Source organism: Falco biarmicus, chromosome 16 (assembly GCF_023638135.1).
Source record: "Falco biarmicus isolate bFalBia1 chromosome 16, bFalBia1.pri, whole genome shotgun sequence".
Classification (NCBI taxonomy): domain Eukaryota; kingdom Metazoa; phylum Chordata; class Aves; order Falconiformes; family Falconidae; genus Falco; species Falco biarmicus.
In genome coordinates this window covers 8073307-8145395 of record NC_079303.1, presented here as the reverse complement: position 1 = coordinate 8145395, position 72089 = coordinate 8073307, and the positions used below count along the sequence as shown (strand labels likewise).

Here is a 72089-nt window from a genome sequence, read left to right as displayed (position 1 = left end):
AGTCTATGGGTCAGAAGAAGATTGGGTATGACAGCAATTAAACCTCTGGGTTAATAATAAAAAACCCCTTAACCCGGAGGAGAGTCAATATGCGGAAGTGTGGCTAGAAAGACCGGGAGCTAGACTTTACCCACTGAATGAAATAAAAACTAAACAAAAGAAAAAGCAGGAAGAGTTGGACGAAACCCTTCTAACCCCCCCTCCTTACATTCCTCCTCCTGCTCCCGCAGAGGTCCCCAGAGCGCCCACTCCCCCACCAGAGTCGGAACAAGGGTCTCCCCCTCTTCCTAGACGCATAACTAGAAGTCAGAAAGGGGCAGCTCAGATGTACCCCCTAAGGGAAATACCCATGGGGGGACCTCAACCTGTGATCGGATATATTTCCGTACCCCTAAACTCGGCTGACCTACGAGATTTTAAAAGAATTGAGATGGGAAACTTAATTGAGGACCCACTCGGAGTGGCAGAAAGATTAAATCAATTTTTTTGGACCAAACCTTTATACTTGGGATGAGATGTAATCTATCCTTGGTCAATTATTTACTACCGAGGAAAGAGATATGATGACGAGCAGGAATGAGACTGTGGGATGCTCAGCATGCCTAGGAACCCCAAGCAGATATTAAATGGCCACTCCAAAGACCTAATTGGGATAATCAGGATCCAGTGCATAGAACTCATATGCAGGACCTGAGAACTATAGTAATTCAGGGGATTAGGGAAGCAGTACCCCGTGGCCAGAATATCAATAAAGCATTTAATGAAATGCAAAAGAAAGATGAAAGCCCTACTGAGTGGCTGGAACGACTGAGGAAAGCCCTTCAGCTGTACTCTGGGGTAAATCCAGACGACCCTTTAGGGTAAGCGCTCCTAAAAACTCAGTTTGTGGCAAATAGGAGAGTCAGGGGCTCTATATCTTAGGGGACCGGAGTCATCATGAGCCCTTGATAAAATTAAAAATAGGTCCCCATAAACAAGAGTTCACCTTTTTAGTAGACACTGGGGCTGAAAAATCAACTATTAAGCAAATACCTGAGGGATGTAAAGTTTCCCCTGAAAAAGTACAAGTAATTGGGGCAAAAGGAGAACCCTTTAAAGTAAGCAAAATCAAAAATGTGGTATTCGAAACTGAAAATAAATTTGGAATGGGTGAACTCTTGCTCGTCCCTGAAGCAGAATTTAATCTGTTAGGACGAGATTTAATTGTTGAATTGCAATTAGAAATTAAAATAAAAAATCAAGAGCTAACAGTGATATGGAGAAATAGTGTGAAATGGGGACAATGGACATCGATTGTGATTGTATATGTCTGCTCAAGGAATGTGGGTATGGTGACTGGTCATGGGTGCGATGTCTGGTCACATAGGCACACAGCTCTGAGGAGACAACTACAGTTTTGAGGAGACGCCTGCCCTTCTTCCTCTAACAAAGGGGCTATTTAAAAGAGAATGAGAAAAGGATGAGAGATATTCCAATGCTATCTAGAGGGAGGGAGTGCTAAGTCTCCTTGCTGGAGAAGATCGGATGGTCACAAGGACATGAATCACCTACAAACCTGCAAGACCACCACATTCCAGGCAAAGGACTGATAAGCTAATTAACATACAAAAAAAAGAGGAAGCTAAAAACTTCCTTTAGGTTGTTTTAAGAATTGGGGAGTTCCTGGAATGTAACAACTGAAATAGCGCTCTGTGTCTTGTTTGTTCTATGTGTTGTCTTGTTATATGTTCAAAACTCGGAGTTATGAAATGTATGTTGAAAAATATTAACATTCTGGTAATTCGTGGCAAATAGCGGAAAACTTAACACTCTGCTTAAGACCAGGAAAAATTGGTTTTTGTTTATTGTTTGCTTTTTGACAATTGTTCATTGAAATGCATACTTTGTGAACTGTTAGTGTTCCTAAGAGTTTGTACATAAGTGCACGGTACCGTATAACATACTGCTTGTGTGACTGCGGGCTGCCCGGAGAGTGTGAATGGTGTGATTGAGATGCGCATTTTGATTTTCCGTGTATAGCTTAATTATTTTGACTGAGTGTGAGTGCAAGAGTGCTTGAGACAGGCGTTTAAGTGCAAAACGAGTAAGAAGCTCTATCCGCGTTTCTGACCTTGGGTGGCTAAGGCGGCCGAAAAAAAAAAAGAAAAAAAAAAGAAAAAAAAACCCCAAAGTAATTAAAATTGCAAAATGGGAAATGGAAGGAGTAAGCCCTGTGAAAAATCGCCCTTGGGTTGTATATTAAAACATTGGAGTGATATTTTAGGAGATGGTGGTACCGAAAATAGAAGGAAATTGGTTAAATATTGTAATCAGTGGTGGCCTTTGTATAAATTGGAGAGTGATGCGAAATGGCCTCAGGAGGGAGGAACGTTAGATTATAACACTCTCCTGCAATTAATGTTGTTTCTGAGGACAGAGGGAAAATGGGATGAAGTATCATATGCAGACATGTTCTTTGTCCTCCAGGACAAACCTGAGTGGCAAAAGGACTGTGGATTAGTACCCCCTCGGGATCCTATGGTACTAGCACTAGAAAGAGTGTGGGATTAACATCACCTGATCTTTGATTGTGGCTCTAGAAAAGGATAGGAAAAAACTGAGACCTAAACTAGAAAGGTATTCTTGTTGAAATTTTTGTGTTAAAAAGTTCAGGTTGCGGTTCCTTCTGTGGAGCAACCAGAATGAAACACGTTGTAAGATATAAAAACTTGTACTGATGTATGTAAAACCTGAGGCGTGTGTGTGTGTGTGTAAGTGTTGGGGTGAGTTTGTACAAACCCCCGTACCCCCTCGAAGGTGCGACTGAATCATGCTGGGATGCATGGCAGGATGTTTTCTGTTTGCCTGCGAAGGCCTGATATGTAATAACACAGACTTAAAGCAACAAGTAGCAGATTTGCATTCAGGGTAAGAAAGAGTTAAAACAGAAGTGCTGCTGCAGAGGCAGGCTTGTGTAACCTGCAGAGCAGGAAGAGCATCTCCTGCCCCGAACCCTTCTGCTGGTGAGGAGGAGGGGGTTGCTGTTGCTGACGATTGAGCAGAAGGACCTGAATGTCACCCCAATTGCTGCAGCATTTGCAGTACAACAGGACCGGTAACGGCCCCTCTAGGGCAGGGAATGGGTATGAGGTGGAATTTCAGTGAATACAAAACCAACTTACTTGTTAAACTTCAGTAAAAAATAAATAAATAAATAAATTTGTTACAGTTGTGGGAGCTGCTGGCCACCAGGAAAACATCCTGAAACCTTTAAAGTACAAAGTAAAAAAAAAACAAACAAACAAATAAGAATGCCAAATTCACTAAAATCTTTGTTGGCATGAGATTTATTAGAACATCTAGACGTTTAAAGAAGGGGAAATGAAATTAAAAGTTAAATACGATCAAGTAATTGAAATATTGAGCTTATCTTTAATTCAACAGAAAAGAGGAAAAGAGGACCTCCCTGAAGTAAAAGAAATTTTTAACCAGGTGTATCTGAAAATAAATTCCAGGAAAGGTGAAAAATGCTTTACCTGTTACAGTAAAAATGATAAGGGGGAGGCTTGCCCAGTTCAGATAAAAACAATATCCCTTGGTCAGCAAGGCTGTGGGGATATTGGCAGAAAAAGTGAAGTGAAATAAAATACACTCTGTAGTAGTTCTACTAATGTAAATCTGTGTGTTTTGCCATGACAGTGACTTGTTATGGGATGTGCAGATGAAACTGCATTGACAATGAAGTACAAGGAATAAGGTTGGTCAGGTGCCTCCTACCATAGTCAAGGGCAAGACTGGGTTGGCCTCGGTGTTTGCCACCAGGAAGAATCTTGAGCTCCGCTGCTGGCTGCAACCCAGTAGGCGTTGAGCGGTGGGAACATATGCCATGCCAGACCTTGATGTGAGGAATGGCCCCCTCTGTTATAAGAGGGTCATCCAGGAAGGAAGAACATAAGGTGGCCCATAGAGGCACTGATTTGGAAATTGGAAACTGCCTGGCCGACCATGAGGCCAGACGAGTAACAGAGGAGGTAGGAAAGGAGGAATTATCCTTAATACCAGACGATAAAATCCAAACTGTAAGTACAGATCAAGAGCCAAACTATTCTAAAGAAAACTTAAAGGTAATTCAGGACATGAATTATAAAATAAAATTAAGTAAATGGACTTATTTAAGGGATGGTTGTATAGTGGTACCATCCAATTTAATATGGACCACAGCCCTATTATTAATAAGACGCATTGGGGAGCTGATACTTTATATAAAAGTCTAAATCAGAAATTGAAAGGGCGAAACTTGTATACTGTAATAAAACAGGTGACTCAGCAATGTGAAATGTGTTTACGCAATAATCCAAATACAGCAAATAAAATAAAACTAGGGAACATTAGCAGAGGGAATGTTCTAGGGCAACATTGGCAGATCGATTTCTCGGAACTTCCTTGAAAAGGGGGGTATCGATATTTGTTGGTACTAGCAGATACCTTTTCAGGTTGGCCAGAAGCCTTCCCGTGCAGAACTGCTAAAGCCCGGGAAGTGACCAAAATACTACTCCAAGAGATAATACCTAGGTTTGGAGTCCCAGCAGTAATGTCCTCGGATAGAGGACCACATTTTGTGTCCAGAATAGTACAACAGATCAGCCACCATCTAGGAATAGATTGGCAATTACATACCCCATACCGACCACAATCGCGTGGCCAGGTGGAAAAGATGAATCATCTAATCAAACAACAGATTGTCAAGTTAGGCCAAGAAACAAATCTAACTTGGCCCCAGTCTTTGCCATTAGCTCTTACACGAATTCGAACTAGACCAGAGCAAAAGAGGGGCTTAACCCATTTGAAATTTTATATGGACGACCCTATGGGGTACAAAAGGGGATGTCTTCACAGATTGGTGAAGAAACAGTGACTTCCTATATGGTGGCACTAAACAAACAATTAATAAGAATTGAGAAGCATGTGATGGGAACACGCAGTAGGGGTCTGGATGGACCTGTTCACGATATACAACCAGGAGACTATGTATACGTTAAGTGTTTTGCAGATAAAACCCTGGAACCACAGTGGACCGGACCTTTTCAAGTCCTACTCACCACCTACACTGCAATCAAGGTTGAGGGACAGAATTCTTGGATTCACCATACCCGGATTAAGAAAGCCCCTGCAACTTCGTGGAAAGTAACCCCAGATAAAAAAGAACTGAAACTCAAATTTACTCGGACAAATGGGAACAATGTGGGTGGCAATTAAAGCTGCAAAGTGGGAAGCCTATGTAAACAGGCAGAAAGCCCGAAGCAGCCGTTCTCCTGAAGAATTCCCTTGCTGCCGAGAAGATGGTACACCCCGTGGCTCGAAGCAACCGAGTCGACGGGCAAGGCAGAGGAGGAACAAACTGTGGAGAAAAGAACCAGAACAATGGGACACTAAAGCAACAATGGCCGAACTTCCCCAGGACTGGAGTAGTCCAGGACACCATGTCTGAACTCCGGAAAAGGTTAGATCAACGTAAGAAAGATCGTGAGGCGGGCAGGTCATGGTATGAAAACTGGTTTAATATCTCACCTTGGCTAACCACTTTGTTGTCTGCTTTAGCAGGACCACTTATTATGTTGATTCTGGGACTTATATTTGGGCCTTGTATATTACGCTACACTTTATTAGAGAACGGTTTGACATAGCTAAATTGCTTATTTTAACTACGAGGTCTAGGGCAAAATATAAGAGTGTATCTATTAATGAGGATGAAGATTGTTGTGAATGCGTTATGCCATGTGAGAACTATGCCTATTGTAATTGTGAGGTATTACCTTGTAGAGTGTTATGATAAATGTTGGGATTGTGGAAAAAGGTTTGTTTGCAGTGCCGAGAATGAAAGCAGCGTCTAATAAACAATAATAGGATAAAAAGAAAAAAAAAAAAAGGGGGGGGATTGTAAGAAACTATGGACTAGGGTATTGTTTATTAAGATTGATGTTAAGCCCAATGTAAAGATTAGGCAACAAAAGATAAGATAACCGCCAGGTGTCCAGGATGCCGCTTGTGAAAGATAAGATAACCGCCAGGTGTCCAGGATGCCGCTTGTGCATATGAATGAAGGGTCAACACCTCCACTACTTCATGAACACGAAAGTAAAAAAAAAGGTATAAAAAGGGACTGTTTGAACTGCTCAGGACGGCAGTTGGCGGAGCGCAGACTCCCCTGTCGTCCAGCGCTGTTTTTGCTCATATTCTACTTGCTATAATTAATAAAAATTTTAATTGGATTATGATCTATTGTGGTCTCAATTTATAACATCTGCGTTTTCAAAATTAGTTAGTTGGATAACATATACTGCCCCCTCCCCACAAACGTTTCGTGTGGGAGAAACACCAGCTCTATTCCTGAAAACAGGAGAAGTCTTGTCTGGGCAGCACCGAATGAGGACACAAAGCTATTACAAGGGAAGGAGAGAGTTTTTATAAAGCAGCTTAAACTGAATTAGGTTGAAACAGCAATTTAAATGCGGGAAGAACTATATAGGCAAAAACAAACCAGATGGTGTCACTGCACAGCTTGCTTTGAGACTGGAACAAAGTTCAGCAGAGGCATAGAGTCTCACAGGCTCTAGAGGATTTATTAGACAAGTTGACTGTGATATCTGTGTAAACAATATTATAAAGCAACTTTAGAAAAGAAGTCCAGCAGTACCGTGTATAGTTTTGGGCTCTATCCTTCAAGAAAGTTCTGAGAAAAATGGAGGTAGGGGAAATACCAGGAGTGGTGATCATGGTTTCTAACTTTAGGAAAAGATAGATAAATTGAAGTTAACCAGTTTAACTGAAGAAAGGAAAAAATTGGAGAGAGATGTGATGTGCAAATGTGTACCACATGTGCAAAAGGTTGCTGCATAAAGTGAGAGCAATTTTCATGTCCACAGTGGATAGGACAACTAATAAGCTTAAGGGAAATTTGTATTAGCTACTAAAGATATCAAAAGAAGATACTCAGCCTTATGAAATCCTTTTTAGTAGTAAGGACAGTAAACTATTACAAGTGCTGTTGACCAGGGCTGTTTTAAAACCTTAATCATAGAGGTTTTAACAGAAAATATTGGCACCCATGTAGAGAGATAAGCCTGTCCTTAGGCTGGTGTATAGAGCAGGTGACCTCTTGTCGTCCCTTCTCCTCCTGTTTTCCAAATCTACATACATTGTTTTAGAAGCACACATAAGTGTTAAAAGTAAGAGAAATAAAACTGTACTTGAATCAAAAAATGAGAGTTTTTATGAAATGACAGAAGCTCCTTTGGTAAAAATAAGCAGACACAGGAGTCCCCAAGTTGCCCACTCAACTGCCTGTTTTGATGGAAAAGAAGACAGTGAGAGATTCTGAGCAAGAAAACGCAGCTAATGAGCAGATGAAATCAGGTATGATTTAGGTGATAATGGTGACTTCTAGGTTACGTCATAGGCTAGCATATTTGAAAACATACATTTTTAGTCATAAAGATTTTTAGACTCTAGGCAAACATCAGTAAGTGAAAAATCTCTATTGCAGGTGTGCTGGAGGTTAGCAGCTGAGTCACTTGCATATGCTGAATTTACACCTGACAGAGACTGAGTACATGCCAGTCTCTGTATAATGGCTGAAGAGTTCCAGGAATTCTAGTTAATACAAACTCTTAAACTAGGCTTGTAGTAATCATCATTAAAAAACACACCTAATACCTTTCACCCTCAAAAGAAGCATATGCATCCAAGTACATTGATCACACACCACCAGGTTTCCTTTCTTTAAAAAAAATAACCTAATGTGTGTTTACACATGTGTATAATCTCACACATACACTCTGCTGTATGTTTATCTCTTTTAAGAAATAAAGGTCAACAGATTGGGAGTGTTGGACCAGGCGCTGAAGAATTCTCAAGTGGTTTCTGGAAGAGATGTTCTCTAGACTCCACATAGATGGAGATAAATCATCATTTCTGTATAGATTCCCAGTGTGCTACAGCAGGACACCTATGACAGAACCGATGTTTCTTTAATGCTGGTAACTTCATGCCACATACACTGAACTGCCACAGTTAAGCTGAGAAGCGATGAAGTAGGAATGAGAGGATCACTGTGACCTAACACAACTCTCCCTAGTCAACTAGATATGATCTTAGATATGTCACTAGATCAGATAAATTAATCCAAGAATATGTTTTGTTCATAGTTTAAGTAACTAATTGTGGACTTGTAACCTCCAGAGGAGACAAATTTAGGACACTGTTCTTCAAAATTCCTCCATTGACCACAGCGTCACTTTTTACTTGCAAAACGTGTTTCAGTCATATTTCAGCTGTCTCTGATGGTACCAAATAACCAAGTCATGCTGCTGGATGGCTCCATAAGAGACTCTTTTCCTTCAACAGCCCCTTAAAAGGGTTCTACAATCATCAAACTGAAAAGGGAAAACAAGAGAACAGAACCCATACAACTGCTATTTACATATGGAAGGAGTAAGGAAATGAGTAGCATTGGAAGCTGAAAGACTACACTCAGCGTCCAGCTGCAGACATCAAATGGGAACAGAAGCCAGGCTGTGCAGCATTTGAGGAGAGTTAAGCATCACACTAGTCTACCATTCCCAAATCAGTTTGGGCAGTTTGAATACGGTACCAAGGAAGAGCTACTTTTCTTTTAAGATAAAATAAGGAAGAGTATGTAGTCCTCTGACAAACCCTTTCCCAACTTGGCCGGGGAGCACTGCACAGCTGATAAACCTTGTAGTATAACACTTCTTAACCAAGAAATCTTCAGTACTTTGAAGGCTGTTGAAGGAACTGCAAGGGCAACAAACAGTAGTTTTGCTTATTTGGCATTCTCTCAGCAGTTATTTTCCTCTACAAAAAAACCCCAGAAGTATGATTCAGAAAAAAAGAACAGAGAGACCAGAAGAATGCAAATATGGATGGGAACTCCAGGAAATATGATTGCGGGGTGGGGATGAGAGAGGGGAAAGTAAGTCTGAAGAGTTATGGGATGGGATTTGGCTTTCGGTGCTCTGTTCCTTCAAGCCCTCTGTTTCCTGCCACAAATGAAGCTGACATGTTTCAGTATTATCATATGGAAAAACATCAGGACACAAGAACATATTGTTTGATGACTTTATGCCTGTGTATTTCCTAAAGATAACATCGAATCTATGAGTGCTGTTTTAAAAATTTTAATATAGAATTGTTCCAGATAAAACTGATTTACTTCCATTTGTAAAAATTGCTTTACTGAAGACATTCCAAAACACAATTGTACATACACGTAGAAATCAGCAGTCCCACACAGCATGTGTTTAAAATATCCCTCTTCACCTCCACAAAGCAATTTGAAGGAGGAACAAAAGTTTAATTCAAATATATTACTTGCAATCTTGAAAAAGGTTAGTACCCTGTAAAAATCTGAGTCACTGCAGTACATTTTTTCTTTCTTTACTGTAGAAAAATTTCACTTGCAAATTTTATATCCGAGTTTGAATTGCAACACTTGTTCAGCATACTGCAATACATCTTCAGGTTACATAAAAACAACAAAAAAGCAGACATCACATTCATGCTTAAATGATTTAGTTCTACATGTAAAGTCATTATACAAAACCTTAATCCATGAAAAAATTTCCTCAGAAGGTTTTTTGTTTTGTTTCTTTTGTTTTAACACTTTTTTATTAGCAGCAAACACAAGACAATCCTGTGAAGTGTAACAAGGAACTTAAATGTATTTACATTTTAAATGTGTTTAAATGCTAGAAGCATTCTGAAGACGTTGTAGAGAAAGAAACTTAAAATACAAAGGAAGACTAAGTAGAAAACTGTTCTAAGCAGAGACAGGAGTAAACAGGAACACTCTCATACTTTATATCTTGGACATTAATGTTGCCTCTTTATTATGTGGCACATGTTCAAGGTGCTTTTCAGTGAATGTGTCGCTTGCAAATTGTCATGGAAAACCATTATTCAGGAAGAACCATAAAGATACATTTGTTCTGTACCTAATTTACTTTAACCTTCCTACCCACAATACTTCAGGAGCTTTATACTTTAAAAGCACCTTCTACCACCCCTCTTCTACTTTAAATAGCTTTTGAAGATCCTCAAACAATTTTGGGGCAGGCCATAAAAAGACAGATCACTTCATATCACGTTTGAATATACTTAATGAAAAATACAGAAGCAAGTTTGTCGATATTTCTGAGAACTAAGCACAGTATTTCTCTGCTTTAAAACCTAAATCTTGCTGTTAATTTCTAGATACCACATAGCAGCACATACTTTTAATTTTAACTTCTAAAACCAGATCAGGTAACTCTCATACTAGAACATTTAACCTGCAGCATTCCTGAGGCAGGGAAGGGAAGGCTAAGAATGGCACAGAAAGGGACAGTACTTTAGGTGTCTAGTCAGAGAAACAGATAGGCTGTGGTAAAACTGCTATCCACTTACTCCTGGAGTGTGTTACTGATAATAGTCAGTATCAACTCCTTCACAAGAAGGAAAAGATGAATAACAGACAATTAGAACTACTGTACAGCTACAGATTTTGTTGGAGATGTCTGTATTAGGGTACAAAATTAAGAGGTAAAAAAAATCTACCTATAATGTGAGCATTGGTGTGGAGTAGAAAGACAAGTAAAAAGTGGCGCCATAAACAAGCTCAAAAAACCCGTATGATTTGCCTTCTCCTAAAGGTTGATGATAAGGCCAACAATTCTTTAAATATAAAAATGAGCCTAAGTGTAGATTTAATCCAACATTAAGGAATAAATCTTGCTTGAATAAAGAAGCCATGCAATGTAAATAAACAAAGCTAAGTACCTGTTAGTTGAGTAATACTAATAAACCTCCATTTTGGGATGCCTTCTAACCAATCCATCAGTATAACCATTTTTACATTGGAGCTTTTTAAATAGTTTCTATTTAGACTGCAAGAGTAACCACAGACCCCAGTTTAAGGCATTACCACGCTAGATGCTATTCAGCAATGCAGACATGCACAATTCCTACCCTGAGAAGCACTGCCTATTAAAAAAAAGTCCTTTAAAGAAATATGGCACTTTCATTGTCATGATTACTTTAGTATTTCTCTATACTGCAAAATTGTTTTAAAAAAATCCACAACAGAAAATAAGAAAGGTTGGTATTAAAAAAATCCTATTCTAAAAAAAATCTGCATTTCTATAACCCAATCTCCATCAATCCCAAGACTGAAAAAAAGAAAAAAAAGACTAGGCTTTGGACCTAGGATTATTTAAAATTTCCCATTAAACTCTTCCAGCATTTATGCCATTTTCACCAAAGCTCCCTATACTAGCTTCCTATTCCATGCAAACTGATTAAAAATAAGCGTATGAGTCTTATTAATATTACACAGTACAACCCTGCAGAAGTGTTGCTGGGTATGTACAGTGTATATCAAAATTTGGTATTCTGCTTTAACAGTATCATCACTTATAAGCCTGTATTTTTTTTTACTATTATACATGAAGGCAGCTGATGCAGAAAATAGAGCTGTGACGGCATGAAAAAAAACTTCATTTAAATAAGAATAATTTCTTCTGATAGCATTTTTCCTGGTGGACAAACAGTGACTAATATAACGCTTCAACATCATCCATATCACCTTAAAAAGATACCTCTTAAAATTCCACCTTTCAGGAAAGAATATGGGTTCCAGTTATCATGGGGGGGAAAAAGAGGAAACTGATAACATGCTAATTTAAACAAAAAACAGAATTCCACAAAATGTTGTACATCTTATTTTGGAAGTACAACAGAGCTTGTTTCTTGAGAGCTTTCTAGAATTCTGTGTCTAGAGAGTCTAACACTCTTGCTCGACAGCTCCAGAAACACTGATGGCCAACAGGACTGAATAAGATGGCCTTCAGGGAACGCATCTGAAGGGGCCACCCTTAGGCTGAGAGCAACTGGGGGAGCAGAAGGAAGAAGCAAGAATTCCCAGATGCCTGTCCTTTCTTTTCTCAGTGCCATTCTTCCTCGCTCCTCCACCAAGCCTGGGGGCTCCCCCACCTCAGCAGTAGCAGGTTTCATCGCTGGCAGAGTCCCTGGAGCCACTGAGCACCCTGGTGTACTCCAAGTGCTGCACAGCTGAGTAGGGTCTGTTTGGGACAATTAACCTTTTGACTGGATTAGACAAACTGCACGGTCAGATGCGGTTCGTGCTGAGCAGCTGAGCAGCAAGAGGCTGCGTGGCCGGCTCTTCTCGCCAGCGCTGGTAAGTCCAATAACTAAATAACTACACTTCAAGTTCTACAATTAATAGGTATCCAGAACTTATCCATTTCACCGGACAGTAAATTTCAGGCTGTTTTTTTAGTCACAGAACTAATTACATAACAGAGGAACAAGTCGATGGTAACATAAACTAGCCAGATTTGGAAACGGAGTTTTAAATATTTCTATAATAGTCATTTTCAAATTATCAAAAGCATCAGAATCATAAGAGTATGAAACAGTTGCATTTCCCTTCAACAAAGATTTATGAATCATGTAATAAGTGGTAAAGTTTTTAATTCCAAATCTGGAGAGAACCAAATGAGTAAGTGCATGTATCACTTTTCACCTGAAATAATTTGATATACTTCCCCCACCTTGGTATTCATTAAATTGGGTAGTATAAAAAGGTGAAATTAGAACCATTTCACCTGTAATTCTATTGAACTGGCAAGAGGAGGTTTACATTTAAGGTTATGTCCCCCACTCACTTTAAGCACTGGATGCTGAAAATAGATATATAACCTCCCAAATACTTTTGCTTAGTCTGAAAAAACCTTAGCATTTGCAAAAGGCTGATACCACCACTTGGATTGCAATTCCTCAAGTTCTTTTTCACCTCTATCCATGACAATTACCATCCCAGGAAAAGAGAAGTCTAATATATAATATATAATATAAAATGAAAGTATATTCTGCTCATGTGTATCAAATCACAACCAGAATATAGTCAGCCATATCTAGTATTTTGTTATAAAGTCTTAAATAAAATCAAAAATGCTAAAACTATGAACAAGCATCGGCCTCTTCTCAAATAATTCGTTTTTCCTTGAAAGAAAGCATAATCTAATTAACACTTTTTCAGCCACTGGCAGACTAGAAAATTCATGATAAATGGAAGTCAACAATACAAAAGTCATTCAAGTAAAATCACTGATTATAATGATCAGAATTCTATAATGTGAACAGCTGAAAGTGACCAGAGCAGTGTCACCTCCTGGAATAACATTAGCTTAATTACTTGTACTTTGTACTATACTGTTTGAATAAATACATTAGCGTAAATCCATAACTCACCAATATTATTACTGTCTTTGAAATGCTACATCTTCCTGTATAATGCCATACTCCATCAAACCTTTTTTAAACAAGTGGGTTTGTTTTGGGGTAGACTCCAGTGCTACTGCTTTACTATTTTTAGACTACTTGATCACGGACAACACCTGGTCTTCTACTTAATAGTCTGAATCAAAAACCTAACCCTAACCCCGGGGAGGGGTGGGGGGTGGGGGTGCAGTTCCTGCTAACACAGGTTTAATTACCTTAAAAGGTCCCCTTAAAATTAGAGGCTGTTGGCTTATGGTTCGCTCCGCTTCTCTGAGAGCAACACTCACTACAAACAATCCTTTTTCCCAATTAGAGTACCGTTTCTCAGCATCCTTAAAGCTCCTGGAGTAAAATCTGATCGGGCGGGTAGGACCTTCTGGTCCTTTTTGCCAAAGATGAATGGACAATCCTGAGTGTGCAAACCCCCACTCAATCTGGACAGGGTCAGTGGGGTGAACAGGACCCAAAGCCTGGTGGGTGTTTGCTTCAAACACCAAAAGCTGTATGTATCGCTTCATCGTGGGCTGGAGCCCATTCCCAAGCTGCTCCTTTTCGCAGCAAGTCATATAAGAGTCGTGCAATTATTGCAAAGTCTGGGATGTATCTTCTCCAAAAGAACAATAAGCGTGAGGCATGCTGCAGCTCCTTTTTATTTTCTGGAATTTTTACCTGCTCTAGTGTTGAGAGGGTGTCCTGAGGAATACAGGCTGAACCTCCTCTCCACCGTATCCCTCAAAATTTCACTTCATTTGCAGCAGTTTGTATCTTTCCCTCTGGTACCTGGAGTCCCAGAGACTCTAAGTGCTGAATAATCAATCTTTCCTTGTGTCACCTGTACTGGAATAATTTCATCCCCTCCTATCAAAACATCATCGATGTATTGATAAACTCTAACTCCCAGTTCTGGGAGAATTTGGGCTCATTCTTGTGCCAAAGCACGATGTGCAAAGGTGGGAGAATGTTTATATCCCTGAGGGAGGCGAGTGAAGGTATACTGCTGTCCCTCCCATGTGAAAGCAAAACGATCACGGTCCTCCTCTTGCTGGGGACCCATGACAAACATCTCTTTCGCATCAGCTGTGGCCGTCACCGCATGAGCCTGTTCCTGAACGAGCGAGATGAGCTCAGCTCCCTTAGGCACTGCTGCTGTCAAGGGACCAGTGTCTGCATTAAGTCGACGATAATCTACAGTCAATCTCCACTTCCCATTTGATTTACCAACTGGCCGCACTGGGGAATTGTATGGGGAGTGGGTGAATGTTAAAATGCCCTGGTGTTTAAGATCCTCAGTCACAGGAGCTATCCCCTCCGGGCCCCTAATGGCAAGGGACAGGCTGTCACATTAGTCATCCTGGAAGGGGGGAGCGTAGGTGCTGCTTGCAACAGGCGCACTTCTGCCCAGGACATTTCAGCTAATTCTCTGATCTGAGGAGTGCCAAAGGACCATGAATTCCCCTGGGTATCATACCACTGCCTGCCCTTCAGCACATCTATACCCAAAAGATTTGTCGGGAAAGGGCCTTTTGCAGCCTGGGTGTTACCTGGGTCTGCCTCCCCCGGCATCCATAATGTTACCAAGGCCACAGGTACCGATTGAGTTTTCCCTAAAGCATTTAGGACAATTGGGGTTTTAGACAGTCAAAATTCCACATTGCTCTGCCTCACTCTGCGTCAGTGCAGTGATTTGTGCTCCTGTGTCAATATTGGTTTTTTCTGTGTTCCTACGGCCACTGTAATCATTAAATCTCCTCTCAAATTTAAGGTGAGTTGCCTAATAAACATTCACCCTCCCTTCCCCCCCCACCTTCGGGGGATGGAGGATAGTTTCTTTACTTCATCAGCTTTTTCCCCGATGCCTATTGATGGTGGGGCACTAGGGGTTGGCTTGAAACTAACTTTGTGCCCTGACCATGTCTGTACAGATTTCTCCAGTTTCTGGGTCGGGAGCCCATCCATTAGATCCCAGTGAATACCTCTCTGGAGCCCCAGCTGCCACCATTCCTGTCGGCTTAGGGGTCTCCCTCCCCCAGGATCAGTAAATCGGACCGATTTAGAATTCTGACTTCCCTGAGCCTGTGCTAAGCGTCCCTCAGCTTTTCCCGCAGTTCTGCGGCTCTCTTTTCAGGTCTTTGCCAGGATCCACCAATGGGACCGTATTTTGTCCCAAAGTTAATTAGCTCTTGAGCAATTTCCCCTCACATAACTCTGCCTGATATGGGGGTATTTTGTATTTTCCCCTGTAGCTGGATCCCAATGGGTTTTAAAGAATCAGGAAGTCCTCGAATTAGAGGAGTCATCCCTTCTGGGTCCACAGGCACCATCATGGGGGAGCCCTGGCAAGATTCAAGCCTCCTGTCATACATCATCTGCAGACAAGCTGCCTTTGGTACACTTTCTACCAGCTGATCCACCGCACCTGTTATGGCTAGGGGGTCTCCCCTTCCAGAGGGTTCACTCCCCCGGCCCAATACGCTGCCCTCTGCGTTAATGACCATGGGGCCTGATGGTTGCCAGCAGTTAAAAACACACCTGGGCCCCAGTATCCTTCTGCTTCCTTCTCTGACAACAAAATCCCATCCCCTCCTGACAAGGACACATTCCAAACATATTCTGTTTTGGATTCCTTTGGAGTCCTTGCAAAATCCTTCCTTAATTTTACTAACTCAGTTGCTGTAAATGGAGCCTCTTTAGTAACCATTTGGGCACAATTTGGGCACAAGTGTCGTTGTCTGTCTCATACAAACACTCAGTCTTAACTAGGGGATACATGTGAGGAGGGTTTTCTGCTGCCTCTTTTGCTCTCTGTAAATCCCCCCGGGCATATATTTGTCTAATCCCTTTCTCTGTTAACTTCGACTCCACCTCCCCAAAGGAGTCACTTTGTTTCCACAATTCTTCTCTTAATGTGTCTTTTAACAAAGCATTCTGGTTTCTCTCCTGCTCTAATAGCTGTTTGGTCTCTTCTAACTGCTCTGGCAGTGTTTTAACTGCCATTTTCAAGGAATCTACCGCGGCATCATCTTGACACAATCTTTGGCTCCTATCTTCTATGGCTGCTGCAAACTTGCCCCTAAAACTGCACAAATTATGGATATTTCCCTTGCCAGGCCTAACTTTACCTTCCTTCTGCAATATCATGATCCTATCCGCTATACTCTGCGGTTGGAACCACTTATTTTTTGCCCGTTCTCGCCCTCAGGCAGCTGGGCGAGCATGATAGGTTCCCAAAAGTCATCCAGTTTATAGAAATCTTCGCCCCATACTTCAGTGGGGGAAACATCGTGAACATCTGTAGAAGTGTGGGCACACATTTCACCAAAGAGGGGTTATTTCGTCCTGAGAGGGCCTCACTGTAAATTCTCTACCACTTCCCACCCCTGCCGCCGCCCTTCACTCTCAGGAGGTCACACTTGTAAACTTCTTTAGAGACTCATCTCTTGTTCAATTCTATCGCTTTGTCCTTCGGCTGTTTTCCTCACGGACAAACAGAACCGCGGATCCAGACTCCGCACTCACTTTGCACCCACTTTGCACCAAGGCACGTCTCAGGCGCGCACACACACACACACACACACACACAGACACACACAGAGATACACAGACACAGACACAGACACAGACACAGAGACACAGAGACACACACACAGACACATACACTCACAGACACATACACACACAGAGACACAGACACACAGAGACACACACAGACACAGAGACACAGACACACAGACACAGGCACGCGCACGCATGCACACACACACACACACAGACAGACACGGAGTCAAGAGCCAAGGAACATTATTTGCCTAACAATAAATCTGCAAATGCAAAGGGCGAGAGCGCAAGAGCTGAAGTGAGAGAAAGGAAGGAAAGAAATAAGGAAAGAAAAAGAAAGAGTTCAAGGCAATAGCTACCACGCCGGAGCTGCGGTGTCCCAACAGTCTGATTCGTTTCCCAGTCTGGTGGGGGAACGTTCCGTCCCATGTTAGTTGGTTCCATTTTTTATGGAGTTGCTACAAGCTGTTCTGCTTAACCACACCTTCCACCTGGCAATGGTGTACGTGCCCAACATTCCTCAGGGGACTCTGGGCACCCTGACCCCCCTGACCCCAAGTCTGGGTACATGCACAGGGGTTTGGTCGGGTTGTGCGGGATCCATCCACGTTGCTCCACGGCGTCCATCGGTTTTCTCCCTTAACAATGTATAGCTCAATCTCTGCAGTGGCAGTGGTGTTACCCTCCTGCCTTAAATCCCTTCTGTGCCAGTGGTGTTATCTTCCTGCCTTAACAATGTACAGATCATTCCCTGTCGGGATGGCATGAGTTTCCTGCCACAGCAATGCTGAGACAACACATCTGCTGTGGCGATGGTGGGTCTCAGCAGCGCAGTCTCTTACACCCAGTCAGGAGGGGTATCTTGAAATTTAATCTAGGGCCCAATATGCTCTTAAAAATTATAAAATGAAATTATAGCCTTGTGAATTTACAGTAACTTTTAATCCATAGTGGATAGCTAGGTCCCTGTATGAATGTGGTGGAAAGCAAGCACTCAGGAAAAGTACTTGATGCATTATTGAATTATAACCAGCCTGAAACTATTTTCATTGAATCAAACCTGTAGTGCAGTCCAGCTAAAAAATAGGTCATCCCTGAAAGTTAATATTTTTTATGTCATTAATTTACTTTGATTCATTTTAATAAAGTAGGAAAAATAAATGGGATTGAAACCATAAAGTGGACATAGAGTGATGGCCTTGTATTAGTGATACTAAAACAGAAAGCTAGAGGATGTTAGTCCCCGGAGGAGGAAGAGCCTAGGGTGGAAGCTCAGCAGGTGTGAAGGCTGCAGATGTATCTTGACTCCAGGTGAACCCACACTGCAGCCAGCGTAGCAAAAGTGATGAAAGTGGTGAAAAGGTAAAACATAGAGGAAATGAAATAGAGCTGAATTTTGGGGAGGAAAAGTTATTTCTGATGCTGAGGAGGTACGAAAGAGGACTGGAATGGAAAAAGAGCACCACAGATTACCGTTGTGTGCTGAGTGGGGGAATGCCAGTCAGTGGGTGTCAGCTGGCTGGGGCAAAGGATCTCTGCCGATTCCCACTGACTGCAGAGATGTAGCAAAGCAAATGTCTCCTGGGAGATGAGGAGTAGTATTGTCTGCAAAAAGCCTGTGCTTTATTCTTTCTGATGGAAAAGTACCCTCAACAAAAAAAAAAAAGTAACTCCCTTTTCAGACTTGAAGGCATTTACAGTGGTTCTGCCCGCTGTGGCTGGATGACTGAGCTGGTTCCTTGCGGTACGTGAAGAGCCCTGCTGAGATAGGAAAAGGGTCATCATAGTCCATAGTGTTCTTGGAAACTGTCTTTTCCTGCAAAAAGCCTAGATTAAAGATTCAATAAATAACAGGCGATGTTCCCTAAAATCCAATGAGTCCTTGCAGAGTAATAAACCAATTTTACAAAAATGAGTAGGGCAGAGAAAGGTGATGCTAAGGACAAGAAGAAGTAATGCTGAATTGGAGGTAATTGTCATATTCCATTAAGTTTCCTGCATTGCCCTAGGTTGGTCACTTCCTCCTTTTGTTTGTTTAATAGAGATCATGGAGTGAAAGGACAAGCCTTGATGAGTACTGGAAAAGGATGCCTCCAGTGAAATGACTGACTTGTCTTATAAAAAGATTAGTTACATTCATTCGTTGTGCATGAAGCAATGCAGGAGCCATCTTCTGTGGTCCAAGGGCAACGTCCCTAGTTGCAGTCCATGCGAAGTGCCTCCATGTCCACGTATTTGCAACCAAAGTTCTTCAAATACTGCATGGCCTATTGGATTGAAAGAACATGGATTCTGTTTTGAGGACTTACTCCAACAGTGGAGAATTTCTGTATGACTCAACCTTTGCTATCAACTATAGCCTGTCATCCTGAGTTCCTGGAGCATTTATTCTTCAATCCGTTTTATAAGTAAAGCAGCTGAGAGACACATTAAACACACTGTGCTACAGCTGAAGATACAGTACAGGTGGTTCGTATGATTTCTCATGGCCACTGCTGCACTACTTTCATAGCAAATGTGGTAACATAATTCCACCTCTCAGTCTCTCCTGCAGGAATCTGCGCGCTGCTAAGAATTTTATTCTGCAGATTCATACAGAAATGATCCTAAATGCCAGGGTTGAGTTCTCTGTGCATTGTTAAGAAAGAACTTAATTGATTCCACAGTTAATGTGACAAATACCAAGCCATGAGCTGTTGTTCCTTTAGGAATTAAATGACAACAACGATGAAGGCACTTCTGAAGGTAGAAGCCTCGACTGAAGAGACTTGGAAACTACAAATGTGAGTCACGCCAGTGAAACGTCAGGACGGTTTGTGCTTGCCAGTTATATTTGGTCTGTGGTGCATTTTGGCACCTGTGCGTGCAACTCTACTAATTTTTACTAATTGTGTCCTTATTTCTGCTTTCTAGCTGGGGAAACTGCAGTTCCTTGATTAGAATCACAAAAGTAAACCTGTGGATTGTTTTTATTCTAAGTGGAAGAGAGTTCTTCAGTCACGGTAAAGATCCAGTAAAGCTGTGTCACGTAAATCAGTCTTTGCTTCCCTGTTGCTTAAATAATAAGACATACTTCATATATCGGGTATGCACAGACAAACTGCAAAACCTAGATGTGCCAGAAGGTGCTATCTGTATGGACCAAGCCTTGACGGAGGGAGGGAAAACTTGTACCAGGCTTAGGTTAAAAACATATGACAGAAGAGAGCAAAGAGCCAGGCATTTGTCCTGGAAGTCCTGTTCTAACAGCCTCTTCCAGTGTGCTATATTCTGTCTTGGGGACCTTTTCTGGGGCCTTTTTATTTATAGTAGTGTTTAGTTATGGCAGAAATGCTGACATTTCTTCCAGTAGCAATGTTGTCCCTGAAGAAAATAAAAGCTTCACTGACAAAGGTGGAAATGAAAGCTGAAAACACAATAGCATTCAGACTTTTGCCAAGAATTACTTGCTAGCACTAAGGGCCTGACCTCACCCAGGCGGTAATACCTTCCTTCCTGGAGCCTTGCAGAACGTTCCAGAAACTCTGGAACTTGAGTGGAACAACGTGCTGCTGCCGTTCAGCTTTACATCAGGCACGGTGCTGCTGAACGCCAAGAAATTTCACTCAGTGCTGAACTCCTTGTCTGCTACTTGCACTTTTTGATAAAAGGTGTTCATTACTCAAGGGAGCACAAGGGCATGTGCATACGCTGGTTTTGTCCATCAAAACAGCTTTACTGGTTGTCCCACCCTCATCTTTTTGTTTTGTACTTTAGTTTTATCTTTAGTGCCAATTTTCTCAGCAGTGATTACAGTGCTCTGCGTAGAAACAAGCGGAGATTATACAGGTGGAGAAATGAAAGAAGCTGGATTTGAAGTAGTGAAATCCACAAAAAGTAGAAGCAAGCAGAACACAAACCTGTTGAATGTGGACAAAGTTAGGTTTTACAGCAGTGCCCATTATAGGGAAGTTTTCTCTAACACAGATACAATTATTGTGCATGTCATTCATATTACAAGAAATACTGAGTAATTGTGAGAAAACATTCCCTGCCAAGAAATATTTTAGGGCAGTAGAATTTCATATGGAAGCTTCCTATCATAAAATGTTATTTTAAAATGTTGGTTCTTGCTTTGGGTTTTTGTGCTTAAATCTTTCGGAACTCTCACTTGTATAATTTCAGATTTAGCTCTGCTTATGATGCAGATGGAAACCTACCTGTGTGCAGATGAATGCTGTGACGTTTCTGTGAAGTGGCCAGAGTTGCAGGTGGCATATGGCAAGAATCTGCAGTATTTGCACTGATGGAACATGCAGGTGACGTAGTGCCCTCAGACACAGGGGACAGATTGTCAAAATTGCATTTAAAGCAACGTGCATGCAGAAGACCAGGAAAAAACATGCAACAGTGAAAACCTATTTACAACCATTTCAAACCCATTCACAGCATTTCCAATGAATATAACCGGTTCTTGCCAACTGCCACTTAAATACCACTTCATCTATACCATTTCATGCACACAGACCAGGTTTGGGGGGGTTCTGTTCTGCAGCAAGTTGCAGTGCCGAGCAGAAGCCAGGGCAGGAAGCGATTATGTCTAAAGAGCCGATGCTGATTGAAAGTGTGTGATGCTGCAGAGGAAATGTAACGCCGTAGAACCTCAGCTAGTTTGGACATAGATTTCAAAACCAGGGCACGTTAAGATTTAAACAGTCAATAGGACTGGGACCCACCTTTCTCCTAACAATCAGGTCATTAGCAGTAGGAGTGTGCAGAATGATTTCCATGATTAAACTGCAAGTGCAAAATACGTGAAAGTGCGTGCTCATCAACGCTGAGCGGAAACGGCCTTGCTTTTTGCCATGTTTCTTCTCCTGCTTGTTCTAATTCATCCTGGATACAAGAGTCAGGCATAAGGGCAGCTTACGTCTAACAAGTGCAAAGAGGCCTTTGAAAAGGCTTAAGATTCTTCTGTGTAACTATACTGGGGAAGCATTGTGAAGAATTGTGCTTCTGATTTTCAGGGTTGCTTCCCTGAAAAGTCATCAGCTTGCATTCAATTAAAATTGCCAGGATCTGAGTGGAAAGTGTCTCTGATGAGAAATGGAACAGAACTCAAATATTTGGTAGAGTTAGCTATTGTTATAATGTAAGTGATGATTGTTATATGGGTGAAGGGGACAGCTTCCTTTTTATCTAGAGGTTAACATCTGGCGTAGTTTATAGTATCCATTCAGTAATTTTGAGTGTTATCTAACTTCTGATTCCACCATTTTTTAGAAGTCCGGTCAGTGTAGAAAGCAGTAAGAAAGACAAACTTCAACCTGGGAGCCCTTACTTTTTTTTTTTTTTTTTTTTTTTTTTTGTAAGATGTGTATGATGCTCTACAATCACATTGTGTATGTCAGCAGTTTTGCTTTTCTGCAAAGTGCATGTGCTGGCAGAATTTCTCATAGCCGAAAGGGAATTGCCAGGCTACCCTACTGCTAATGCCATGCTTCAACACACAGATGTACCCAGGGCAATGCCCTTCATCACCCTGGGCCTTTAAGCAGCTGAGCGTTATTTATGAAAACACTGAAGTTTCCCTGCACTCTTCCATGTACCATCTGAGCCATAGTAACTTATTAAAGTGAAAAACTTCTAGAGTGACAAAGGTTCTACTACAGCACCAAGAAAGGCTTAATCAGTGAAGATAATCTAGACATAAGGACGTTTAGGTAAATTGCAAAAGCCAGTGATCCATCATTTTCCCCCTGCACTTCTGGTACATACTTTTCTCTTGTTTGCTCCTGCCTGTATGCCCGTAACATCTACACATCTTGTTTTCCATGTCCAAAATGAAAGCTGCTCTTTCTCACAGTGGCTCGGGCCCCTCCTATGACAGATGGCAAAATACAGGTGCAGGATTTTGTTGCAGGGATGAAGCTGGAATGTAATACAGCCAGTCATTTATAAGGCGAAGATTAAATTCAGCCCATGTTCAAAGTAATTTCTTCCTTGCCCCCAAATAGATGAGTCAAAAAATCCCCCAAGTATGTCCTTTTCTTGATGGGAGAAAGCTCAGCGCCATTGTGGATGCCAAGAAACAAACCAGGTTTTAAATCCCAGCTTCTCTGAGATATTGATGTATTTCTGGGAAGCAGCCCTGCAACTCCTGAAAATTAGAGGGCAGCACAAAACAGAGTTTATGAACAGTAAATACAAAGACACATTGTTGATTAGATTGCTCTGAAGAATTATGTGGAAAAGGGAGCTGGAATGGGCCTGTGTGATTTAGGATTCCTTGGTAAATAATTTCTACTGTGGCTACCTAGTTGCTGTGAAAGGACTGTTAGCTTTGTACAGGGTTATTTTTGCTTTGATGCTCCAGAAATAGGTAAGCATGATGCTGTTTCATGAAGAGCCATTAAAGAGGAGCATTTGAGCTGGGTAATAACTGTCTATTCATTCTTGCAACAGGGAACGCAGTTTTATGCACAGGATTTTGATAATACAGCCGGAGGTTCAAAGTGAACTTTCTCTAAGGCTATGGCCAATTGGCACTTCACCAGCAAGAAGGTGACTGGCAGTAGTATTCGTGTAGATGCCACGGGTGTTCATAGATGTGAAGGAAGCTTGCTTGTTTGTTTGTTTATAAAGGTGCCTAGAGCTCCATTCTGCATGAAGGTATTGCTGTAGACATCTGGGGGTGGGCCTGTGAGGTGGGAGCAGAACTCGTACTCAGTTTCTACAAATAGAACAGAATTTGCAAGGAAGATAAAAAGTGAATATTGTCCTTGTTGTTTGTGATACACAGCTGTGCTCAAAAGGCCCAACTAGTGTGTGGTCCAGATTATCCTGAATAAAACATGGACTGTGCTGCTTGTCTTCCTAACAGTCACTGTCCTTGTTGTGCTTATAGCAGTGATTGATAGTAATAACTAATCATTAATAATTCATCATAGTTAATAGGTAGTACAATGATCAGCTATCACAGTAACCTCAGTTAAAGTAGCGCTTATGCTTAGGGAAAGGTGGTACTTTCAATGAAAAGCAATTTGCAAATTCAAGGTTGACTGTGTCAAGAAATACAATTATAAAATCAACTTCATTTGCAGGTGCAAAGAGCCAACACCATCTGCTACTGGCAATATGTAACCAGCGGGCGAGAGGAGGGATAAATCAAACCGATGGTACAGTAAAAGCTGAAAAACTGGTTGTCCACCCCTTGTCCTAGGGGCCTTCTCTAGGTACCCTGATACCTCCCAGCACCTGCACCTTGTGCTGCCATGCTGCTGGCTGTCATGTAGAGGAGCTCTGTTTGATGGTGGTTTCCATAGTCTTCTCAAACTAGCTGTACTAGGAAAAGGCATGCAAAGACGTTATAATTATAAGCAGATTAAGAAGTTGTCTTTCACACTGCTATTTCTTTAAGCATTCTGTGATGTTAACCTGTTTTAGAAGTGAAAAGAAATCAGTTAGCCAACAGCAATGTTAAGTTAACAGACACTGGTATGAGGAGAGATTGGGACAGCCAAAGATCGTCTTGCCAATTTCTTGGGGGTTTATGGCTAAATAACGGGTACAAGTGACACAGTGTGAGAAATCTGACCCACATGCATGCTGGAAGGTGTTGAGGCACTGAGGAGTTAAGTCTTGGGTTACGTGAGAAAAGCTGTTCTGCTTGCCTTCACAAAAGAGACAGGGAGACCGTGGTGCAGGTGGGGTGGGACACGGAATAATACCCTGCTCCAGCTGACCCAGGCCCATCAGAGTAGCTGCCAGCTCTTCAGAGGCCCATCTGCACCAGCTCAGGGGAGCAGAGAGGCCCAAGGGTGGGCGGGAACCCAAATTAAGGACTCAGAGGAAGGGGCTTGCCAAATCCAGTAGGCTGCTAGAGAGATCCACGCTGTGTGTACCTGTATCTAGCTAGGTATCTCCGTCTGCAGACACATCTACATGCACGTATCTTTGTATATAGAGCTATACATGTTTCTGCACTGTCACATCCTCATCAGCCTGCTGGATTTAGCAGTAGAATGCCTGACACTGTGGTCTGGAGCTGAAGGTGTGATGGATAGGAAAGAAACCAAAGCTCATGTTAGAGAAAAAGCTCCACTAATAGGCATAGTTGAAGAGATGTGGTTTGGTAGTGGGAAACATCTCTTGGCATGCTGTTTGCTCAAAGTCTCATACATTTCTGCCTTGCTTAAGAAAGGCATCCTTTGTCTGAACTCCTTGCTCTGGAGTGTAAGGAACACTGGCAGTGGGGTGCAGGAAGAAGCTGAAATTCCCTTGGTCACATGCAATTTGCCTGCACTGTTTGCATTGTACAGACAAAATGAAAAAAAAAACCAAAACAACCAACCCTCAGCATGCACTCGCTGTGTGCGAATAGTGCGTGGTCAGGTACTACGACGCTAGGTAACTGGTCCAGATGCTTAGACAGAAATTATGCAAGAGAGACACCTGCACAGAAGATCAATTCCCTGTTTTATACAACAGGATACAGCTCTGCTTCAGCATAGTGAGCTCGTGTATTGCCAGATGTGTTAGCAGCACGTCCTGGTTTCAGCTGGGATAGCGTTAATTATCTTCTTAGGAGCTAGCGCAGTGCTGTCTTTTGGCTTTGATGTGAGACTGTGCAGTTCCTCAGGCCTCGTTAGCAAAAAGGCTGGAGGGGCGCAAGGGCTGGGGAGGGGAGACTGCCAGGTCCGCTGACCCGAACCAACCGAAGAGGTATTCCATGCCATGGGACGGCACGCCTGCTCTCTATGTACCTGGGGGCTGGCTGGGCAGGGGGCTTGTTGCCTGGGGACTGGCTGGGCATCAGTCGGTGGGCGGCCAGCAGTTGCGTTGTGCACCACGTGCTCCTTTCTTCCTTTCCCTCTCCCTTTTCATTATAACTATTATTGTCATTGTTGTTGTTATTCTTCCATTTTTATTCTATTTCAATTACTAAATTGTTCTTACCTCAGCCTTTGAGTTTTACGTTCCTTTCCAGCTCTCCCCATCCCTCTGGCTGAGGGGGGAGCGAGCGAGCGGCTGCGTGGCACTGGGTTACCAGCCGGGGTTAAACCACGACACCGCAGCACTTGCAGGGTAGCGGGGGGCTGTTTCCAACAAGCAGCAAGGAGCAGCCACCCACATTTGAGAGCAGGTTTTTCACTGGCAACCAGGAACAGACACGTCATCACTGCAGTGAATGACTGGACTGGGCTTTCCCTTGCTGCTGTGCTCGATGTTAACGCTGGTTTGCCCAGCAGCCGGTAACCTCCGCTTCTCGCTGGGAGCCAGCAGTAAAGCAGCATTTACCACTGGCTTTTCTAGGCACACAGAACGTGCAGCTTCTTTGTTTTTAGTCACAAGTGCTTTATCTCTATATCCAGGGAAGTGCGGCGAGGGGTACCTCTGAGGTAAAGGCAGGATGAAAACAGGACACAGGTGGTCAGCATGCTTACAGGATAGATACCAGAGTTAGGTTCCCTCTGCAGAGCATCAGCGGAACAGAGTGGCAGCGATCAGCAATGAATTATAAGCAAAAGCCTGGATGTTTCAGAAGTCAGGACTCACTAGGTAGACATACTAGTGCTGCAGCAGCACTACTCAACCACTACTCTGCCAATGAGAAACTGAAAAACTAATGTTTTGTAGCCACAATTCAGCATGGTATATTGAAGACAGCAAAACTTGGGAAACTTCTGACACATTTGCTCATGAGGAAAAAGCAGCTGGCATAATAAGATTTTCTGAAACAGAATTGTTTATTCCATACAACTGATTGCAAAGATCTGCAACCTGCTTGTAGCTACTGACCCCAAAGGGTTTCTAATGTACCTGAGCAAAGAAATCAAGAAACACGCTTGCTTTCTTCTTTGGAAAGAGATCAGGAAGTTCCTAAACCTGAACTTGACCGTTAGGGCACAAGCCAGAGAAAGCCTTGCTAAAGTCAGGGTAAGCAACATGCACTGCTCTTCCCCTGTCCACTCAATTACTCACACATCGCTAGAAAGGTACCAGATTAGTGTGGCATGATTTCACCCTTTGCAAACCCATGCTGACTCCCCCCTACCGACTTCTTGTCCCCAACATCTTTGGAAACGGCTTCCAGAGTACGTGCTCTGCCACCTTCCCAGGCAGCACGGTGAGGCTGTAGTTCCCAGCTCCTCGGTCTTGCCCTTCTTGAAGATGGGACAGACATTCCCTGTCTTCCAGGCCTCAGAGCCTCCCCTAAGTGCCATGCCCTCTCCTGCTTCATCAGGAGTGTCCCCACAGTGACACTGGGGATGGACTTTCAAGTGCAGGAATTGCCTGGACTTCTCTGTACCCTCCTCACACCTCATCATAACTGCTATCAATGCCGGTTATAGCAGATGCCAACACCGAATTTCTGTTCTGCTGCTCCACCAGCCAAGAGCTCTCCCCTCTCACTAAGAGCTGGCAGCAGAGAGCAGTGAAGAAACTTGAGCACAGGTCACGTCTGAGTTTATCACAGTGACTGACAACACAAAGTGAATGTCAAGATGTTCTGTCCCTGCTTCCTCTGTGGAGAGACACTAGAAAGTAGCAAAAGCTGAACTTCTCTTTGACCACTCTGGTGCAGGCTGGAGAAATTTCCTTACACCTTTTTCCTTTGCAGGGGATCAAAACCTGTGGGATTTCCCAGCGTTTCACGGCCACCAGAAGCTCACCTGCTACCTTCTGCCCAAACCACAAGGAGGATTGCTCTAAAATACAGGAAAAGTCTGGGAACTGATCATGAGCAATACCACAACACCAGTCTGTGGTCTTAACACAGTTGTGGAAAAGGACATACACACATGCTGGCCTTTTGCCTGGCCTCCAGGACAGGCTGAAGGTGCAGCTGTGAACAGAGCTGAAAGGAGCAGAGCGCTCTGGAGAGCTGTACGGTTAGGGAAAGGGGTAGAAAGCGATGTCAAGAAGGGGAACGATAAAACAAAGACATATACTAGATGACAAAGTTTATTAAATTTCAAGCTGAAACAGAATATCTGGAATTAAATACAGTATATTAACTTCACAAATATGTATTCATAGAAAAAGGAACAGCGTCACAGCAACATTCATCGCTTTCCTCACTGCCTGTTAACTCAAGTCCTTGAATTAGTGGGTAAAACCCCCAAATTTTTCCAGTCTTAACTGATCTCGGAACAACCATTCTTCCTTTTCCAGAACTGGGACTTTGTTCTATCATCTTCTGATCACTACTGACTTCTGTGGACAGGAAATAACAACGCAGATCTTCAGTAACAGGTAACTCCCTGAAATAAGTAAACCTGCTTCTTTTATTGACACAAATGTCCCAGAACACTGGCTACCATGTGGGCTACAGCCACCACATCATCAGCTGCTAGCAGCAACAAAAAGATTGGCTGTCCTATCATACAAGTTTTGGAAAGTACTGAGGAGACTGGAAGTTAATATTTTAACATTCATTTTTCCCGCACATGAAGTGTTTCAGGTACAGCACAGCTGCTGATGTAGTAACTGGGAATGTCTACAGCTGCAGCGACCTTTAATACAAACCCCAAGACGAATCCCGTGAGGGGCCATGGGCACAAACTGAAACACAGAGGGTTGGGGCTGAATGTCAGGAAATGCCTCTTTCCGATCAGGGTGACTGGGCACTGGCACAGGCTGCCCATGGAGGCTCCATCCTGGGAGATACTCAAAAGCCAGCATGGTCCTGGGCAACCAGCTCTGGGTGGTCTTCCCTGAGCAGGGGAGCTAGAACAGATGACCTCCAGAGGTCCCTTCCAACCTCACCCGTTCCGTGGTTCTGTGATCCAAAACAAACATACCAAACCCACCACATAACTCTCTTGCACTGCTACACACTCACAGTAATGTTAAACCTAAGGCGCATAAGGTGACAGCAACGTAAAGTGCCCCGTCCTCCAGCATGACCACTGGTAAAGATTTCACTTTATCGGCAGAAGCAGTCACGGCATCTGGACTGAAGCAGCAGGCTCAAATCACATCAAATGATGTCCTAAGCATTAAAGTAACACTGGAAACATTAAAAACACATAGGGTGAAAGGATTAAGCAGAACAAAGGGAATGCTTTTGTTAAAACACAGAACATCAGTGGAGAAAAAATAATGCATCTACCTTAATAAGAAACATTCTGACAATTCTGTCATGCTCAAGAATCAAGATGAGTCATTCTGCTAGTCAGAAAAAAATAGGTGTGCTTCTTATGGTGTGTGCAAAGTAAAACAACTACACACCAATAAACCAACAGGCAAGTGCAACGTGCTTGACATCCATTTAATAGACTTAGAATTTACATTCAGACTGAAATAAACACATTTTCACATCTGAACTGTGGGATGAGAAACTATAGATGCACTATGTAAACAAAATGATTTCCGGAGCTTTTTTCCCAGCATTTTGTTCAAATCAGGTAATTTTTGGTTAAAATATCACGGTACTCCTGTACTGCCCTGCCAAGGGGATCCTGGTCAACGTGGATACTTTTTGAAGATCCATCAGAAGATACCATGGGAGAAGCTCCAGCAGATTCAGCTTCAAATTCAGCAGTGGCTAGGGAGAAGAGAAACAACATTCCGGTGTTGCTTTTACACTAGACAGGGCCAAATCAGTCACTATAAAAACATTATGGATAACTGGAGAGACTATAATCCAGAAAGAGATTTAAAAACTTCCAAGGGGACATAACAATCAAAGGGCTAGGCACAAAGGAAGAAACAATCTTTTTCCACATTTTCCTACCAGTCAACAGTATTTCTAAAGCCAGTGAAAGAAATTCTATAGGCTACACATTGAACATCTTCAGGGAACCCACAAATGACTCCTGCTTACACCAGTGCTAAACTGAGCCCCCCTGCAGACCTCTTGAACCTCAAGTATCGGTTTTCCTTGAATGTTCAAAGCAGTGATTTATTGGAACTCTACTCCTAAAAACCAGCTTCTGCCTTCTCTGTGACAAACTTTAAAAGAATCTGCCGCTGAAAATGCAAACACCTTTGCAAGGCAGTCAGGCCAGGACAAGTCTCCTAGCCTGGCACTTTCTTTGAGGGGCGTCTTTGTAACTCACTCTGGCAAAACCCTCTTTCCTCCACAAAAACACATACTCAATGAAAGCAAGCCCACCTTTACTGTTCTTCTCCAGCCACATTTTTCAGACAAGGTCCTGAAACCAAACACACTCTATGACACCTAGCAGATGCACAATCAGGTTCAAAATGCACACGGATGAAATGCAACGGCTTTGTGTCCATTCAGACACATGGAAAAAGCTGTGAAGCTACAGCTGAACACTCTCTGTATTACCAAAAGCATGCAGGAACAGAAGGAAATTCTCGCAGGGGCTACCTGCTTTGAAATAGCACCAGTCACTGCAAAGCAAAGCAGTGACTCTGGAGGAACAACTACCATGAAATAGGTGGAATTCCTCTTTCGACACCTGGCCTCATATTATAGAGCACGTTTCATGCTATATGTTAAAAGCATTCAACTCATCTTATGTTTGCCTAAGTGCTACTAAATGATTTTTTCCCAAAGAAAGGGTATCTTTCATCACTGATTATATTCTTCTTGCTTATTCAAAAAAGACTGCAACATGTAAGCTACAAATACAAGCAATGAATAAGAAACAGCAAAAATCCAGACCCAACAGCAGAGAATGTGCACGGTATGATTTAGCGCGGAATGCAACTGATGCACATGGAAGAAGCAGTGATGGCTGAAGTCTATAAACATCTTCTCTCAGGGCTTCTTTTATGTTTGATGTTTGTGCTCAAGGATTCACTCTAGAAAAACGCGACTTCAGCTTAAGCCAAGTGCCACCCGTGTAGAGGAAGTGGGTTAGTTTTCTCTGCACTTGTTTTTTTTCAGGCAACTGCATAACATTCTACACAATCTTTTGGTAAGCAGGAAGTTTTCACATTCAAGTCTAAACTGGAAAGCTAGCAGAAAAACCTCCCTGTGCTTAGCACAGGAACTTGACAGCTTTCAAGCCATTACGTTCAAGAGTAGGAACACTCTTCTTTTTCCTTAAAAATGCCCCTAACATAGTGACACATTACCTTGTTTAAGTTCTTTAGTGATTTTTTCATCTAGTTCCTGCCGCACCTAGAATTATACAGAAAATACAGTTAATATTTTAACAGTTACATTTTTCTAATATTAAACTTCTAAAACATTCTTAAAATCCACACATAATGAGCTAAAAACTAAAAATATAATTCCAAAGAGAGACATCTTGGTTTGGGGTTTGATTTTTACTGAAGAGAAACTTTTGGTCAGTCGGACTGTAGCTGCCTCATTGCTCAGCAACGTTAACAAAACTTGTAACTCACCAGCTGGATTATTACTGGGCATTTAACAAAATACACAGGAAGAAAGCAAGAAAGCCTAACGCAGTTATTGCAGTGAAGGTATGGCTGAAGTTTATCATCAAACACATGAACAGAATGTCAGCTACATGCCGAGATATGTACAAATGCTACCCACAGGGACAAATCAGCCAGCTGAGGGTGGCTTCTGCAACTTCACAGAGAGAAGAGCTGCACCAGCAGCTGCTGCAGGATTGACATACACCATTTGTATAGAAAAAAGCGTGTGCCAATATTCTTCTTTTCTCCACCTTAAGATGGGAAATTGAAAGAGCTCCTACAGATGATGCCAAAACTTCTTTATTGTTATTGCAAATACCATGACACACATTTATAAAAATATAAAAGCACACACAATTTTTTTCTTGCAAACTGTGTACTAAGAAAAGATAACCACAGCTACAGCTTCTACACAGCGAGTGCTACGGGGTTTATTATGTAGCTGGAATCAGCCTGGATCACTACAAAGGAGCACTTATGCCTCTTCTCCCCTAGAAAGTGGGTATTGTTACCAATTAAGTTATTCTCACTTATGATTCTGCCTTCAGAAGCCTTCACAAGAAGGAATCACATCTCTTAATTTAAGAGTCACAGTCCAAGCGCTATATGCTGTTGTTTACATTTGATGGTACTTGCTGCTCCTACATTTTTTCCATCAAATTTGTGACACGCAGGAGTGAATTTCAAAACACATATCATACAGCTTCCAGGGCTACGATGGCCATGAAGATGCTGCAGGGCTTGGACCTTGTGAGCTATATGGAGAGGCTGAGAGCTGCAACTGTTTCTTTACTGGAGAACAGGAAAGCTCAGGGGGACCTTATCTATGTGTATAAATACCTGGTGGGGGGAGTACAGAAGATGGAGCCAGACTCTTCTCAGCGGTGCCAAGCAAAAGAACAAGAGGAATAGGCACAAATCCAGATAGAGGAAATTTTAACATAAGGATTTTTATAATTATTATTTTTTAAAAAATTGTAAGCATGGACAGCCACTGGAACAAGTTGCCCAGAAAAGGTTGTGGAGTGTCCATCCCTGGGAGATGTGTAACACCTGGCTGACAGAACAGTGAGAAACCTGCTACGGCTGACCCTGCTTTGAGCAGGGGTGAGGTCGGACTAGATCATCGCTAGAGGCCCCTTTCCACCCTCACTTCTTCTGTGACTCTCTTGATTTTAGTACTGAATTCCTGGGGGAAGGAGCATTTATTTTATGAAATGAGCAGACCCACCTAGCAGCATAACAACAACAAGAAGAACGGAAACACTGCACAGGGTACTCAACAGGACAGAGAGAGCAAGAGCCTCAGGAAGGAAACCACTCTGCTTACCCTCACAAGAGGAGCAGTAACAGGCAGTAACTGCAAGGGTCAAAGGAGCGGGGCTGTAAACCAGCGAAGCGGAGGGAAGGGTGCTCTCTCTCCAGGAACACAGGGAAAGCTGGGACCAAATTCACCGGATCCTGCAGGAGAAGCACCCCTCTGTGATACTTCATTGAAATACTCTGTGCCAACAGAGCTGCATGAACAATGGAAAAGGACCCCCCAAATCTCTAATTGTTTTCCAGCAGGTACAAGGAGAAGCAAAATCCTGGGGAGAAAGGACCCCCTAACACCTGAGACGAAACACAGGTAACAGAGAAAAGCAGGAAAACTAATGCCTAGACCAAAATACGGCCCAAACCCAGGACCAAGCCCAAGCAAAGTAGCAGTAGTTAGTGGTGTTAGAAGAAACCACTTTCCCTGGTTTCCTGAGTCTTCACAATGACTAGAAGGTCCACAGGACTCTCCGCAACATGTACGAATCAATCAAGAGAAGAAAAAGGTCTTGTTTTCCTCTTATTCATTCCATCAATGTCTTTGTGATTCTCATCCATGTCTGAGGGAAGAGAAATAGGTGGAAATAAAGCCAACACACTGATTTCTGAAAAGGGAATGAATGAAGAGCCAGGCAAAATACACCTCCGAGGACCTTAACTTGCCTCCACTTTTCTCCTTCCCCCCAAACCCCTGGGAAAGGCATCACAGCTGAGTGTCCCAAACCTCCTGAGCAGGTACTTCTCACCTCACTGCACATCTCTTCAGGCGGTAACACACCAGGTGTTCATTTGCAGCAGGCACCTTCTCAACAGTTCTTTTTCAGAAAGTGGTGTTGACTTACTACTTATCCACACAGGCTGCTTTAGCACAGAGTAAGCTGGATCCTGTAAGACTCCATGAAATGATGCTCCGAGTCTGGAGTACCAGTACTGTTCTGAAGTTGAGTTCCTAGACACAACTGCTGCGACCACCAAGAACTTTTTGTATATCAGAAGTGGCAAGGAGGGTAAACCAGCCTACTCCTAGAGCTCAAAGTTTCATTATAACAGATTAAATCCATAGACTATCATCTCACAGATGGTTAACTACCACAGAAGCCATTGCATTACAAATACATAAAGCGGAGAAGTCCCCTGCAGCAGTCATTCTTTCACTTGGACAAACTAAAGTTCAAAATATGCGCAGTGTTAGGAAAATGTGAATACATCAGTAAGTTTTAATCAGAACCTAACAGCATAAACAGACAACATTTCCAGTATAAAATACCACCCAACATTAAACAATGCTGGCTGCAAACCTTGCCATGTATCTGGCTGCAGAGAAGAGAGACGGGCAGATTTTTGATGAAGGAGCTGAAGAAGAAAGAAGAACGGCCTTAAGTTCACAGGTCTTCAGTGAGAAACAAGAACGCGGCCTACACATAAACGAAGCAAGTAAAAAAGCTAACAACAAAGACTGCTACGAGAGTGCAGAAAGCCAAATGAGAAACGGAACAGAAATTGAAAGATGAAGTAGGAAGCAGACATTTCCCTTCCCACATTAAACTGGTTTCATTTATCCACTGATTCACCCTGGTTGCAGAGTTCACTGTTCTTGTCTGTCAAGACACCCATGTTCATTTTCACCAGCCTTTGGCACAGCTGTTAGGATTTAAGCTTGACATTTGTTAAACCTAACAACAGGACTCCAGTCCCAAAACCTCCTTGCAGCACTTGCAGGAGACATTCCTTGCCTTAGGACTAAGGGAGCAGGTCTGAAATACTGAATTGCTAGTTGCTACGGTCACTGTCTAATGACATGCACAGAATTTGACGAGTACTTGGTAATTTATTCCACATTACTGAAGCTCTAATAAAAATAAAAACCACCAAAAAAACCTGAAGAGGTTTGCATGGGATTGGGATTCTGATTCTACTGGTTAATAAGCTTGTGCCAATATGAACTTTTTTGTATTTTTAAAGATCCTTTTGCACTTCAAGGTTATTAATTCCTGTAGCGTATATATTTGATAAAGGGGAAGGGGCTATACTGTAATGGAACACATTTCTTTATGCTTTTTTAAGAATAACATGCTCGTTTTTTGCTGAACTTGCGACATGACCATCTTCAACATGTACGGCTCAATGTGTAATCACTGATAGTCATGCCTCATGTTTAGGAAAACGGTGCAATCTTTCAAGCCTTTAAAGTTAAGTCTAAAGGAGAAACTGTGTCCACTTGCTAGTGGAGCACTCCTTCCTCTTGTCAGCATCATTTACCAGTGTTTTTTCCAACAGCTGCAGGACCAATGAATGAATACCATCATTTTGAATAATAGCAGTGTGAACTATTTTCACCTCTTTGCCCCTGAAGCTATTTCAAAGCTTCTGCGAAAAGGAAATTTACACAAACATCTTCCTCTTCAGAATGGCTGGCACGTTCTCTACTTCCAATAGCCTTTCTCACCTTGAGAAAGCTACTACAAGGAACACCAAATCTGCAGAGAGCTTTGACTAAAAAAAAGAAGCCCCAAAGGACTGCCTGAGGCACACTGCAATTTCAGCTTCTTAACTCCCTGTCATTTAGAGCTTCAGTGGCAGAAACATTTGTCATCTCCAGCCAGGGCAGCACTGCGCATCCTGAATTTAAAGGCAAGGCAAATTCTGTAGAAGGGAACCAGGTTAGTGGGAAAACAAAGCTGAGGCATAACTGAAGTAAACAGTGAAGTGAAGAAAAGGCTTAGAGTCAGAGAAATTCTTCTGTTTTGAAACAGTCTGGTGAACAGACAGAATACTAGGCAGCACAACCAGCAAAGCATTTCAAAATAGACTAACACTATAATCTCTGATTTCTTCCCTCATGCTCCAACTTGCCTCCTGAATGGCACGGGACCCCTGTGGAAATGACAGCACAGACCGTGCACCCGGTAATTTTGAATTTGGAAACCGATTGAGATTTGCCACCCATTATTGTATGCAGAGGGATACATGCAGGTTTTCCCCTTTTGTTACTTCCTGACTTCAAAGTCTTATGTTCCAATTCAATCCTCTTTTCTCAGATGCATGCTATGCACGTGACATACTGCACCCGACTGAGAACAATTAAGCCCACAGTTCTAAGTGAAATACTCACTTAGATGCACGTCCTCTAGCAACTACTGCACCTCTGAGAGCTCAGTTCCTTTCTTCTGAAGGACTCCAGAGAAGATCAGGTGTTAAGACTTCCCTGAATACACTGAATGTCAGGTGACTTGAGGCTACAAGCAGTGCCACTACAATTAGTCTCAGTTGTTCCCTAACTGGTGATTACAGGAAGAAATATCATAAAAAGATGTGCAGCTGGATTTAGTAACAGGGAGGTTATTCTTTCTTTCCTGTTTCTTCTTCAAAAAAAGAAACCACAACTGTTAAACCCTTTTCTTTTAAACTAGGACAGCTTTTTTCCTAGAAGTGGGATGGTTTCCTCCTTTGCCTTTTTCTTCTTGTAACATCTCACTCCCATCTCTCTCTCTCTCATTTTCCCTTGCCCCCTGTCCCTCTTGTTCCCTTGTCCTGGCTTTCTCCTTACTTCAGTTTTGCAGTGGATCCCTGAATTTCGCCTCCTTTCTGCTGCTTGCGTGCAGAATAATCCCTGCAGGTGGTACAGTACTAATTGCCTCCCATGTTCTTTAGGTAGTGTTATGTCCACCCCTCTGACACAAAAACCATATTCACAACGATACAGAAAAGTTCATCTCTTAACTGCCGTTGCTACGCATTACCTACACACTGCTTTGTCTATTTTTGGTTTGTGTTTGGTTTGGTTTTTTCTTTTTCTTAAACCAGGTGCAGTATGTAGACACGTCATTTTAAATGGATTCTTTCCAATGTAGGTGGGACCACTGAACCAGGGTAAGGCTTAAAAGTGACCAAATGCTTCTCACATTCATTCAACAACAGAATGTGCGAGGGACAGACACTGACTGAACAGGCAAGCTTGCCCATGCCTCAGTCCTATGCTAGGTGGGAAACTGATTACAACTACTGACATCTGTTTCCAAGTCTCATGATATCACGTTTACCATTCTGTGAGGGATGTGCTATCATGCTGACTGCTAATTACAGGGCATATTTTGACCAGAGGTATTGCAGAGGTTGCAGCTTTTTACCAAATTAGAAAGCTCTGTAGACTTCCTGAGGAGCAGTTACATATAACACCACATAGCAGGACCCACAAAATCAAATGCCTCCTAGGCATAGCACACGTCCTGCACTCAAGTGAGAAGTTATGTGTCCTGTTCATACCATCCTATTTTTTAAGCATCCCTTTGTTGCTATTGTACTAAAACAAGTTCCAGTGAAGAAACTGCTAGCATGAACATCAGTGAAGGAGGAAAAGGTGTCTCAAACAAAGATGTCAGATGGGATTTTGCACTCATCATAAAGTTAGCTGTTTTAAAAAAGGTCATCCACAGAATGGCTTGGGTTGGAAGGGACCTTAAAGATCATCCAGTTCCAACCCCCCTGCCATGGGCAGGGACACCTTCCACTAGACCGGGTTGCTCCAAGCCCCACCCAGCCTGGCCTTGAGCACTGCCAGGGATGGGGCATCCGCATTAAATTTTACTGAAGAGCTTCTTTGGCAGCTTCCTATGCCACAGTATTCTTCATCACAGTTTCTCTTGCAAAAGAGAACTTGCAAAAAAACCCCTGTTACGCAGTTCATTTAGAACTCAGTATTTTTTGGTCTTTGAGCGCTTCTGGAAATTTTATAACCTTAATGACCAGAAGTCTTCATTTCTACCACCTAGTTGTATACTGGTTTGATGAGCAATTTGGTTTAGCATATTAGAGCATATGGTTTGGAACTATAAATGGATTCTATCTTTAGACTGAAAAGCACAACCTTGCTTACAGATACTCTTCAACACTAGTTGAGAACAGTATTTAAAAACGCTTACCTTAGCCACATAGGCTTCAACTCTGTTTCTTGATGGTAACGTATTCACGGTCGGGGTTAGGAAGCTTCCTCCTAGATTTAGACTTCTATTCAGTGTCGGATTGTTGCTAATATGTCCCAGTTCAGTTGAATACAGAACTGGACCACTGACAGCGCTGCTTGCAATTAAAGGTTTGCTTCTATGGCACTCCTGAAGGAGCTTAGCGTTGGCTTCTGCTAGTCTCTCATTAGCTCTGAAACATTCAGAAGCATACAAAGAATTATCTTTGGTAATAACACTTCCGCAAAGTTACCCTCCAGGTCTTTGACTATTGTTTGACTTCTGAAAGTGGAAGGGATTAAGAGAGGCCAAAAAAAAATCTCCATAATTTGATCTGAGGTTTTTTGAAGAGCCTATTTCTAGGTAGCCACACTACCTGCAAGAAGCAGCAAGAGTTAACCAATACTTTGGACTTCTCAGCATTAAGGCCTCAAAGCAGTCTGTGCACACCGTGTGTTTACACAGCTCTTCCTGAAAGGTACATCACCTGCATAAGAACTCTGGGCTACCCTTCCTTTCCCAAAGAAAGCTGAAACCTATGACATGCGGCTAAAATGGAAGCCAAAAGATTTTTGTTGCTGCTTCACAGCACCAAATGCCGCTCTCTGAAGGGCCTATCCTTATTCAAGCATTAAAGGACATGAAATTATCTTTTCTGCCATACTTAGAATAAGAAGAGGAGATTAGAGACTGGCAAAAAGGCTGCCTGTTAAAACAAACTCAACTTCAAAAATATCCTATTAATGCCCATGATCGGTGGTGTTACTGCTGGAACACTGAAGAGAAATGAAGATAGTTCCAATGAACAGGGGGGAGCCTTAAGGTACTTTCATCACAAATATGCTATCTTATGCATAATGCTGACCAGATGTAGAAAAGGTATTTAACGAAGAAAACTGCTTGAGGAAAAAGTAGTAACTTATTATCACCCCAAAAATGCATGGACTTACCCTTCCAGTTTATTTCCTAGGCATCTTCCATTTTTAACTTCCTCCAGATACAGGTCTTTGTACTTTTCCACTTCTGCCTGTACAGATTCTTTTTGAAAAATACTGTCTCGTTGGGTATTTTTTATCCTGTCCAATTCACGTTCGAGGTCTCCAATTCTCTGTTCTAGCTGGTTTGTCAGCAAAGCATGACGACTGGCTCTGATTTGTTCTAATCTGTCCTGGGAGGCTGCCTGCATGTGAAGTAGATACACACTTTCAACCACCGCAAAGAAAAAGAGAACTCTCCTCGCCAGTCAATTGCACGTACCCAATTTCAAGGGCCCAACTCTATTCAGCGAGGCAACTGTGCCTCCTCACTACCATCAGCGACCAGGGCAGAACCCTGGAACTACCACACTAAATAATTCTTTTCATTCAGAAAGAACCCCCATCTTAGCACTATTACTCGTCAAAGCTACTGATGGAAGAACACTATCTCTGTAAGACAGGGCATAGCATTCCTCAAAGAAATTATGGAGATGCCGCACCCCCAACCCCCACCCTGCAGCTTTGGTGGCTTCTTTTCTGAGCGTTGCCCCTTATGCAATGACTAAGGAAGATGTGTATGCCTGGCTGTGACAACGCTAAGTTGCAATACCCATTCAAGGATAAACAATGAGAACAGGACCAGTGCACAGTGATACCCCTCCAAGAACTGCAAAATGAAAATCTACCTTGGCAAGTTTTTGATTCAGGGCCTGCAGGCACACTGCACACACATGAAAGCATCTTGCCCAACCATATTCCCTTCTCCCACTGCCCTTCAGGAAAAACAGAAGTACAGTGTAATACATGGAATCAGGCACCACCCCCCGCCCCTAAAAATGACAACCAAAACAAAAGTATGTAACAGACACACATAAGAAATTAACTTACCTGCAAAATCAGATTGAGTTCTTGAAGTTTTTGTCTTATTTCTCGTGCAGCTCGTTCTTCCACCTCTCTTTTGTATAGTTCTATTTGGCTGCGATCCACCATGTTAAGTTTCCATATGGTGTTTGAGATTAGCCACCTCTTCTTTCAGCTGGCTTTTGCTCTTATCCAGTTTTTTATGTTTCCCACGCATGGTGGACAACTCCTCTCGCAAACATGATTTTGTGCTTCTAGCTGCATGCCTTTTTAGACTCTATCTCCAGCTGCTGGGAAAGTTCATCAACCTGTAGACAGGAAAGGGGAAAAAAACAGGGAACTCAGAGGGATCTAAAATTAGTCAAATCTGTGAAAATTGGTAAAGGAGTTGGCCATCAAGACTATTTATCATCTGCCGATTCAGTGTTAAAACAAAAGTGAAACCAGGCTCTTCTTTTAAAACAAGAACAGCTTTCACATAATTTCTGACAGCATTCCTCAGGTTCCCATCCTTCCTCAGTTCTGCAGTGGGTCACAGACCAAGAGGTACCAAACCAGCGGCATTACACCCGCAAGGCTAGGCTGAAAAGCACTAGGGCTATTCTTCTGCGAGATGTTCATACGATCATAGGAAATCAAACACACCCATACCCAGTTACATCACAGCCACATTCTGGTTTCATCAGAAAAAAAACCATGTGTCACGCTTCAGAGGAATTGTCACATGCTGTCACACGGTCAAAGCTTTGTCACAGAACTGACAAGGCAAGAAACGGATACCCTTTTCTTCCATTACGCTAAAAGATCTGGAAGTAGTAGTTCAGAACACCGCTTTTGCAGCAGTGGTGGCAGAAGACAGTCTCTTTAGGTCAAAGCTACAGTTTGTTTTCAAAAGATTTCCAGGAAATATCAGACTTCCCATAGGTCCCAATGGTCAACTACAGCTCTATCCCCTTCTTTCCCCCTCCAGAAACATCCATTGTCTATACTTATTAACCATAAAACATGATATCCCATCATCTTTTATTTTTAAAAAAGTGGGGGAAACCACCAGAGTCAACACTTGAAAGTCTCTAAGATACGTAGAAACGTTACACTTATTTAAAATTGCCCAAACGTAATTCCATTCCCTGTCATTCAAAATAACTCTTCCAACAGGAACACAAATATGCTGCTAACCTGTGAACTAAAAATGAGCCACTGTCAAGGCAGTTGACTCGTTCTACAATAATATCTTCTAAAAAGGAGCATAACTTTGAAACACAGCTATCTCAGTAATGAGCGGAGAAGCAGCTAAAAGGTTACATGCTACCGAACAGCCAGAGCAACCTCAAAAGCATTTGTGGGTCTCCAAGACCAGGAAAGACGGACTGAGTCAGCTACTAGTAAGCAACAAGTTACAGGGTTTTTTCCGCATCACCTCACACTGCATTGTGCCCTGGGAAGCAAAGACACCATTCCGAAAAGCAAACCCCCAACTGCCTCCTGCTCAACTCGTGCCTGAGACAGGCTTCAGGGGGTGACCTTGGGCAAGGCCAACTGCACAGAGCTGTTCCGAGTGATGGTGGCGTTACTCCCCTCTCTTCCGAGAGGGAGTGCATCCGTCGGAGCCCGACGATGCTGCCACGGCCGCAAGCTGCAGCCAGGCCTGGGCTGGGCCTTCACTGCTCCCAGTCCTGACCCTCACCCATGGACGTGACGTCCCAGTAGGACTGCAGACCTGCCCATCCCTTGGACCGGCCTGGTGATCTGCACTCTTGGAGCACTCTGCTTACTGTCCCCAGAACTCTTCTGCTCTTCTTGGTGAGGGCCTGTGGGGCTGATCCCTGGCCTGTGTGGTCACAGACCCTGCCAGCCTTGCTGTGGCTCTTGCTTTGCCCTTCCTCTGCACGACAGCCTACCCCTGACGTGCCCTCGCAGATACTGCTGTGTACGTAACACTTCCATCTTTACCCCTAAGAGCTACATCAGTATTACCGTCGCCTACTACTGTAACAGTAGAAGGAACATCAAAAAAAAGTCAAATCAATTCCAAAATACAGTCAAGAAAAGAAAGTCAACAATATGAAAAGAAGTATAAAGAAAGAACAAAGGTTTCACAAGAAAAAACACCACAATAACCCAAACAAAGCAAAGCTCACCTTTGTTCTTAATCTGCCAACTTCATTGACCATTTCAGAATACCTGTTCTTCACTTCTCCCTGCAAATTAAGCCGAGACAGTCCCCCTCTCTCCTCATACACCCTTAGTTTCTTCGTAGCTCTGCTCAGCAGCCTCTTCAACCTGCACAGCAAACTAGTCATGAAAACAATGAAGCAAAGGAACAAAACTGGACTTTTTCACATACTCTCATGTAAACAGCACAGACACAGCTTGCTTTATCTTTAACGTACTTGACACACCAGGAATTACCAGGAAAAACCAGTATTCCTGTGCCACATACGCTTGGAGAGTCCAGATTTCACCTGAAAAGAGGAATGAAAGACTCCCTTTTTCCCAGGAGAACTGCAGGGCAACCTGCACCTGCAGTTGTTTTGGCAGCTATTGAAAACTAGGGGCTGGTGTACAGAAGTACCTTGCAAGAACTAACACGAGGCTGGCATCTGCTCACAGTTAGGTACACCTATTTTTACACTAAAGTTTAATAAAACATGACTTCTGTGCAGGGATACCTCTTCACTACGCTAAAAAGCCGTACCTCTTACAGTCTTTCTGCAGCGGAGGTTTATCTTCTTTTCTTGGGCCAGACGTAGTTCAACTGGGCGTTTCAACTCTACCAGCTTCTTCACTTCCTTTCTTTCACTCTCGCACTTTCAAAAGAGAAAAGAAAGATGTATCACACAAACAGAGCACAGGAAAAATACCTACGTACAGTCTGTGCATCTAGCGCTCTCCACAGAGAAGCTGCCGGACGTCTCTATCTGTTAGCCACGTTCCACAGAATGACATGGGACGGAATTCCTGAGGATATTCCATACATCACTTCAGGTTTCACATCAAACAGACCAATATGTAACTACAGAAACAGATGCCCTCGCTGAAGCAAAGGCCATCCTCTTCTAGACATAACAGGTGGAAAAGATGCTGGAGAACACTTTTGGCAGTGCCTCTGCTCATAGTAGGGATTACTGCGGCGAATGAAGCGACGGGACGCAGCTTGCTGCAAGCAAATGTCAATTTATGGTACAGAAGCACGCGTTTTTATACACTTTCAGAAGCTGCGCGTTTTAAACAGATTGGTTCTTGAAGCTAAGCCTTGCATACTAGGCAACCCCTGATTGGTGGTTAACTACCAGCAATTAACAGCAAGGTGTTGCCTTTCCTTGGCGCCATCCTTGGCGCCATCCGTCTCCCACTCCCCTGTGCTCTGCAAACATGCCCCATCATGTTAATAGTTGTCTAGACAAGCTCGAGCACATTCCCCTCAGCTAACTGATTGCCGCGCATGGTCCTAGTTTGCAGCCCGCTCCTGCATCTCCCCCTTCCTGTTGCACAAAAGAACCCCTGAAACCGAGCAAAAACAAGGCACAAGTAATAGAACAAATAAAAAACCAACTAAGACATATTATCAATGTCAAAATAACCCACTGTCTTTGTTCCGTACAGTTTTACAATTTCCCCTTTTTGTTTTTGAACAGCTAGTACCAGGTTTGCCATTGTAAGAAACTATGGACTAGGGTATTGTTTATTAAGATTGATGTTAAGCCCAATGTAAAGATTAGGCAACAAAAGATAAGATAACCGCCAGGTGTCCAGGATGCCGCTTGTGCATATGAATGAAGGGTCAACACCTCCACTACTTCATGAACACGAAAGTAAAAAAAAGGTATAAAAAGGGACTGTTTGAACTGCTCAGGACGGCAGTTGGCGGAGCGCAGACTCCCCTGTCGTCCAGCGCTGTTTTTGCTCATATTCTACTTGCTATAATTAATAAAAATTTTAATTGGATTATGATCTATTGTGGTCTCAATTTATAACACCATGTTCTGCAGGGCCCTTGCAAACATGACAGCAACCAAGGTAATAGCAAACAAACAATACTGCCAATTGAGTGAATGGATGCCAAAAAGGCTGAAATTTTCTCAGATTTTGATAACATGTTGCTTCAATGGGGTGCCTAAAATCCATGCAGCACATACCATCAAAATCCTCACAGCCATGTCCTTGAACCAACAACAAAAAGCAGTGGCAATTTTGGCTCACATTCTTAACTGCCTACCAAACAAGGTGATTTAACTCTTGAATGCTTTCCCTGCTGTTACTCTGGATAAGAGAAGAACCGCTGCGACACGTTCCCATCATAGCCTCCTACTCCATTAGCATCTACAGAGAGACAGTTATCGACAAAGTGTTTAAACAATATCAGCTTCTTTTGGATTAACATTATACATAGGTGGAAGGGCACACCAAACAAGAACTGCACCAGTCAAAAAGTTCGAAACATCCCATGCCTTCTCTGAACATACCTCTGGGGTCATTCCCTTCATTCCCTCTCTTTTTTATGCAAAGAGAAACACTTTTACCATAACAGAGAAGCCCCTATTTACATCTCTGAGCCCTGACACAAACCGCAGCTGTATGCTCCACCAGGCTCAGGGCAGGAATCATTCATGTAGTTACGTAGCTATATATCTCTACAAGCGTGCAGACACCTATTTTTCACTAGATAACCATGTTTATCTTTCCTAGTCTCCTTCACAATACCCAGCTGTTCTCTCATCTCTTGTTAGGTCAAATATTCTCCAGCTTCCTCTCCTATATCTCTCTTCAGACATTCTCTATCCTCCTCTTTTTTGATTGTTAATTGCGACAAGGCAAAGGTTGTGTGTAGCTGGGTGACCATGACCTGATTTATGTTACAATCAACTAAACACTGAATACAGGAAAAAAAAAAAAAAGGTATGGGAGACATAAGGCAAACATCAATAAGGTGGTTAAAGGTAATTATAATAAATCCTGTAATACTTTTGAGTCATGGCCCAAAGTTTCCCAGCCGTGAGAAGAGACCAAAGGCATCCCGCCCCTGGCTCTGTTGCAGATCTTTGTTTTAAGGCTTTTGAGTTTTGTATACTTTTGTAAATTAATTCACAGTGGTCACTCAGATTCACGTAACACATCCTATCAAAGTCTTCACACTTGTGTCCCTGTGCTAATAATAAAAATCAATAGCAACTCGGTTCTGTAGCAACATATGATGGACAGAATCAACATCTGTTAATAAGCCAGAAAAAAAAGAACAGTATTTGTAGTATTACTTTGTTTAGCAAGCTAGCAGCCTAATTTACTAACCAAGTTAAGAGCGTGTACTATTCTTAGAGAAAAGATTAGAGAAGCAAAAGTCTGTTATGCTGCATTCCAGAACTCAGCCTGAGAATTACAGTCTGCTGTGAGTTCTGCGTTACAATCATTTGACACATGTTGGGGTTGCGATTGTGAAAGTTGCCCGTTTACAGTTTTCATTGACATTATCACAGCTCGTTGTTTTAAAAGCAACCCTTGAGCTTCCTGATGTTCGACTTGTTGCAAAATATTCTGAAGCCAATCAATCAAGTTAGTATTAAAGTTAGTGACTCTCTAGGACCCTGCAAGACTGTGGCAAGACTCCCCGCATCCTGACTGCTTTAATAGCCATCTCATTCATTTGCAAACAGTTGTCCCTGGGATACCTTGCCTGAGTCACAGAATCGGCACAGTTAATTGCTCCAGCTAACTGCTCATAGTTAACAGCAATTCCCGGATTAAGGTTTTCAGTCAAGGCCACTACACATAGCTCACAAAAATCAGATAACCACATCATATACTGTATCAGTTAGTACCATACAAAGCAATAACTTCCAATCATGCAGTGTGAGTGTATAAGGCTCTGCCATCACTTCAAGAAGGGACATAGCAAATGTATTATGAATCCTCCCTTCCCACACTGCTTTGCTTAACCCTTTAACAGCCTCGTATTGCACAGGCTGCCACTCTGCAGGTTGATTTGTCTGACAAAATACTGAACATGCCCTAGCGACTCCCAAAACCCATCACTGAAGTGTTTCCCACTTGCATTCCTGCCACCAATCCCTCAGACTCCCTTTCATCCTCCCCAAAAATACAATCAATGCATCAGGAGAGATGAGGGGGTGGGGAAAAGGTCTAGCTCCTTTTCCAGATCTATAGGACCTGGATCAAAAGGTTTATCAGTGTCAATAAAATCATTGTCCGAGTTGTCCTGTTCCCGTGCTTGGTCCTGTGTTGTGAGGGTCGCTGCAACCAGTGACAGAAGCTTTGGGGGCAGAGGAGGTGTGGACAGAATCGCCATCGCTGACCGTGTCTTGAGAAGAGTCGCGCTGTCAGTGGAATTTACAGCTTCCTCTGGTTTAGCACCGTTAGTAGATTCGTCCACACTTGGCAAAGAGTAGTCAGAATTTGCCACCAAGATGTTAAATGCATTCCCGACATGGAGTTCCCCTCCGCGGCAGCATCATACAATTGGCTGCTGTATGTACACACTTTCATTCTTTCCAAGTCTCTAAAGTTTCTTGGCTGCTCACCTGTCTCGATGAATACAGGTGTTATCCTCAGGGTTTAGGTTGTCCGCCTGGTCCAGACAGCAAGACGATCGTTCAGCCAAGCCGTCTCCTCCGGAACGCAGCCCTCTTCCACGAGCTGTCTTTTTTCCGTCCTTATTCTTCCAAGGCTTCGGAACACCACCATAGGGGTCACCATTTGAGGAGACTGAGGCACGGACTCTCTGATCTGACTAGAAGACCCTCTATGAGTCCATATACGTCTCTTTCTGGGGACAAAGCCTGATTCCCCGTTACGGATTTCCCACAGCTCACCTCTCAACTCCGGAGGGATTTCAGGCCGGCTCCTGCTTCCTTTCAGCAGATCATTCAAAGTTCTGTGGGATTCGCTGCATGTCGCTCAGATAGGCGATTTGAGAGCCCTTCACGTTAGATCCTTAAACGCATCACGTCGGGGTCACCAATTTGCAGCGAATGAAGAGACGGGACGCAGCTTGCTGCAAGCAAATGTCAATTTATTGTACAGAAGCACGCGTTTTTATACACTTTCAGAAGCTGCGCATTTTAAACAGATTGGTTCTTGAAGCTAAGCCTTGCATACTAGGCAATCCCTGATTGGTGGTTAACTACCAGCAATTAACAGCAAGGTGTTACCTTTCCTTGGCGCCATCCTTGGCGCCATCCGTCTCCCACTCCCCTGTGCTCTGCAAACATGCCCCATCCTGTTAATTGTTGTCTAGACAAGCTCGAGCACATTCCCCTCAGCTAACTGATTGCCACGCATGGTCCTAGTTTCCAGCCCGCTCCTGCAGATTACGTAGGTATGCACTTCATGGGAGAACATCGATCCATCCAAAGCTTTCATGGGATCTTCCACCAAGCAGCAGGCAGGGGCTTGTGGAGGAATCTGATCTTTTGGAGTTCTTCAACATTTTATTCCCCTCGGCCATTACCTCCACCTCTTCTGTGTGGGCATTTACTTAGCCACATGCTGGTTTTCCTCCTCTTGCTCTTGGTGTTTTCTCAGCCACACCAGAGGAGAGCCGGCAGCTGTTTTGACTTTGTACTTCCATCTTCCCTCTACAGAAAAGGAGAAAAGGGGAAGGCTGTCCCTTGGCAACTGGCAGGCGCTGCTTGTTTCCCAAGCACTCGTTCATTTACCCAGCATTCCTTCAGTATGTTTTCCTGCAAGGCTTTTAAGCTCCCGCTACGCTGAAAACATACAGCAGCTCCTCCATACACGCACTGGAAACATCAAGCATTTTAAACCTGCCCAGAAACCAAGGTGTCAGAAGATGACGACACAAAATCCAAGGAAGAACTGGGAACTGTGGCCTTGCTCGATGTGCTCAGCTGATACCAAACCACACTGGGAACTCTTCCCAACAGAGCCACTACAGAACTTGCACAAAGATACCCATCTAGCTTTGATTGGCTTCCTCCATGACCCCCAAACGATAAGGTACTCGCAGCCTGAATGGCAGGGATAACAGAAAACAATGATATGTAAGAACCTGACCAGAAGGTGCATGGTTCTCCTGGGTATTGGCTCGGTGCCCGGAGAATTTTCTGGGCTCACCTGTTGCAACAGTTCAGCCTTCTCCTCGTCCAGCTGAGCAACGCGCTCTTCAAGGTGGGATCTTGACTTCAAGTGCTCCTCCCACGTGCTGTGCAAGTCCTTGGATGTCAGAGCCAGCGTGTTCTGCTTCTGCGTCTGTGAAAGCAACCGTGGCAGAAGAAAAAGTAAGGTGGCCGGAAAAGACAAGAGCGCAGGAGAATGCAGTAACTTACACAGAAACAGGCCTAACTCTCCTCCACCCATCCAAGACCTATGGCCAAGGTTGATGTGGAGTGTAAAACACACCTTAGGAACCATAACCAAGAACAGCAGCTGGAGCTGGTGGGAAGAAGGAATACTCCAGAAGCGACAGGATGAGGTTACAACTTTGGGGGGCAAGATGACGTGTCCACGCACACACAAAATCACCCTACAGCTTTCCTGCAAAGCTCCTCTGGTTCCCTCTATACTTCAGTTTTCGTAAGAACACTGCAAAAGGTGGTGCAAAAGGACAACATTCGCTCCTACTTTCAACAGCTACACTCAGATTTATTCATATAGTTACAGACATTAAGTACCTTAGTTTTCAACTTTTTTTCCAAATCCTTTTGCAAGCACAGCGTGTCTTCCTCCAGGTCACTGTGGTAGCGTGTAGTAACTTCAAGCGAAGCTTCTGGCATAGATTGCTTTTTAGGTGCATCAGCAAGCTCCTGCTGCAGTTGTCCAAACATGCCCTAACGAAACAGTTAAATTAGCATGAAGAAAGTTCTAAGAACATGAAATACACCTTTAACTTATTTTGTTATACAATTAGACCTGTCTAGATTGAACCCAAAAGTATGAAATTTTGCCTGCCACCAGCAGGCATCTGCATGGATGATGACCTCTCGTCATCTTTCTCAGGCTGAGCACCTTTGACTATCAGCAGCTGTTCATGAGGATTTCTGTTTCCTAACACATAAAAAAGGCTCAGGTATTGTTCTTCCTTGAACAATACACAGGAACATGCCGCGATTGAGAGATGGAGACCCGGTCAGGTGGAATCAGATCAGATCTGCTTTATTGTTCTTAACATGCTTCTTTTATAAGGCTGCATACATAGTCTAAGATTATCGTGCACAAAGCTCATTGGTTACATATTGCAAAAGTGATTACATATTGCAAAAGCTAAATTCCTTATTCGCTGTTCCTCTTCACTCTGCTTATTTCGTTTCCTAGGGTTACAAGTTCTGCTTCGGTACTTTCTATTGTATGCCTCAATCTTATGCTTGCTGACAGTTTCGGTTATAACCGGACCTACATCCTGTTTTGTATAACCACAGGCCCCAAGGTCGCAATGCCCTTGCGGCCTAAACCTCCACTAGTTGTATTGCGTTATGTTCTTTCTCTTGCAGTCCGTTCTTCATGAGTTCCCACAGACCTCCCTCAATTAGATAAGTTTCACTGGAGGTCTTAGACAAATCATTCCCTTCATTTCCCCCTTCTTGTTGCACCATAAGAACTCGTTTCACAGAGTTAGCTATTAGCTTCTGTAAACATTGCATAACACACGGCAAAAGCAAAGCTAACAATAACACTATTATTATTACAACAGCTATTTTTTCCAAAATTGTAATCCACCATCCAAACAAACCTAATGAAGATAACCAATCTGTAAAAGGATCACTACTTTCTCGAAGTTTTTTCATATTATCCCTTAAAATAGAAAGTTGTTTGTGTATTGATTGGGAGTGATCAGAAAGGTTCATACAGCACATCCCTTCAAACTCATCACATCCGTGCCCTTGTGCTAAAAGTAGAAAATCTATTGCGGCACGATTTTGTAACAGGGCATGTCTTATTCCTTGGACGTCACTGGCCAATTCAGACAAAACATTTGTCGTTATATTAACCTGTTTTCCGGTCCAACATGCTAATTTCCTTAGTTGTGTCAGTGCTTGTGCTGTAGCTATCCCGGGGGCAAATATGCTAGCTAAAATAACTTCAGGAGGATTCCAGAGTTCCACATTATCCTTACAATCATTGCCTAGTTCTACCAGAGCTCTTTTACTGCGGTGAGAACTTGAAGTACGATTGGCTTGAAAGATGTTAGTAATGCTTGGTGTAAACAGCGTTAAACGGCCAACATAACAAGGCCCTCCCTTAGCACTTCGAGGAATTCCTTGCCAAGCTCGATCACCACAAATTAAAAACATTCCCTCTGGCAGCCGTCCTGCGTTGGACGTGACCGCTGTAAGGCTAACATTCTTTTGACAATATGCTGTCACGTTGTATGGCTTATATGACGTGACATCAACGGGATCATCTTGACTAATATGAAAATTAAACCAAAAACATAGATCTGAGGGAACAGAGCCTAAGAGGTTAAACTCCTATATTTCTCTAGTTGTGGTACACAGAGAGCTATTGCATTACATAAAGGGGGAAGAAGCGTTAAAGGTAATATTATTTTTGTCACAACACAGAGGTGTCCTAAAAGGTGGCTGGTGACGGAAACCACAAGTGACAACAGAAGGGTCAAGAGTTATAGTAGAGTTGTTTATCAGGCTCATGTTAATAGGGATTCCTAATAAACACGTTCTAAAAGGATCAGAAGGAGTAGCCATTGAGAGACAAAGGCTACTCTGATTGATTTTTTCCGCCCAAGTGACCCACAGATTCTTTCTCTCCTCTATGTGCTTGAGGGTTTCCCAAGCTTTTGTACTGCTAACGAGGATGGAGGTAATGATACCTGCCAAGAGGCACATCATGCTAGAGCTACTCTTAATCATTTTCATTTTTTCCTTTTATAGGATCAGTTCTATCGCTTGGTTTTTCTTTTCCAGGCGAACCGCTTTTCGCACTTTTGCTTTGTACGTTCCCAGTCTTCTCTCGAGACTAGCCAAATAGCAGATACTAAATTAGTTTTTTACTACATTCTAAACCACAAATTTGTATGATTTTAGCCCTCTCAATAATCACTCTTTGCCAGTCAGCGCGATAATCAAAAAAGCGACTATTTTCTAAGGGTTCATGCCCTGTTATAAGTAACAGTCTCACTGTATCAAATTCTTTCTTTAGGCAAAGATTACACCAACGCCCAGAATGAGTTAAGCGGCACCACCACTCCTTGCTACAAGTATAACATACACATAACACCCAAGGGTCACAGTGTCCGCACAAGTTGCAAAGAACTTTCCCAGAGAGTACTTCGTGGCACTCACGCGTATAGCGACTATTCATTTAAAATATTTGAGTCCTCAGGCTCTGTTCCTTTTGCGAGAGGTTCTCCTAGACGCTGTTCAGAATCTTCAGACGAAACTTGTGGTAAGGGTTCACGGAATGGTCGCACGTTCTTTGCTGGGATCCATCGGGGGCCTCTCTCTGTAGAAACACAAGCATAGCCTCTGCCCCACGTGACAAGGGGATAAGGCCCTATTATCTTACCCGTTTCTGGATCACGGACCAGTACAGGAGCTTTAATTCGCATCTCGAGTGAAGTATTTGTGTTAAAATGTCGGATTATTGGAGGATTGCTGTCTAATAAAGAACAATTCAAAAAGTTAAAAACATATAAGGCTTTCTGTAATCGTTCTTCAGGAGTAACAACTCCTATTCCCCCTTTTTGTTGTTGTAGTAAACGTTTTAATGATTGATGGGAGCGTTCAATTAAAGATTGGCCTGTAGGAGAATGAGGGATGCCAGTAGTGTGAGTTACACCCCAAGATTCAAAAAATGTTTGCATTGCTTTAGAGACATAAGCAGGACCATTGTCTGTTTTGATTTGTACCGGGATACCCAATGTAGCAAAAGCACGCATAAGATGCTTACGGACATCACGTGCTTTTTCTCCTGTATGACAAGAAGCAAATAAGGCACCTGAAAAGGTGTCAATAGAAGAGTGGATATATTTCAAATTGCCAAACTCTGAATAGTGGGTAACATCGGTTTGCCACAACTGTAAACTTTGTAGTCCTCGAGGGTTGACTCCGCCTGCAACAGACGGAAAAGAATATCTTTGGCAGTCAGGGCACGTAGCAATAATGTTAGATGCTTGCTGGGAGGTAAGGCCAAACTGTCTTTTAAGGCCTCCAGCATTTTGGTGGAAAAAAGAATGGCTGAGTCTAGCTTGAGCTACACGATCTGGTAACACTTGTACCGGTAATGTCAAAAGATCAGCTCGGCGATTACCTTCTGCAATGAAGCCAGGTAGAGAAGTGTGCGATCTGACATGCATAACAAAATAGGGGTAAGGGCGAGAGTCCAGAAGAAAAACGAGTTCTTGTAATAAAGCAAATAAGTCAAAGTGCGGAATGTCACGCAACACAGATGCTTCAGCTCGCTCAACTATTCCTGCAACATAAGCTGAATCAGTGATAACATTAACTGGCGTTGACCATTTTCGAAAGACTCGAACTATCGCAGCCAGTTCCACTATCTGAGGGGAGCCAGGGACTGTTTTAACGTCTGAATCCCAACGCTCACGTTGGTCGTCCCACCATACTATAACTGATTTGTGTGATTTTCCAGATCCATCTGTAAATACAGTAAGGGCTTGCAATGGTTGATCACTTCGTTTTGGTTTAAAAGTTATACAAAAATTAGCATTAAGCAGCTTATGTGAAGGTGGGTGGGATGTAATCTGGCCCATATAACCTGCTAATGCTAACATAAAAATGTCTGATTGTTGATAAAGCCATTGCAGATATATGGTTGTCACAGGTAAACAAATATAAGCAAAGTCAGTTCCTGATAACATCAACAACCGTTGTCTGGCCTTAATTATCAGGTGAGCAAACATCTCGTGTTGTGTTACAATAGTTTTCGTAGACTGGTTAGATAAAAAGACCCACTCGATAATCAACAACGGATCCGATTTTTGTGGATCCCATTGAAATATTAACGCATAGGGTTGTCGAGCTGGGTTCAAAACGATTAAAGAAAAAGCGAGATTGGGATCACATCGGTGTGCTTGTCTAGAAGCAATGGCTGTAGCAACTTTCTGTAACGAGGTAACAGCCTCAGGGTTAAGACGGCGTTGAGAACGTAAATCTGTGTCTCCCTTGAGCAACTCAAACAAAGGGCTCAAATCTGCATTAGAAATCCCTAGCAAAGGCCGAACCCAATTAATTGTTCCTAACAACTTTTGTGCATCGTGTAAATTTCTTACATCAGTCTGTATCTGCAAAGGTTGAGGAACTATGGTTTGGGCTCTTATGCGCCAGCCCAGATATTTCCACGGGGGTGTTTTTTGAATTTTTTCTGGCGCAATACAGAGGCCTGCCGAGTTAACGGCCGCCGTGACAAGGGCTACAGCTTTCTCCATGACTATGTGATGTTGTGCAGCCACTAGGATATCATCCATATAATGATACAATAGGACATCAGGCATTGTGATTCGGACAGGGCTAAGTACCTTAGCTACATACCATTGACATATTGTCGGGCTATTTTTCATTCCTTGTGGCAACACAACCCACTGATATCTCTGCAATGGAGCCTGCATATTGACGCTAGGAACTGAAAAAGCAAATTTAGGAGCATCATCTGGATGCAAGGGGATATTAAAAAAGCAATCTTTGAGATCAATAACAGTTAAATGCCAATCTCTGGGAATCATTGTAGGAGACGGGAGTCCAGGTTGCAAGGCCCCCATAGTTTCCATGGCGTCATTGATTTTTCTAAGGTCATGGAGCAAGCGCCACTTGCCAGTCTGTTTTCGGATAACAAAAACAGGAGAATTCCAAGGGCTGGTAGAAGGCACAATATGTCCCTTTTCGAGTTGTTCTGTGACCAGGTCCTGAAGGGCGCGAAGCTTTTCTAAAGGTAGGGGCCATTGATCCACCCAAATGGGAGCATCAATTTTCCAGGTTAACTTAAGGGTGTCGCGCATTTCAATGGCCCCACCTAAAAATGGGTGCGAATTGTCATTCCCCACTGTGATAGCACGTCCCGTCCCCATAGAACCATGGGAACAGGTAACACAAAAGGTTTAACAGAAGCAATACGCCCTTCTGGGCCCTGAATTTGGATCAGCTCCAGGCTCTGGTGGCTTTTGCCAGTTCCGCCAATCCCAGCTAATGCCTGTGGAGTATTGGTTAGCGGCCACAGCGGTGGCCATTTAGCATGAGATATTACTGTAACATCGGCTCCGGTGTCAATAATCCCATTCAAAACTACTTTTTGTTCCCCTCGAATAAGGGTACATTGGCACATAGGCCGTTTTTGAGAAAGAGACTGTACCCATAAAATTTGTGGGTCCCCAGTTGAACCAAACCCACCCTGCCTTTGTTGGAGCTGGTCCAAATTTAAACAATCTTTGCTTGTGGGCATAAGGATCAGTTGTGCTATACGGCTACCTTCCGGCACCGTGCAGGGAGGAAACGGGGTCCATGCCATGATTTTAATGTTTTCAGTACTATCAGAGTCAATAACACCTGGTAATACAAAAAGACCAGATAATGTTGTAGAAGACCTCCCTATCAATAAGGCCTGTGTTTTTGGGGGTAAGGGTCCTGAAACATCTGTTGACAATAAGTGAACCGAGGAATCAAGTAACGTTACTGTGTGGGCGGTTGCCAGGTCCAATCCTGCGCTGCCGGTTGTTGCTGGGCGAAGACTTGAGGCGCTGCTGCTGCTCCTCTTTGGGAATTGTTGAAGGGTGACGGCGTTATTTGTGTCTGCGCGCGTCGCTGTCCCGCGCTCCGAGATCGGTTTCCCTGGATTGGTTGTCCCTGCAAATCATACTTGGACCGACATTGATTAGCATAATGACGACCCTTTTTACATCTAGGACAAATTCCTGGGACTCTGGGCTTAGCGCCAGCCTTAATAGCCAGACAATTTTTCTTTAGATGACCAGGTTTACCGCAGCTATAGCAATTCCCCAACTGGCTACGCATGGCTGCAAAAGCAGCAGCCATGGCCTCAAATTTATGATCTACAGTACCGATTCTGTTACATGCCTCGATCATTTCAACTAAAGTAGGGTTTTGATTCGGGAGAGATTTTAAAAGCTTTCTGCAATCTACATTAGCATTTTCAACAGCCAATTTTAACAACAAAATTTCCCGTGCTTCCGTATTATCTATTTGGCGTTCCAAAGCCTGTTTTAATCTATCGATAAATTGCATATAGGGTTCTCGAGGTTCTTGTGTGATAGTGGTAAAAGCCTTCTGCGGTTTTTGAGAGTCAGGAACCTTAAAAAAGGCCTTTTTTGCCTCCTCACGAATCGCTTCAAGAGCTTCTCGTGGGATTCGGGCTTGATCTGCCGGGTTAGAATGACGACCCGTGCCTGTAAGGTGTTCCAAAGTCAATACAGCAATTGCATTGTTGTTATGACCCGCATAAGTTAAGAGGAGCGCTTGGAGTCCCCCCCTCCAATGGGCCTCCCACAAAGTATACTGAGTCGGTGTTAGGAGCAGCTGCGCCAAAGATTTTAAATCATGTGGAGTCATAACATATGTATCAAAGACAGAAGATAACAAACTTGTAAAGTATGGTGAAGAAAGTCCATGTTCAGTAACAGTACGACGCAGTTCCTTAACTACCGAAAAAGATAAAGCTTCCCATTGGCCCCCTCCGACTCGCCCTCCGCCTCGCGGATAGAGTACAGGAGCCACTATCGTTTTGGCAATCTCCAGTTCCCCCTCCTGTAAGGCTTGACGTCTAATGCTGGCCCACACATCATGTGGGTCGGGGGGGTATAAATCTGGCTCCTGTTCAGGGTCTATGGGTCCCGGGTCAAAGGGGTCGTCTTCAGGTGGATACTCCGCGGCGCATACTGTCAGTGGTGCCGAGGGCTTTGCTCCCTCCGGTAACGGTGGGGACACCGGGGGGGGGTCTTCCTCTTTGTCTGAGTCTTTTTTATGATTGTTTTCCTGGGCTTTTAAAACCTCAAAAATGCTTCTCCACCACGGGAGCATACGCTGTGCTTCAGCATTCCCCGTAGTCGCCGCATCCCATAACTTCACTCCCACATTATCCCAAAGGTCTCGTGTAAAAATAGTGGATGCGGTTACAGCAGGTAATTTAACTTGAACCCACTTAAGAATTGTCTTAAGATCCTGCCCAGGAATGCTCTTCCCATGTTTTTTAAGAAGAGCTTTCATAAGCTCATATACGTCTCTCTCAGGGGCCGACGCTTGATTCCCCATGTTTCTCACAGCTCACCTCTCTACTCCGGAGGGATTTCAGGCCGCCTCCTGCTTCCTTTCAGCAGATCATTCAAAGTTCTGTGAGAGTCGCAGCAGGCCGCTTCAGCTAGGCGGTTCGTCGACCCATCACGTCGGATCCTTAAACGTATCACGTCGGGGTCACCAATTTGCCGCGATTGAGAGACGGAGACCCGGTCAGGTGGAATCAGATCAGATCTGCTTTATTGTTCTTAACATGCTTCTTTTATAAGGCTGCATACATAGTCTAAGATTATCGTGCACAAAGCTCATTGGTTACATAATGCAAAAGTGATTACATATTGCAAAAGCTAAATTCCTTATTCGCTGTTCCTCTTCACTCTGCTTATTTCGTTTCCTAGGGTTACAAGTTATGCTTCGGTACTTTCTATTGTATGCCTCAATCTTATGCTTGCTGACAGTTTCGGTTATAACCGGACCTACATCCTGTTTTGTATAACCACAGGCCCCAAGGTCGCAATGCCCTTGCGGCCTAAACCTCCACTAGTCGTATTGCATTATGTTCTTTCTCCTGTGGTCCGTTCTTCATGAGTTCCCACAGGCCTCCTTCAATTAGGTGAGTTTCACTGGGGGTCCTTTCAGGATTAAACAAATCATTCCCTTCATTTCCCCCTTCTTGTTGCACCATAAGAACTCGTTTCACAGAGTTAGCTATTAGCTTCTGTAAACATTGCATAACACACGGCAAAAGCAAAGCTAACAACACCACTATTATTATTACAACAGCTATTTTTTCCAAAATTGTAATCCACCATCCAGACAAACCTAATGAAGATAACCAATCTGTAAAAGGATCACTACTTTCTCGAAGTTTTTTCATATTATCCCTTAAAATAGAAAGTTGTTTGTGTATTGATTGGGAATGATCAGAAAGGTTCATACAGCACATCCCTTCAAACTCATCACATCCGTGCCCTTGTGCTAAAAGTAGAAAATCTATTGCGGCACGATTTTGTAACAGGGCATGTCTTATTCCTTGGACGTCACTGGCCAATTCAGACAAAACATTTGTCGTTATATTAACCTGTTTTCCGGTCCAACATGTTAATTTCCTTAGTTGTGTCAGTGCTTGTGCTGTAGCTATCCCGGGGGCAAATATGCTAGCTAAAATAACTTCAGGAGGATTCCAGAGTTCCACATTATCCTTACAATCATTGCCTAGTTCTACCAGAGCTCTTTTACTGCGGTGAGAACTTGAAGTACGATTGGCTTGAAAGATGTTAGTAATGCTTGGTGTAAACAGCGTTAAACGGCCAACATAACAAGGCCCTCCCTTAGCACTTCGAGGAATTCCTTGCCAAGCTCGATCACCACAAATTAAAAACATTCCCTCTGGCAGCCGTCCTGCGTTGGACGTGACCGTTGTAAGGCTAACATTCTTTTGACGATATGCTGTCACGTTGTATGGCCTATATGACGTGACATCAACGGGATCATCTTGATTAATATGAGAGTTAAACCAAAAACATAGATCTGAGGGAACAGAGCCTAAGAGGTTAAACTCCTATATTTCTCTAGTTGTGGTACACAGAGAGCTATTGCATGACATAAAAGGGGAAAAAGCGTTAAAGGTAATATTATTTTTGTCACAACACAGAGGTGTCCTAAAAGGTGGCTGGTGACGGAAACCACAAGTGACAACAGAAGGGTCAAGAGTTATAGTAGAGTTGTTTATCAGGCTCATGTTAATAGGGATTCCTAATAAACACGTTCTAAAAGGATCAGAAGGAGTAGCCATTGAGAGACAAAGGCTACTCTGATTGATTTTTTCCGCCCAAGTGACCCACAGATTCTTTCTCTCCTCTATGTGCTTGAGGGTTTCCCAAGCTTTTGTACTGCTAACGAGGATAGAGGTAATGATACCTGCCAAGAGGCACATCATGCTAGAGCTACTCTTAATCATTTTCATTTTTTCCTTTTATAGGATCAGTTCTATCGCTTGGTTTTTCTTTTCCAGGCGAACCGCTTTTCGCACTTTTGCTTTGTACGTTCCCAGTCTTCTCTCGAGACTAGCCAAATAGCAGGTACTAAATTAGTTTTACTACATTCTAAACCACAAATTTATATAATTTTAGCCCTCTCAATAATCACTCTTTGCCAGTCAGCGCGATAATCAAAAAAGCGACTATTTTCTAAGGGTTCATGCCCTGTTATAAATAACAGTCTCACTGTATCAAATTCTTTTTTAGGCAAAGATTACACCAACGCCCAGAATGAGTTAAGCGGCACCACCACTCCTTGCTACAAGTATAACATACACATAACACCCAAGGGTCACAGTGTCCGCACAAGTTGCAAAGAACTTTCCCAGAGAGTACTTCGTGGCACTCACGCGTATAGCGACTATTCATTTAAAATATTTGAGTCCTCAGGCTCTGTTCCTTTTGCGAGAGGTTCTCCTAGACGCTGTTCAGAATCTTCAGACGAAACTTGTGGTAAGGGTTCACGGAATGGTCGCACGTTCTTTGCTGGGATCCATCGGGGGCCTCCCTCTGTGGAAACACAAGCATAGCCTCTGCCCCACGTGACAAGGGGATAAGGCCCCATTATCTTACCCGTTTCTGGATCACGGACCAGTACAGGAGCTTTAATTCACATCTCGAGTGAAGTATTTGTGTTAAAATGTCGGATTATTGGAGGATTGCTGTCTAATAAAGAACAATTCAAAAAGTTAAAAACATATAAGGCTTTCTGTAATCGTTCCTCAGGAGTAGCAACTCCTATTCCCCCTTTTTGTTGTTGTAGTAAACGTTTTAATGATTGATGGGAGCGTTCAATTAAAGATTGGCCTGTAGGAGAATGAGGGATGCCAGTAGTGTGAGTTACACCCCAAGATTCAAAAAATGTTTGCATTGCTTTAGAGACATAAGCAGGACCATTGTCTGTTTTGATTTGTACCGGGATACCCAATGTAGCAAAAGCACGCATAAGATGCTTACGGACATCACGTGCTTTTTCTCCTGTATGACAAGAAGCAAATAAGGCACCTGAAAAGGTGTCAATAGAAGAGTGGATATATTTCAAATTGCCAAACTCTGAATAGTGGGTAACATCGGTTTGCCACAACTGTAAACTTTGTAGTCCTCGAGGGTTGACTCCGCCTGCAACAGACGGAAAAGAATATCTTTGGCAGTCAGGGCACGTAGCAATAATGTTAGATGCTTGCTGGGAGGTAAGGCCAAACTGTCTTTTAAGGCCTCCAGCATTTTGGTGGAAAAAAGAATGGCTGAGTCTAGCTTGAGCTACACGACCTGGTAACACTTGTACCGGTAATGTCAAAAGATCAGCTCGGCGATTACCTTCTGCAATGAAGCCAGGTAGAGAAGTGTGCGATCTGACATGCATAACAAAATAGGGGTAAGGGCGAGAGTCCAGAAGAAAAACGAGTTCTTGTAATAAAGCAAATAAGTCAAAGTGCGGAATGTCACGCAACACAGATGCTTCAGCTCGCTCAACTATTCCTGCAACATAAGCTGAATCAGTGATAACATTAACTGGCGTTGACCATTTTCGAAAGACTCGAACTATCGCAGCCAGTTCCACTATCTGAGGGGAGCCAGGGACTGTTTTAACGTCTGAATCCCAACGCTCACGTTGGTCGTCCCACCATACTATAACTGATTTGTGTGATTTTCCAGATCCATCTGTAAATACAGTAAGGGCTTGCAATGGTTGATCACTTCGTTTTGGTTTAAAAGTTATACAAAAATTAGCATTAAGCAGCTTATGTGAAGGTGGGTGGGATGTAATCTGGCCCATATAACCTGCTAATGCTAACATAAAAATGTCTGATTGTTGATAAAGCCATTGCAGATATATGGTTGTCACAGGTAAACAAATATAAGCAAAGTCAGTTCCTGATAACATCAACAACCGTTGTCTGGCCTTAATTATCAGGTGAGCAAACATCTCGTGTTGTGTTACAATAGTTTTCGTAGACTGGTTAGATAAAAAGACCCACTCGATAATCAACAACGGATCCGATTTTTGTGGATCCCATTGAAATATTAACGCATAGGGTTGTCGAGCTGGGTTCAAAACGATTAAAGAAAAAGCGAGATTGGGATCACATCGGTGTGCTTGTCTAGAAGCAATGGCTGTAGCAACTTTCTGTAACGAGGTAACAGCCTCAGGGTTAAGACGGCGTTGAGAACGTAAATCTGTGTCTCCCTTGAGCAACTCAAACAAAGGGCTCAAATCTGCATTAGAAATCCCTAGCAAAGGCCGAACCCAATTAATTGTTCCTAACAACTTTTGTGCATCGTGTAAATTTCTTACATCAGTCTGTATCTGCAAAGGTTGAGGAACTATGGTTTGGGCTCTTATGCGCCAGCCCAGATATTTCCACGGGGGTGTTTTTTGAATTTTTTCTGGCGCAATACAGAGGCCTGCCGAGTTAACGGCCGCCGTGACAAGGGCTACAGCTTTCTCCATGACTATGTGATGTTGTGCAGCCACTAGGATATCATCCATATAATGATACAATAGGACATCAGGCATTGTGATTCGGACAGGGCTAAGTACCTTAGCTACATACCATTGACATATTGTCGGGCTATTTTTCATTCCTTGTGGCAACACAACCCACTGATATCTCTGCAATGGAGCCTGCATATTGACGCTAGGAACTGAAAAAGCAAATTTAGGAGCATCATCTGGATGCAAGGGGATATTAAAAAAGCAATCTTTGAGATCAATAACAGTTAAATGCCAATCTCTGGGAATCATTGTAGGAGACGGGAGTCCAGGTTGCAAGGCCCCCATAGTTTCCATGGCGTCATTGATTTTTCTAAGGTCATGGAGCAAGCGCCACTTGCCAGTCTGTTTTCGGATAACAAAAACAGGAGAATTCCAAGGGCTGGTAGAAGGCACAATATGTCCCTTTTCGAGTTGTTCTGTGACCAGGTCCTGAAGGGCGCGAAGCTTTTCTAAAGGTAGGGGCCATTGATCCACCCAAATGGGAGCATCAATTTTCCAGGTTAACTTAAGGGTGTCGCGCATTTCAATGGCCCCACCTAAAAATGGGTGCGAATTGTCATTCCCCACTGTGATAGCACGTCCCGTCCCCATAGAACCATGGGAACAGGTAACACAAAAGGTTTAACAGAAGCAATACGCCCTTCTGGGCCCTGAATTTGGATCAGCTCCAGGCTCTGGTGGCTTTTGCCAGTTCCGCCAATCCCAGCTAATGCCTGTGGAGTATTGGTTAGCGGCCACAGCGGTGGCCATTTAGCATGAGATATTACTGTAACATCGGCTCCGGTGTCAATAATCCCATTCAAAACTACTTTTTGTTCCCCTCGAATAAGGGTACATTGGCACATAGGCCGTTTTTGAGAAAGAGACTGTACCCATAAAATTTGTGGGTCCCCAGTTGAACCAAACCCACCCTGCCTTTGTTGGAGCTGGTCCAAATTTAAACAATCTTTGCTTGTGGGCATAAGGATCAGTTGTGCTATACGGCTACCTTCCGGCACCGTGCAGGGAGGAAACGGGGTCCATGCCATGATTTTAATGTTTTCAGTACTATCAGAGTCAATAACACCTGGTAATACAAAAAGACCAGATAATGTTGTAGAAGACCTCCCTATCAATAAGGCCTGTGTTTTTGGGGGTAAGGGTCCTGAAACATCTGTTGACAATAAGTGAACCGAGGAATCAAGTAACGTTACTGTGTGGGCGGTTGCCAGGTCCAATCCTGCGCTGCCGGTTGTTGCTGGGCGAAGACTTGAGGCGCTGCTGCTGCTCCTCTTTGGGAATTGTTGAAGGGTGACGGCGTTATTTGTGTCTGCGCGCGTCGCTGTCCCGCGCTCCGAGATCGGTTTCCCTGGATTGGTTGTCCCTGCAAATCATACTTGGACCGACATTGATTAGCATAATGACGACCCTTTTTACATCTAGGACAAATTCCTGGGACTCTGGGCTTAGCGCCAGCCTTAATAGCCAGACAATTTTTCTTTAGATGACCAGGTTTACCGCAGCTATAGCAATTCCCCAACTGGCTACGCATGGCTGCAAAAGCAGCAGCCATGGCCTCAAATTTATAATCTACAGTACCGATTCTGTTACATGCCTCGATCATTTCAACTAAAGTAGGGTTTTGATTCGGGAGAGATTTTAAAAGCTTTCTGCAATCTGCATTAGCATTTTCAACAGCCAATTTTAACAACAAAATTTCCCGTGCTTCCGTATTATCTATTTGGCGTTCCAAAGCCTGTTTTAATCTATCGATAAATTGCATATAGGGTTCTCGAGGTTCTTGTGTGATAGTGGTAAAAGCCTTCTGCGGTTTTTGAGAGTCAGGAACCTTAAAAAAGGCCTTTTTTGCCTCCTCACGAATCGCTTCAAGAGCTTCTCGTGGGATTCGGGCTTGATCTGCCGGGTTAGAATGACGACTCGTGCCTGTAAGGTGTTCCAAAGTCAATACAGCAATTGCATTGTTGTTATGACCCGCATAAGTTAAGAGGAGCGCTTGGAGTCCCCCCCTCCAATGGGCCTCCCACAAAGTATACTGAGTCGGTGTTAGGAGCAGCTGCGCCAAAGATTTTAAATCATGTGGAGTCATAACATATGTATCAAAGACAGAAGATAACAAACTTGCAAAGTATGGTGAAGAAAGTCCATGTTCAGTAACAGTACGACGCAGTTCCTTAACTACCGAAAAAGATAAAGCTTCCCATTGGCCCCCTCCGACTCGCCCTCCGCCTCGCGGATAGAGTCACTGTGGTAGCGTGTAGTAACTTCAAGCGAAGCTTCTGGCATAGATTGCTTTTTAGGTGCATCAGCAAGCTCCTGCTGCAGTTGTCCAAACATGCCCTAACGAAACAGTTAAATTAGCATGAAGAAAGTTCTAAGAACATGAAATACACCTTTAACTTATTTTGTTATACAATTAGACCTGTCTAGATTGAACCCAAAAGTATGAAATTTTGCCTGCCACCAGCAGGCATCTGCATGGATGATGACCTCTCGTCATCTTTCTCAGGCTGAGCACCTTTGACTATCAGCAGCTGTTCATGAGGATTTCTGTTTCCTAACACATAAAAAAGGCTCAGGTATTGTTCTTCCTTGAACAATACACAGGAACACACTGCAATCGGGTATTTTTTTCCTAACAAAACCCAAAGAAATCTGTTGTGATCTAAGAGCCACAGTTTGACTGCAAATATTACTCTGGTGACTGAAGGCAGGACTTTGTGTTAGATTGTTCTTTCTTCTGTTTCTTCACTATACAAATACAATTAAACGAATACAAATATCTGAAAGCTCCTTTGAGATACACTTTAAGGGTATGTTGAATCACATCCTCTTGTCTTCTTACTCAGCTCGTTTTAGAAGTACTGATAGATTAGGTTTACAAAAATCTGGATAGCTCATATATATATATATAGCTATATACATATACACACACACACTCTCTCACATGATCTTCAAAAGGAACCCATTATTTTGGCAGTAAGAATACAAAGCAAGTCACAGTTTACAATGATTGACAGTACTGCTGGAGCGTGGCTACACATCATAAAAGAGAAAGCTTAAGCTCACCATCTGACATGAACTTTGAGGAACAGGCAGGCCCCTCAGAACCCTCAAAACACATACAGAAATCAACAGCTGGACATTACTAATACTCTTCAATCTTGATAGCAGCTTACAGAGAACCTATTTTTTCCCCTCTATAGAAGCTTCATATAAATCTATCGCCAACCACTTCACTTCTCTGTATCTTCATTTCTCAGCCCTCATGTATTGGATGGTTCCTCCTTTTATACCACTCTCATTCATGTCATCAGTGCAATACTTAGATCAAAACCATCAAATACTTAAGACTATTCTATAGGGCATAACATGGACTAAGGAAAATAGATGAAAAAAAGTTCTAGAGAAGAATCACCTTTCTTGATCAAAGCTTAGACTTGGATACCTTTTTTCTGTTCTCTGCTTAGATCTGAGGACTAATATCCCCGTTGCCAAAACTTTCCGCAATTCCGAGAGAAACATAACAAACCAGAACAAATCAGTATTCTTTGGTCCCATGCATATAACTTACACCGGATACATTGTAGGAACAAACTAATTTCAAGAATGGACAAACTTTAAATTGTTCTTTCTACGCATATACTTTACCTGTCTTTCTACTACGTCAGTCTCATATTTAAAGACTTGTTCCCTTAAATCAGTACACTTGGCATCTAAATCCTTGTTTCGCTCTTCTATTAGATAAACTTGCTTTTCTGTATCAGCTCTAAGTTTGTTGAAAATGTCATTAAACCGGTCCTGCCCATAATCCACTATTTTTTCTTTCATGATCCTCTTGTTCTGCATCTCTTCCCATTGCTGATGGAGTAAAAAGGTTTTCACTCTGGAGCTGGGCCAATCGCTCCTGCAAGGACTCCTGTTTTATTACAAGTTTGCTTACTGGATCTTTCTCAAGTTGTCGAGCATGATCACATTCCTTTGCCCGACACTGGCCTTGACTTAATCCTTTTTTGTCATTTCTAAAAGCAAAGCTTTTTCTCTGAGCATTTGCTTCAACTGGTGAAGCTCATTTTCTAGCCTATTAGCTTTGCTTTTAGCTTTACACAGCTGCAGAGACAAGCTCTTGTTGGTTTCTTGCACGTCAGAGAGGTCACGATGGAGCTCGACTTGCAAGCAAAGGCATTCATCACGTTCTCTGGGAAATCTTCGTTCAGCATTGCTTTTTGATGACAAATGAAGTTCAAGTTCTTGAACTGCAGTGTTCAGGGAGGAACGAAATGATTCAATTTCTGTCTCTAGTCTGTCCTTGCTTTTGTTTGTCTGCTCAAGTTTGGAAGTCAGCACTGCAGATTCTGTCTTTAGTAAGTCCAGCTCCGCGTTGAACTGAAAAAACATTTGTCTTAATGCTTCCTTGTTCAGTTTAAGTTCCTTTCTGAGAGCTTCATTTTTTTCTTTCAAGGTCTCATTTTCCTTTAAATATTTTCCTTGTTCCTCCTGGTGCCTAAGTCTTACTTGAGTGAGTTCTAGCCTTAGCATAGCAATCTTATCTTGTAGTAACTGATTCTTGTACAACAGATCCTGTTCTCTATCAGTGCTGGATTCCTGAATGACAGGGAAAATGAGTAAAGAGCCAATTGGGAAATGAATCTACAAAAAACCTGCAGCAATAAACTGCATTTTAACATTTCGAGTACTAAAGCATGACTTCAAAGATGAAGTTTCAGGCAATAAGCTACTCTGTGAACCCATGCACATGTACAATGTACGTACACAACGGAAGTGCAACATATCCTTAAAACCTAAATGAACATCCCAAATATACAGTTACGGTTTTTTCCCCCCTTAAACCAGCAACCAAAGCTTTTAAAATGACAGCGCCTTCTTGTATGTGCATGCCTTTCTAATACTGCCTTTAAGGTTGAATTAGTTGTGCTACAGATCTGGTAAAAACAAGGCCAGAAAGGGTATTTTCCTTCTCAAATGTCTTCTGAACACTTATCCTTTTGTATTACTGAAAGTTAGCTATAAAACTCAATCACCCCCGGAATGCAATAGTCCTGTATATTTCCTCTTTATTGTATGTATAACTTTTTTCCACTTAAACACATTCACCCTACATTTATTGGGCAGCACAGCCAAGAACAAAAAGGCTTCCAGGCACTGCACATTCTTTAGGAAATTCAGTAAACTCTTTTCAAGATCTTTTTTAATACAGTGTTTATGGTTGCTTTTTCTCCTCCAGTTACTCTAACTCTTACAGAGAGTTGATTCATTGCTGATATTCGATCATAAAATTTTAGTATGTGAGGTGGAAAAGAAAGGCATACTTGAAGTAAGTTCAATAAGGGAATAACTAATTTAAAAAAAAAAAGCAATGGAAACACAAACACTGTCAAACAACTTTCTTCCTGGTCAACCTTGCCATAGGTAGCTAGGTGTTTCATTGCTAGAAAGCCTAAAAAGTGATGACAAAATGTCTATGAAATGGAAAATAACAGATAGGTTAAGAAACGGTGTAAATAGTGTCTTCTATTAGTTTCCTACTTGCACAAGTAATTCAGGTACATACAGGAGTGATGCTGCTTTCCAGAACTTTTAGACATAAGAGAAAACAAGAAAGGTATTTACCCAGATAAACAGTAAACAAACCATCAAGAAACAGAAAAAGTTATGTAAAATTTATTATGACTTTAAAACAAACATGGTGAAATCTGACTTTTTAGAAAAAAAATCTGCTTACCTCTGATTTTTTTCCTATAGATCTTCTCGTCTCTTCTTCTAGTTCCCTTTGTCTCCCAAGGTGGTTGTTCAAAATTCCTTCTTGAAGGGCTCTGGCCCTCTTTTCCTGAGAGAGCTGTCTCTGTGTTTCATCACGTTCCTCTTCAACCTACAGTAATACAATAAAACTGCTTGCATCTTAAGAAAAAACAGAGCTAGCAATACATCTTCCCATTCTCCCTTGCATACTTGAAAACATTTTTGATTCCCCACTGTTATGATAATCCACCTATAAATAAATAAATTTAAATTTTCTTATGAAAATTTAAGAAGGCAAAATACAGGATGTTTTGTAGTAATTAAAAAAAAAGGTCAGGCTTTGCCTGAAATACAAATGAAACCTAAATTTTGAAAAAGGAAAAAAGGAATAATAAACTGCAAAGCAAAAAAAAAAAAGAACAGCCCAATTGTGAACGAACTGTACTCTACTGTTCTCAAAATTTGACAATTGTTATCCAACGCCTCTTCCGTGAGCAAAGCGCCTCCTTCTCTAGGCATACTGGAATACAATTGAAAAGAAGCAGAAAATAAGACAAAGAGTTTAATTCATTATTTAATATACCTGTTTCAAGAGCTTTCTCAGTGTTCTTAACTCCATTTCTAAATTCCTTGAGTGTAACTCAATTTTCTGTTCCTCCTCCATTTCTTTACAATATTGATCTTCTTTCCTTTGCAGTTTTTCTCTCATTTTCTCACACAGCACTTCTACTCTGAGTCTCTTTGCCTCTTCTTGTTTCAAAGAACATCTGGGATTTAACAGAGTATTTGAGAAACAAAAGCACTGATATAAAAGTAGATGTTCCACATGATGAACTTGCAGAGACAACTCAAACCATAAAAAATGTTAAATGTTTTCAGAGTTCATATTTTTACTGTACTTTTTAACTTTTTAAAGAATTCTAACTTCATTCCATTGTGCGTGGTATCAGTTGTACAAGATACAGAAAAAAAACTTTGAGTGATTTATCAGTTATTTGTAAGTTTGTACAGGGAAACACACACCAGTGTGCACACTTCTATAATAAAATTAAAAAAACCCATCTTCATATTACAGCCATTTTGTTGAAAAAGGAGTTTGTTGTCTCATCAGATCAAAGCATCGCAAACTTTTACTATGGTTAGTATACATTTTCTTAGTATACTGAGCATTGCCTACATATTACGGATTCAGTGACCAGAAGCAATACTGGTGAATCAGCACGCCACTTATCTATGGCAGACCCAACAATTTTTCAGCAAGCCTTCTGTAAGTCTAAAACAACTGCTGACCACAGACAGAACAAGCAGCTTCTGTTTACTCAAGAAGGATGTCAGTGTTCAAAACCAGATTCAGAAATGCATGGGGTTTAAGCTGAATACGATTAAGAACAGTTTTAAACCTCAGTTGGATCTACCTCTGGGAGAAACTACAGCAATTTCATTTTGAAGCTGATTTATAAGGAAAGCCTTATGGAAGGTCAGCTTCTTTACCAACTGAAACAATCAGCAATAAGCACTGACATGGTAAAAAACGGTCCATGGTGTGCCCGCGGTACCCAAACAAGAAAGCAGCTTTGTGTTTGATCATTATTTTGACTATTTTTTCCCATATACTTGCAACAGTGAACAAAAAAAAAGAAAAAAAATAAAATCAAGTGTCAACGTAAGGGAAGAACTGCCAATTGAAAGCCTGCTTTAGAAATTCTGCAAAACAAGAATCAACAACCACTAAAATTACTTGAAAGACTGACAGAAACATTTGTATTTGAATGGCGTATATTGCAAGGAAAAAGCTTTACATGTAATTCCTAGTGTAATTTCGCAAAAAGTGTAACTTTTGAAAGTAAAAATTTAATGCTGCTTGGAGAATTCACTTAGAATGAAAATACTACTTCTTTATACTTGACAGATGCTTGAGGATTTTGAACACCTGCTGAAGTCAAACCCAGGCCAAGCTGGGACCGGCCTCGTCTTCCTCGTACTCCCCTCCCCCGCGCTGGGAGGCCCAACTCCCCCAGGCCCAGCTCCCGCAGCCTCCCCTCACAGGGCTGGTGCTCCTGCCCCCGGGCCAGCCCGGCATCTCCCTGCCGACCTCACACGGGCTGGGCAAGATCTCCTGGGCTGGGCGGCCAAAAACCGGACCCCGGGCTCGAGACACAGCTCAGCAAGCCCTGAGGAGGGGTGGGCACTCACTGCCCCCAGTGCCCTGGCACTGCTGCCCCCCATACAGCCCAGGCCGCTGCGGGCCGCCCCAGCTGCCAGCTCACGGTGGCTCCTGCTGAGCTCGCTCTCTGCCTGGGCCGCCTGGCCCTGCTGGGCCAGCTCCCCAGCCACGTCATCCCACCGGGGGTCACCACAAGGAGATCTCCCCTCCCAGGCCAGGGCTCTGCAGTTGTCCTTGCTCAACTGCCTACGGTGCCTGCTGGCCACCCCTGTCTGACGTGATGTCAACAGCGATGAGAAACCTCACACCTCCGGGTCTAGCTCAGGAGTGTGGGGAAAGGGGCAATCCCAAACTTGACCTTTCCAACAAACAAACAGGTAAGCAAACAAATGCTCTAAGCTCTGGTTTGACTTGCACTGGGTGGAGTTACCAGAAATCCTAGTATTATAGGCCAACTGAAGCTGCAAGGACAAAATGAAAAAAAAAAAAAACACCCAACCATCTCTCAAATCTCTCTTATAAATCTGATTTCCCCATACACACTCTCCTGCTCTTTTGTTGCTAGAAAACAAAGTTAGAACAACATCCAGAAGACTGTACATGGAGCTGGTATCCAGACGTTTTTCCCCTCTCACATTATGTACTTCATAGCATAACTGGCTCACGGGATTCAAAAAACCCAAACCCAAAAGACTGGAAACTTCTCATCCTGTTGCCTGCACCATCAGTGTCTTTCGGAACAAAACCACTGACAAGATAATACATTATCAGACCACAATTTACATACTTAAGGCTTTGGATATCACTTTTCCATTCTGCTTCTTGGTGAGCCAATAAGAATTTCAAATCTTGAGTCTTCTCCGCTCTGAACTGTGACTCCTCCCTTTTATCCTCCAATTTCCTGGAGCAGATACCCACAGCGCAGTGCTGCGGAGGACACCGTGCCAGAGCAGGTGGATCTTTCCCGAAGGACCTGCGACCCAAGGAGGGCCCAGGCTGGAGGAGATTTTCCCCGAAGGACTGCAGCCTGGGGGAGGACTCACACTGGAGCAGAGAAAAGGGACGAGGAAGGAGCAGCAGAGAGAAACTGCTACGTCCCGACTGCAGACCGCAGCCTCCCCGCGCTGCCTGGGGAGGTGGCAGGGAAGGAGCGCAGCAGAGCTTGAGCAGGGGGGGTGCCGACGTGTCCTTTTTGGGTTTTGGGTCTTTGTTTCTCACTATCCAAATGTATTTTAATCGGTGGAGTCTGTTTTGCCAGTGACAGTCACTGGGAAGTGACAGCCCTGCCTTCACAGTGACCCACAAGCTTTTTCACCCCGTTTTGTCAAGGACGGGCAGTGGCAGCACTGGGGGGGGAGTTTGGCCTTCGGCCAAGGTTAACACTTGCCTAATGAAATTTTAGCATAGTTTAAGAGCCCTAGTAAGTGATGCTTATGTTTATATAATGCCTTGTGCATATATGCAAGCATCTTATGACAGTTGAAATTTGTTATATATATATACTTATTATTTTTAAGCAAAGCCATTATTTTGCTGTACTCTTTGTCATTAGCTGTTGAGGGGTGTGCTGGTTGTGGCTGGGATAGTGTTAATTTTCTTCACAGTTGCTGGCACGGGGCCATGTTTTACAGTTGTGCCACAAACAGGGTTGGTAGCACGGGGATGTGTTCGTTATGGCCCAGCAGCGCTCACACAGAGCCAAGGCCTTTCCTGCTCCTCACCCCACCCCACCAGCGAGTAGGCTGGGGGTACGCAAGGAGCCGGGCTGGGCCACAGCTGGGACAGCTGACCCCAGCTGACCCAAGGGATGTGCCATGCCACGCGGCATCATGCTCAGCATATAAAGCTGGGGGAGGACGAAGGAAGGGAGGGACATCCAGAGTGATGGCACTTTGTCTTCCCAAGTATTTGTTATGCGTGACGGAGCCCTGCTGTCCTGGAGATGGCTGAACACCCGCCTGCCCATGGGACGTGCTGGATGAATTCCTTGCTTTGCTTTGCTTGCGTGCGTGGCTTTTGCTATTAACCTGTTTTCATGCCAACCCATGAGTTTTCTCACGTTTCCCTTTCCGATGCTCTCCCCCACCCCACTGGGGTGGAACAAGTGAGTGGCTGTGTGGTGCTTAGGTGTTTAGGTGTGGCTGGGCTTAAACCACATCAAGGGGATATAAAGAAGAAAAAGCTCTTGCTGACTTTTGATGACCGCATTAGAAGGAGCTGAACTGTACTTTGCAAGAAACCGCTTCTCCAGCTCTGACTAGACAGAGAACCAATGATAACATAAGGCACGTTGGCTGGTAATACAGGCAACATCTCAGGTTAGGTGATAGTTTCACAGCTTTTGAGGGGGATCTCTAGTCACAAAGAGATATCAAAATATGAAACTAAAATACTTAGGAATTCATACAAAGAAATCATGTTTTAAGGGGAACTTGTAACAGCTGAAGACGGTGACTTGAAAACATACCGGTATGACCCACACGAAGCTGTTCTAACAGCAGCATAGCCTCCTTGTAGGTTGAAGTTCGTAATTCCACATCCTCTGAAGCTGGGTCAGATGAGGGAGTTAAACCAGGGTCATCAGTTACTTCCATTGGTATGCTGATCTACAAAAAATACAGTACTTTCTGTAATTCCACTGTCTAGGATTACAGACCATTACAAATGCATGAATGATTCATTCTCTCCTTCACAGCCCACAGATTTGTCTCAAATACAATAAAGCTGCATACCAGCAGCAATTGTACATCTGGTTGATCACTACATAAACACTGCTCCCATTTAAGTGATTAAAAGTTGACAGAAACTGTTTATCAAGAACTTAGTTTTACAGTACCTCGTTCTTTTCACTCCTGGTTGTTGCTGCAGGTCTAGAAAACAGAAATACATTTCAGTACTGAAATGCTTACTTTGCGTTATGAATAATACAGTTGCTTTGAAAACTTAATTGCAGAACTGAATTAAACTAAAATCTGGTATAGTAACTTTGCTAAATATAGTTCAAGACTGAAACAATTATTATGTCTACAGGAAGGCTAATTTTTCCGCAAGATATTAAGCAAATAGTTGAAATAACCGTTCCCTAAACTTCACGCAAAGTGACAGAAATCTTACAGCTACAGAGATGTAGCTATACGGTTACGTGCATTCCCTGTTTAATACCAGGGGTTTAGCTCTCTTCAGTACCGAGAATCCTTCTCCTACAGGTCAAAGAACTGTAATTTTGGATTCTCTGGTGTCCTGGGTCTGGCTGGGATGCAGCTTATTGTCTTCGCAGCAGCCCACACAGGGCTGAGTGTTAGATTTCTGACCAAAACAGTGGTGATAACACACCAGATTTTTAGCTAGTGCTGAACAGTGTCAACAACTTCTCTTTCTCACTTTGCCACAACCCACACAAGTAAGTTCAGGGTGGGCAAGAAGTCAGGAGGGTACACAGCTGCAAGAGAAAAGGTGGAGCGGGGAGCAGGGCAAAAAATCCTGAGATACCTGCAGTGAAAAAAACCTGAGATACCTCACCCGTTTTAAACACATGAAATACTTCTATGCCTGTGCACACACTCATGTAATTAATCAGAATTTGTGCACGTGACCTTATGGTTAACTTGGCCAGCATGCTCAAAGCACTCTAAACAAAAGCAAAGTGTTTGTCAACACAAAGTGCATCAGGTAGTGTGGTCACACGGAAGAACAAGAATCTTCATATGCATCAGGTTTACAAAAAACCTCAACACACAACAAAAACCCAAACTTGCCTCTAGCTCTCAGGCCAATTTTTATCATTAAGTAAGTATTATTTTCAACATTCCTTATATGCATACCTTCCTTCATCCTCAGATGTTTCACTGGAAGTGCTATCATCCGGAACTTGACCATGATTGCCACTGGAAGAGCTCATCTGCTGATGAGCCTTCTGCTTTGAAGGCTGTCTTTTACTTTTCTTTGCACCTTTGGCATTCAGGGCAATTTTACTGCATTACACAGAAAGAAAGTAAGAAATCACCAAGTGACTAGGTTTATAAAAAATATTTCTGTGAAACAGACATACTTAAGATGATGTTCAGAAAAAACGGAGACAAAAAATATCTATGAT

At 42.9% G+C, this 72089-nt stretch overlaps 1 pseudogene; it reads right to left on the bottom strand.

The window, feature by feature from the left end:
* Positions 1-27822: 27822 nt before the first annotated feature.
* On the bottom strand, positions 27823-71872 carry LOC130159839 (ankyrin repeat domain-containing protein 26-like; annotated as a pseudogene).
* Between the last annotated feature and the right edge of the window lie 217 nt (positions 71873-72089).